General features: G+C 32.3%; 8 protein-coding genes and 1 non-coding gene across 14 annotated transcripts in view; 7 read left to right on the forward strand and 2 right to left on the reverse strand.

Annotated features, from left to right (window-relative positions):
* Window positions 1-973, forward strand: part of LOC130982746 (NAD-capped RNA hydrolase DXO1) — a 4,958-nt gene extending 3,985 nt beyond the window's left edge. Inside the window, exons 12-13 of the mRNA XM_057906823.1 lie at window positions 227-290; window positions 451-973. Of these exons, the coding sequence (XP_057762806.1) occupies window positions 227-290; window positions 451-554 (168 nt within the window). The 3' untranslated portion in view covers window positions 555-973. The remainder of the gene's footprint in view (window positions 1-226; window positions 291-450) is intronic.
* Window positions 974-3,738: 2,765 nt separating this feature from the next.
* On the forward strand, window positions 3,739-6,409 carry LOC130981812 (putative casein kinase II subunit beta-4). 4 transcript variants are annotated; one of them, XM_057905527.1, is made up of 4 exons: window positions 3,739-4,501; window positions 4,602-4,696; window positions 4,901-5,063; window positions 5,692-6,409. In XM_057905527.1, the coding sequence occupies exons 1-4, from the start codon at window positions 4,102-4,104 to the stop codon at window positions 5,820-5,822; spliced, it is 789 nt and encodes a 262-aa protein (XP_057761510.1). In that variant the 5' UTR covers window positions 3,739-4,101; the 3' UTR covers window positions 5,823-6,409. The 4 variants fall into 4 exon arrangements, with proteins under 4 accessions (XP_057761510.1, XP_057761508.1, XP_057761509.1 ...); XM_057905525.1 differs by having other exon boundaries at window positions 3,741-4,501; window positions 4,587-4,696; XM_057905526.1 differs by having other exon boundaries at window positions 3,741-4,501; window positions 4,901-5,066.
* A 1,641-nt stretch (window positions 6,410-8,050) lies between these two features.
* Window positions 8,051-10,912, forward strand: LOC130982011 (casein kinase II subunit beta-1-like). 2 transcript variants are annotated; one of them, XM_057905827.1, is made up of 6 exons: window positions 8,051-8,642; window positions 8,922-9,140; window positions 9,274-9,383; window positions 9,474-9,639; window positions 10,398-10,555; window positions 10,673-10,912. In XM_057905827.1, exons 1-5 carry the CDS (start codon window positions 8,384-8,386, stop codon window positions 10,526-10,528), a joined length of 885 nt encoding a protein of 294 aa, XP_057761810.1. In that variant the 5' UTR covers window positions 8,051-8,383; the 3' UTR covers window positions 10,529-10,555; window positions 10,673-10,912. The 2 variants fall into 2 exon arrangements, with proteins under 2 accessions (XP_057761810.1, XP_057761809.1); XM_057905826.1 differs by having other exon boundaries at window positions 10,398-10,912.
* Window positions 10,913-14,119: 3,207 nt separating this feature from the next.
* Window positions 14,120-15,149, reverse strand: LOC130982896 (60S ribosomal protein L37a). The gene is made up of 5 exons (XM_057907032.1): window positions 15,013-15,149; window positions 14,875-14,914; window positions 14,629-14,717; window positions 14,456-14,538; window positions 14,120-14,364 (listed from the first exon to the last, which is right to left on the reverse strand). The coding sequence occupies exons 1-5, from the start codon at window positions 15,013-15,015 to the stop codon at window positions 14,301-14,303; spliced, it is 279 nt and encodes a 92-aa protein (XP_057763015.1). The 5' UTR covers window positions 15,016-15,149; the 3' UTR covers window positions 14,120-14,300.
* A 29-nt stretch (window positions 15,150-15,178) lies between these two features.
* TRNAE-CUC (transfer RNA glutamic acid (anticodon CUC)) lies at window positions 15,179-15,251 on the forward strand. Its single transcript has one exon. It is a non-coding gene; the product is annotated as a tRNA-Glu (tRNA).
* A 593-nt stretch (window positions 15,252-15,844) lies between these two features.
* Window positions 15,845-19,376, reverse strand: LOC130982637 (SNF2 domain-containing protein CLASSY 3-like). Of its 2 annotated transcripts, none has more exons than XM_057906681.1 (3): window positions 18,742-19,376; window positions 18,469-18,648; window positions 15,845-18,019 (listed from the first exon to the last, which is right to left on the reverse strand). In XM_057906681.1, exons 1-3 carry the CDS (start codon window positions 19,345-19,347, stop codon window positions 16,202-16,204), a joined length of 2,604 nt encoding a protein of 867 aa, XP_057762664.1. In that variant the 5' UTR covers window positions 19,348-19,376; the 3' UTR covers window positions 15,845-16,201. The 2 variants fall into 2 exon arrangements, with proteins under 2 accessions (XP_057762664.1, XP_057762663.1); XM_057906680.1 differs by having other exon boundaries at window positions 18,469-18,651.
* A 14,548-nt stretch (window positions 19,377-33,924) lies between these two features.
* LOC130980326 (novel plant SNARE 11-like) lies at window positions 33,925-37,766 on the forward strand. Its single transcript, XM_057904017.1, has 10 exons — window positions 33,925-34,001; window positions 34,280-34,372; window positions 34,544-34,637; window positions 34,734-34,771; window positions 34,865-34,953; window positions 35,308-35,387; window positions 35,467-35,523; window positions 35,622-35,714; window positions 35,817-35,891; window positions 37,662-37,766. Exons 1-10 carry the CDS (start codon window positions 33,925-33,927, stop codon window positions 37,764-37,766), a joined length of 801 nt encoding a protein of 266 aa, XP_057760000.1.
* Window positions 37,767-49,916: 12,150 nt separating this feature from the next.
* On the forward strand, window positions 49,917-51,521 carry LOC130980327 (uncharacterized). The gene has a single exon (XM_057904018.1). It carries the CDS (start codon window positions 49,917-49,919, stop codon window positions 51,519-51,521), a length of 1,605 nt encoding a protein of 534 aa, XP_057760001.1.
* Window positions 51,522-54,103: 2,582 nt separating this feature from the next.
* Window positions 54,104-56,466, forward strand: LOC130982581 (probable serine/threonine-protein kinase PBL19). Its single transcript, XM_057906617.1, has 4 exons — window positions 54,104-54,548; window positions 54,638-54,898; window positions 55,175-55,297; window positions 55,549-56,466. The coding sequence occupies exons 1-4, from the start codon at window positions 54,225-54,227 to the stop codon at window positions 55,930-55,932; spliced, it is 1,092 nt and encodes a 363-aa protein (XP_057762600.1). The 5' UTR covers window positions 54,104-54,224; the 3' UTR covers window positions 55,933-56,466.
* Window positions 56,467-71,019: the final 14,553 nt, after the last annotated feature.

Raw genomic sequence — 71,019 nt, forward strand, 5'->3', positions numbered from 1 at the left:
ATTTGTATCTAGGAATCTAGCATTTTCCAGATGTTGATTTTCTTCTCAGACATCAAGGCACATTTTAGCAAACTTTGTTTTTGTACATGCAATCGACTCTTCATAGAAAATTAAGAATATGATTTAGTATCATCTCAAGAGAGCGCAAAAATCATAATCAGCTTATAAAAAATGTTGAATAGGACTTCACCTCCCCTCATTATTAATTTTTTTTTTTGCTTGGCAGGGGGGAGTCTGCTTGGCTTTTGCTGATGAGGTATTATGCTGGCTGTATGGAACCGTTAAAGAAAGTGAGTATTATTAGACCCTTCATGTTTAGGGTGTTGCGCAAACATAAAAGAAATGATGTTTGTAAATCTTCTACCAACTTTCTTTCAATTCATAAAGCAGTTATAAAGGACAAACTTCTTCCAATGCCAGTTTCTAATGTGTGAATTTTCATTGTTTCAGATGCAGATTATATATTGCAGTTTGCTCCACCCTTCAACCGTTTGGAGCTTTTGCAGGCTCAGTCTTGTCCAGATGCAATTACTAGTCATCTGGATTTGTTGTGAACAATTTGAGACCTTACAGTCATCATCATATACACAATTCATTATACAGAAGAAAAGGGGAACCTCAACTTTGGAATTTCCCCCAGTTCATGAACCTTTTGGGTTAGGGGTATACTATGTGAATGCTGAGAATTGCATTCCATCTTTAGATAGCAATTCGAGAAAAGACATTATGCTGGCCTTGACTCACTGGGAAAATAGTTTCAGATTTCATTATTTCCAACTTGTTACTCCATATTTTCAATAACTTTCTTTCTTTCGAAAACTTTAAAAATCTTTTAACTTGTTGGAAACAGAAAGAATTGACTTACAATAATTAGGATATTGGGAAAGCATTTTCTTATGCACTTTATATTAAGAACACTACTTGAATGGGGAAAACGTTGTTTTGAAGGAGGTAATAGAATCAAATTTGTCGATGTATCATTGTAGAAAATTTAAATTAAAGTTCTATGCTCCATTTATGGTCCAAGTGATATTGAATGCTAGGGCTTTAGCATTTTTAGTAGGAAGAAAAATTGGAGAGTTATCTAGGTTAAGTTAAATACAAGATAAATGAAAGAAAAAGATGTTGGTTATCCATCATTTGTATTTTCTTTTTTAGCCTATGAAATATGGAATTGATGTTTAAAATTAGGTCTAACGGCTTTACTAGTTGCTGCCAACCTTAATGTATACACTATTATCCGAAATTTATAAGCTATCTTATCATCTGTAGCCTGATATTTAGATAAAAATCTCAAGGGATCTCCAAACTTCCAAAGTCCAAACTCTTCCATATTCCTCATGACTTCTCAAAATAAAAAATTGTAACAGTACCCTTACTCGTATATTAGTGTTTTTGAACATGCATATATTCGTTGATCGTCTCCATACTAAACGCGAATAGTGCTCAGCAATCAGTGTCCCCTTCCTCTACTTAGAATCATCACGCTGGGAACTCTGAGCTTGTCTTTCTTCTTATTATGTTGCTATTCGGAATTTGGAATCTACATTATAAATTCGTTTCTTCTTTTCATCTTACCCACTCCACTTGGTAAATGCGGTGTAGGATGCAATGATGGCATGTTTCATTTGGCAATGCCACCTGATGTATTTTGATCAATGGTTATCGTGGTCATTACCAGCGCATGTTCCAAACATGATGGAGATCTAGTGTTGAATCATCCTATGTTGTCGTTTTAGAGAAAAATTAAGGATACATTTGGTTTTTGTTTTTACTTTCAGCGTTTTTTATTTCTAAGATTTTGTAACGAAAAAAGTAAAAACAGTAAAAATAATAAAATTTTGTTTTCTGTTTTTACTTTTTATTTTCACTTTTTTCTTCACAAAATTCAAAAAAGAGAAAACACTAAAAATGAAAACACAAATCAAATACACCCTAAAAATGTTGTTAGTTTCTTTAATTCTTATGAACTCTTTGACTTTATTGTACTACTATGTGCTTTCCACAAGTGCTTAAACAGTCAAACATTAACCTTTAAATTAAATATTGCAGAGATTTGCATGTGAATTGTGTCATATTTAACTAATTAGATGAGATCTCCATATTTGTGTTTGAGAATATAGATAACTTATACCAATCTTTGGTGTTAGTGTCATGAGTTAGTTACCACAAAAATGTCACCCAAAGGTCAACAACAAGAGATCAAACTACAAGATTTCATAATCACCTCATCTTCGCCTTCTATAAGATCTTGTCCGTTACCTACACTGCTACACATACTTGACTCTCCTACCACATTGATTGGCATTGCTACATTGAATAAAGAGAAATATTAGAGAATTATTAAAATTTATTATTTTTAGCTAATAATATTTAAAAGTATAGATTATAATTTAAAAATATATTATTGGATTGTTAGAAAAAAAATTAGATTAATAACTAAAAATACTTAAAAAAATAATAAATTCTGTTGGTAATTTAAGATATGTATTTTTTATTTTTTATATTAGATTGATAATGGTATTTTTTTGGATTATAGATTACTAAGGTGTTAATTTTAAAGGAAAGTATGAGGAACCAATGGAATATCTGTACAATGTGTATAATGGAGGTTTATGGAGTATTAGAGATATAATCATTAGTGTTACCTTTTTTCATCAATTGAAACTTTTGGAATGAGTGGTATCATGACATGGTATTAGAGCGCTAGATTCAAAAGGTCAATAGTTCGATTTTTGGTGAACCCCAAAATTAGTTTAATTTTTTGGGAAGATGTTTATTATTTCTAGTACTCGGATGGTTATTCTAGATAGTATGAGAGATGTTCATTTTATAACTCAATACACATTGTACAAATAATCTATTATGTCTCTAGCGAGATCCTAATTTTAAATATAACACTATTTAATTTAGGTTTAGGATACAGAAATTGAACCTTCTAATTTTTGAGAGGTATAAAAATCAAATTATCAAACTCTCTGATTTTGAAAAGTATAAAAATCAAATCCTCTTATTGCTCAAATCAAATTTTCTGATTTCCATTTCAAAAAAAAAAAAAAATCAGAATAATTTCTATACCTTCTATAATTTTAAAAATACTAAAAATCATAATAAAATATATCAACCATCTCATGTCTACTAAAAAAAAAAATTAGCCTCGATATATACTTTCAATAAAGAGAGATAGATGGTCCTTATCCTTATTATTATTAGGACAACAAATCAGAGAGGAAAGATGGCTTAGTTGTAACCTTGTAGGTGGGTCGTAACTTCATTTTACGCAAATGTATTTTTTTTAAAGGTGGATTTTTTTTCAACTTTGGGCATGTTTAAGATTTTTAGTTTTTTACGTAAACAATCAATTATTTGAGTGTCAATATCATAAATGATTTATTAAATATTCAATCACAAATACTTCTTTAAAAACAAACCGGTTTTTGTCTCGTTCAAATTATTGAAGTTCAGGTATTATCCATAGTTCAAACTTCAAAGACCTTAATTGTTAGCAAGGTGTTATTATCAGATCCTTGGCCGTTCAAAATTGTTGGAAGCATGATAAGCGAGACACGTGGACTACAGTCCCACTCAAATATGTTTATCAGAATAAAATATATTGAATAATTTTTAATTAATTAACATTTACATTTTTTATTTAAAAAAAAATAATTACTTAATATTATTCGCTAATCACCAATCACATGCTACCAATTTACAAAAGAGAAGATAGAAGAATTAAAGGAGTGCGAAGTGTGAGAAGTGAGAACCCCGATTTATCCATCTCCAATAAATGAAACGTAAACACATTCCAAAATTAAATATCTGATTATTCTGTGTAGCCAGAAGAGAAGAGAAGAGTGCGGTTTGTCTTTGTGGCGCACACTGTTTATTCTCTCTGCTATTGCGCTCTCTCTCTCTCCACTCTCTGGCTAGCTACTACTGCTTCTTCTTCTTGTTCTACCTACCCAAACCCTAGTTTACTGAAATTGAGCTTCATGATTCGGTAGACAAAGAAAATAAACTAAAGGAAGAGGTATTGGTTTATCACTATTAATAACAGCAATAGTGATAATAATAATAATTATTGTTGTTGTTATTATTATTATGTACGGTAACAGAGTGGCGGACGGTGCGGGCGTTGATCGCAGGAAGCGAATCAACGACGTTCTCGACAAGCACTTGCACCGATCCTCACCCTCCACTTCCACCTCCGCCTCCACTAGGCCCATCAAGGCCCAAATCCAGGCCCAAATCCAAGCCAACAACTCCGACGCCACACTCGAGGAATCGGAAACCGACACCGGGGGATCGGACGTTAGCGCCTCCGACGACGGGGAAGACACCTCGTGGATCGCGTGGTTCTGCAGCCTCAGAGGGAACGAGTTCTTTTGCGAGGTCGATGATGATTACATTCAGGACGATTTTAACCTTTGTGGTTTGAGCAGCCAAGTTCCTTATTACGATTATGCCCTTGACTTGATTCTCGACGTTGACTCCTCCCACGGTAACTAACTGTAACTCACGCCTTCTCTTCTGATGTTGAATCATATTTTGCATTTGGTTTGTTTGATTCATACTTAAATGTATAGGAGACATCTTTACAGAAGAACAAAATGAGTTGATTGAATCCGCCGCGGAGATGCTTTATGGTCTCATTCATGCCCGCTACATTTTAACAGGCAGAGGAATGGCTGCCATGGTATGATTCTTATTTCTTGTTCTAATTTATCTTGAGCTTCACCATGAGATATCCAACTGTTTTAACTGTGAAAGATGCATTGACTATCCAGTTAGTTTAAATCTTTTTGTGGTTAGAAATGGTAGTTTACTCTTAGCTGGAATTGAAGTTGGTAATGGTAATTGATTAAGTTCATTGGATTATGTTCTGTTATGTCATGTGCAGCTGGACAAGTACAAGAATTATGACTTTGGTAGGTGTCCAAGAGTTTACTGCTCAGGGCAACCGTGCCTTCCGGTGGGTCAGTCCGACATCCCTAGGTCGAGCACTGTAAAGATATATTGCCCCAGGTGTGAAGACATTTACTACCCGCGATCCAAGTATCAAGGTAGTATCCTTTTGTAGTTTCAAGTCTTGTGTTGGTGTTGAGCTCCTAGTTGCCAAGCTCTGTTTTTTATCTCCCACGCATGTGTCTGTTGATTCATATTTTGGCTTTTAGGAATTTCCAATTCCACATCTGTTTTTAAATTTACTTTATGTTCTTCTTTATTAACCAACAAGAAAGAAGGCATAAAGAGATGATAACCAATGCATGAATGAAGTTAGATGACAATAAAAGCAGCAAAACCTTTCCGTACTTGGTGTGAACAATTATAAGGAATTTTAGAAACACTTATGTCTATCAATGAATGTATTAAAGTGTGAATGCCAAACTTCTAACACCTCATAGGGTTTCAAGTTTATGATCTCATTTTCAGGCATGAAATTAGCACCAATGCAATGCACCAATATCTCAATGTGCTGTTTGATATTATGCTTCCTATATACAAAGATATTTGGTATAACATACCACTGGGTCATACAGGGGACGGGGTTTTAATCCATGGATATTTTCTTTTTTAACTTTGGAATGATTGCATGTTATTTCATATTTCATTATTTTGCACATATTTTTTGGTTCAATTATACGATGAACACTATAACCTGTACAAGAAGTTCCTTAACTGCATCTCTAGATATCGACGGAGCTTATTTTGGAACTACATTTCCTAACCTCTTCCTGATGACTTATGGTCATCTGAAGCCACAAAAGCCATCACAGAGCTATGTTCCAAGAGTTTTTGGTTTTAAAGTTCACAAGCCATGATGAAGAATTGAAGATGGATGGAATTTCAAAGCTTGCAAACAAAAGTACGAGACGCCACATGCCTTGTTTTGCTTGCTGCCTCTGTTGTACTCCTCCTAGATTTCCAAATTAATACAATCTACATCACACTGTTTTATTTATTTAGGAACATGTTGTAAAGTATATGCAGGCATGATTCGCAAGGCAATTAGTGTTTAATTTTGCTGTCAGCTTTGAATTCAGCGAGCTTTTGCAGACATTTTAATAGGTTATTTGGTTAGGTACAAAAATGCAACTATAATGGCATTACTTTTGTTTATTATAATTCCTTTATGGACTATGTACACACTAGAAAGGAAGTGGTGGAATTCCTTGTAGTTCATTATTAAGAATTGAATATGGGTTTTCCTTTATTGACTGTACAAGAAGGATGGGTTTCCTTTTCTGGTGACTAGACGAAGGCATGTGTTGTAGCCATGGGCGAGGGAGTTTGAGATAAGAGGGGAAGAATGTTATTGCCACAGTTTTGGACAGGAACAGTTAATATGATAAGAGAGTATAATTATATTGAATAAAGTACCGATCCAGTTCCTGTTTTTTTCTCCGAATGACAACGTGTCTTCTGATAAAATAAACAATCTACTTCAGTTTCCGTCTTTGATCTCTGCCAGACAATGCGATTTTTCTGTTAGTACTACTATCATCTGATAATAGACGTTGCTGACATGTTATGTTAACAAGCTGAGTTAGATGTCAAGTGCCAACATAAAATGAATAGAGACTTATTGGTTCTTAAATATAAATTGGTCAAGAATTTGTTGTTTGTCTATATTCATTCAAATAAAATGATGTTGTTTTAACATCAAATTGGTCAAGAGATTTATTTATATATTTGGTTACAATTCAGTTATATATTTAGGTACAATTCATTTAATCCTGTATTTGCTATTTAATCTTTATTGGTTTTATACGAGAAAAAAGAGTATAAATGCAAAGGTGTCCAAAATATTATGAAATATTGAATATCTAAACTTGTCTAAAGAAATTGGAGAAGAACTGAGAATGGTGAAATGGTGGTTACAGCTGGCTTCATAAGTGGTGTTGTATTATATTACCTCTTCCTGAAAATTTCTTAGAGGTTAAGGGTTGTGTGTGTGTGTGTAGTGCAAGCTGAATCGTTATATCAGTGTTAAGAGATGTACTTTATTGTTCCATATTGCATAGTTTGGTTTATGTGTTGAGTTGAGAAAAGAACAAGGTAATAAGGACATGGAGAACTGAAAGATGGATATGCTGTGTCCTATATTAGGGCATTTGAGAGACATGGAAGATAGATGAAACCGATAGAGACAGCAAGGAGCAGCAAATGTTGGATAAGAACTAAGTAAAGGCCACCTACTGCAGTGCTATTACAGACTGGAGGCTTAGCTACTTTTGAATTTTGAGTTTTATACCGCCTATGACAATAATTATACAACAAAAAGAAGACAATCAAATAGCTAATTAGGTACTTTGCAAAGTTGGATTTTCGTCCTTGCTAAGCTGGAGATATTGGGGTATATGGCACTTGGCACAATTGAATCACCTTGTGTTCTAGAAGATTCTTATCGTCAATGTGAGGTTACTTTGAAGACTGATTTGCAAGTATTTTTGTCCAAAGATCATACACGCATGCATTTATAATTGAGAAACAAAAATGGGACATATATTGACCCTATTTGAATTAGAAATTACAAATGTGAATAAATTATTTTTATTTATAAAAATATAGAATATTGATTCATAAATGAATAGAATTAGTTTCACACTTGCAAAAAAATGTTTTCAACAAAGATATTCATACGTTAATTTTATTTATAGATAAATTTTAGTATTTTAAAATTTTATGGATAAAATCAGTAATTTATTTATTTTTTGTAAATACAAAATTAATTTGTTTGATTATACAGTTTCTAATTACTTTTAAAATTTCAGTGAGGGGGTTAATAACAATTTTGGCCATGTATTTTTATTTTTTACTAAGAAACACGTATTGCAAAGCATGAGTAAAAGAAATCAGAAACAAAGTTAACAATAATTGAAAAAAATGATCTTAATTTACTATGTATCACTGAAATTGTAATTATGATAACAATTCGATAAGCGATAACAAAAAATGGAATCGATAATGCGACAAGAAAAAGAGTGCCATTAAAAAACCAAAAAACTTCCCCGTAATAAAAGGACCAAATGCGGAAAAAATAGGAGTGAGAGAAATAAGGAGAGAGAACGAGAGATAATATTAATAATTAAAAATAAAATTAAAAAAATTAGAAAAAGAAAAGAAATGGTGGTAGCAATAGCATAGCTATAGGAACAGCATGGTGATGGTGCTTGTAAATCGCGATTGTGTTATCATCACCGTCCCCGAACAACAGCAAAGTGAAGCTGAAAACCCTAGCTAGCTCGGAGGAAAAATAGAACCGATAACCGCTTCGGCATGATTCAGTGAGAGAGAAACCGGATCGAACCAAATCGGAGGGAGAAAGAGAGAGAGAGAGAGAGAGAGAGAGAGAGAGAGAGACAGAGAGAAAGAGATAGTTATGTACAGAGAGAGAGAGCGAGAGCGAGAGCGAGGTACCAATACCAAATCGGAGGTTGATCGGAAGCGAATCAACGACGTCCTCGACAAGCAGCTGGAGCGATCGTCGCCGTCAACGTCGACGTCGAGGCCAATCAACGGCAAGGACAGGCCCTCCTCTCTCTTATCCGGCAAGTCCTCCTCCGCACGCGATCACGCCCTCAGGGACTCTCGCTCCACCGCCTCCGCCACTATCTCCAAGAACTCTAACGCTTCCGATGGTACTTTTCCTCTTTTTCTCTAATCTCTTCGAATATTTCTTCTATTAATTTGCTTTACGGATTTTATTGTCATTATTCTGCCAATATTATGTGAAATTGTGGGAAGCTCATCTTATGTAGTAGTAATAGCTTCAGTCCGGAGTTATTCGATGTTAAATACAAAGCTAGGAAGGATATGTGTATTTTTCGTGTTTTTGAAACGTGAAGGAGTGTAAAGGTTTAGGTCTTTTGCGGTTAGGGATGTAACTTTGCTTTTTTGGTTATGTGCATTGGCTGCAGAGGAATCTGAGACTGACAGCGAGGAGTCTGATGTTAGTGGTTCTGATGGAGATGACACGTCGTGGATCTCGTGGTTCTGCAATTTGAGAGGGAACGAGTTCTTCTGCGAGGTGGATGATGATTACATCCAGGATGACTTCAACCTTTGTGGATTGAGCAGTCAAGTGCCTTACTATGATTACGCTCTTGATTTGATTTTGGATGTTGAATCCTCTCATGGTAAGCTTATGTTATGTTTATTCGACATTGCGACTCATGATTATTGCCAGTGCTTATCCATTTCTGTGGTGTGTAATACTTAATTGATTGTTATGTATGTTAAGAGTCTGAATTCAATCGGTTGTGTGTGCAGGTGACATGTTTACAGAGGAACAAAATGAATTAATTGAATCAGCAGCAGAGATGCTATATGGTCTGATTCATGCCAGGTATATCTTGACAGGCAAAGGATTGGCCTCCATGGTAAGATTTTTCTGGCAACCTAGTTAATACCATTGTATTGCTTTAGATTCCAGAAGATTGGCATTGTTAATGTACTTGGGATTTTTCCAGCTGGACAAGTACAAGAACTATGATTTTGGTAGATGTCCAAGAGTGTACTGCTCTGGGCAGCCCTGCCTTCCGGTTGGTCAGTCAGATGTTCCAAGGTCCAGTACCGTGAAAATATACTGCCCAAGGTGTGAAGACATTTATTATCCGCGGTCCAAGTATCAAGGCAGTATCCTTTTTAATTATATATTGTTGATTTTTGTGCCATTTTGTGGATTGCACAAGCATTTCTCTCAGAAATTTTATTTTAATATCACGCATATATCACTGCTTGCTTGTTTAGAGATTCATTTTTTCCCCATATTCAAGTAAATTAGTTATTAGGGTAACTTTTGGTTTTTGGTAATTCTCCTCTTACATTGTATGCATTATCTGTTAATGTTTTCCGCAATCTTGAAAAACCAAATTTACTTGTGATTGTGGATCAAATGCATTTTAAGCAGTTTTTACAGCTATAAGAAGGTTCCATCCCTTATCAAGGTTTCTGAAAAGAAATCTTTTACTTGGATGCATTGCTAATGTGCACTAACTACCTGGTCTGTAATGGCGCATGGCAGTAATATTTAGATAGTGAATGACTTAATTTGCCTTGTCTGGATTCATATAATCGAGATCTTTTGACAAGTGATATCTGATATCTGGAGAAGTGTCTGTGTCTTATCCAAAAACTAATTCGGGTTCTTGTCAAGTAAAATTTCTGCTGCAATTTTACTTTCAGCCGTTTGTTGGTTGTACAAATTCGATTGCCTTCTATACTTGCTTTGCTTCCATTTTATGTAGCCATCTTTTTATTAAATGTTGATGAGTATGAATCTTGGGATGTATGAATTGTGTCTTGCAGTATAATTATTTCGGCTTGAATTTTTATTGGCACACTGCATTCTCCCGTATACTTTATATTCCACATTTTCCTTAAGTTTGTTCCAGACATTGATGGAGCTTATTTTGGAACTACATTTCCTCACCTCTTCCTGATGACTTACGGACAACTGAAGCCACAGAAACCATCACAGAGCTATGTTCCAAGAGTCTTTGGCTTCAAGCTTCACAAGCCATGAAGCTTAAATTTGAAGCTTCCAACGAAAGTAAGAGCCAGCCCAAGTCTTATTTATAATTCTTTCAGTCCCCTTGCAACATGCAGCTAATAGTATGCTTTTTCCAAAATGAGTACAATCTAGACCCGCTTATTTTATCTGTTTTAGGAGCGTATTGTAAAGAAAATTGCAGACCTGTCATGCAAAATGTTAGTTTCACTTTCAGCTTGGAGTTCAGTTCTGTGAGCTTCAAGTTCAATGAGCAAGTGGTTAGGTGCTTAAGTGTTCTGTTAATTGCTTATCAAAGTTGTATTCTTGCGATTAGTCCCACTTCATGTTGTTTATCATCATCTCAGATTACTGATCCCCTGCTATTTTATATTGTTTTATTCCATTTACTCCCTTCAATTTACGCATCGTTCGAGTTTGTTGATTTATCCTTCGTCAAATTGAATCACATTTTAATCTGTTTTTACATTTTATAATTCAATTTCTACGATGTTATGGCCTTCTAGCAGTCAAACATCACTAATGATTGTATGAAATTTGAATAAGATGTTTCCCCTTGTCCATTAGTCTGTATGTGATCTCTGAAATTTTGACTATTTTCTATTCTCGTTTGACATTTGGAAGTTGGAACCACTTTTGAATCGCATTATATATGTATGCCGAATCTTTTTATATGAGCGAATACTAGAGTTTGTTTAGTCTGTATTTTTTTTTTAGTATTTTGTTTTAAAAATTTTGTAAAAAAATTTATAAAATTGTTTTTTCTTTTCACTTTTTATTTCCCCCTTTTTTTTTCTTTACAAAATCTGTAGATCTTAACTTTTTACATCCAATCAAATCAAAGAGTGACATAGTAGACATAGTACTACTACCCCAGAACAAATGTATGTCAATATAAAATAATTTTATATGGTCATCCAATGACGAATATATAAAAGAACAAAATGGTCTTCTAAAAAAAGCGAATTTGATTTTGGGATCTATTACACTTTGTTTAGATATGAGAAAGAAAATAGATATGAGAAAGAAAATAGAAGGAAAAAAATAATAAAAAGAAAAATAAAGTTATTTGTTATTTGGATAAAAAAATAAATAAAAAATAGAAAAATTTTCTTATTTAGACGTAAAGAAAAATAAAAAAATTATAATAGTATAAAATTATATTAATATTTTTATAATGAAATAAAGTATAAATATTTTTATTTATATTTTATTATATTTTATAAATATTATAAAATATAATTTTATATATTTAATTTAAATGATTTATTTAATACATATAATATTTAAATATAAATTTTTATTATAATAATATTAAAATTATTAAAACTAAATTTGTATTGATAATTATTAATAATATAACAAATTAACAATGAATTAACATTTGTAATTATACCATTATTTGTTCTTCATGAGTTTTTATCTCATGATGGAAGAGAAAATTTTGGATGAATCCCACACTAATTTATTCTTTTCTTTTTAATTTTTTATAGTCTTCAAATAATGAAAATTTTGATTTTTCGTCTTTTTTTATTTATTCTTTTTTCTCATATTCCTTTGAACCAAAGGATATATTAATGTATCAAAATTAAAATTATTTTTTATATTATAAAAAATTGGTCATATTGTAAAGTGCTACTGAGTACTGAACATGATACTATTGTAAAGTGCTAGTATTTAAACCAATGAAAGGAAAGTCTAGCTCTTGCTACCCAATATCCATCATTAATCTATAATGCCTATAATTTAATATCTGATTTTTACCTAATTTATTTTTTATGACAAATTTTAAATATTTAATAATTATTTATTTTTATATTTTTAATAATTATTTATTTTTATACTTTTTAAATTAAATATTAATTTTTAATTTTTTTTATAAATTAGGCAAATACTTTTAGCCACCCGACGCAATCACCTTAATCAATACGAAGCAAATTGAATTGGATTGACATGCAACGACGAAAGAACCACAAAAAGAAATAAAAGAGTAAAGACCCAATCTGGTCTTTATCCATTTTCACGAAGGACAAAGCGATCCCTGTCCAAAAAAAAGGGACACTTTGACCCTCAACCTTTTTATTTTGGTACAATACGGTCCTTTTGTTAAAAAATTCATTAAATAATAATAAAAATTAATTTTGTAGGAGTTTTATTTGTATTTTGTGGGAGTTTTAAACCCCCACAAAAATATTTTTAACAATATAACTAATACACTACTACCATTATCTTTTTTATCCTCATTATTATCACTCCTACTTCTATTATTTTTATTGTGTAACTATATTTTATCATCATCATTATCTCTTATATCGTCATTATCACCAATACCAATATTATCAGCATTAAAGTTCTCTTCTTTCATTTCTTATTCCATGTTATTTTTTTCCTTTAAAAGGTATTATACTATAATTATTTATACTATAATTATTTCTTTCATTTCTTATTCCATGTTATCCACCAAAAACGTCCCCAAATTATTTAAACGCTGACAAAAATACACCCGAATTTTATTATCGACAAAAATGCTTTTAAATAATTTTAAAACGAAAAAAAAAATGCCCAACAGTAAATATATATTTTCAAAAAATACCTTAGAGATTGAATTTTGATGTAATTTTTTGCAAGCATCATTAGAAAAATGAGATATTATTATTCTTAAAATTTGATAATTTTTTACTAAGTATATATTTTGTTTGTAATTTTTTAAAAGTATTATGGGTTATTAACAAAAAAATTATAAAAAATGATATACTTAACGAAAAATCACCAAATTTTAAGTATAATAATATCTCATTTTTCTAATAATTCTTGCAAAAAATCATATCAAAATTCAATTTCTAATATATTTTTTGAGAAATACATATTTAATGTTAGATAATCTTGCAAAAAAATTAACATTAAATATGTATTTCTCAAAAAATACTTTAAAGATTGAATTTTGATATGATTTTTTGTAAGCATGATTAAAAATATAAGATATTATTATTTTTAAAATTTGATGATTTTTTGTTAAGTATATATTTTTTTGTGATTTTTTAAAAGTATTATTGGTTGTTAACAAAATAAATTATAAAATATATATATAATTAACAAAAAATTACCAAATTTTAAGAATAATAATATCTCATTTTTATAATCATGCTTACAAAAAATTACATCAAAATTCAATCTCTAAGGTATTTTTTAAAAATATATATTTACTGTTGGATATTTTTGTTATGTTTTTAAATTATTTAAAAATATTTTTGTCGATAGTAAAATTTAGGGGTATTTTTGTCGGCGTCTGAATAATTCGGGGATGTTTTTGGTGGTTAACCCATTATTTTTTTTGTGGCATCATTTTTATCAATGATTTTTTTTCACTTAACCACTGATGAAGGAATTTTTTAAAAACAAAGTTATTAATAGTTTGTGGAGGTTTAAAACCCCCCATAAAATACAAATAAAACCCCACAAAGCTAATTTTTATTATTATTTAATAATTTTTTTAACGGAAGGACCGTATTGTCCCAAAATAAAAAGGTTGATGGTCGAAATGTCCCTTTTTTTTTTGACAGGGATCGCTTTGTCCTTCGTGAAAATGGACGAGGATCGGATTGGATGTTTACTCGAAATAAAACTATGTAGCAATGCTGCTCCAATAACAAGAAACAGTTCCGTGCAATTGGACAGAGTGAAATCTCAATCAGATATAACATGATTCAGTTCAAACAATCCGGTTCTCTAAACATAAACTAATAATTTCGTAAAGCTATTGCCCAAAAGCTTGCACAAACCAAAATGCTTAACTCTCAGTTTGTTCCCTCAACCTCCGGATAGTACTCCGCACAGTGACGGCACTAGCGGTGCTGCCAGAATAGAGCAAAACAAAGTGAGCATGTTTGAGAACAAAAAGAGATCAATTTGAGTAGAAAGAAAGAAGGAAGAATGGAACATTACTTCAATGTGTAGGCACCGCCTGCTTTCACTTTTCCACAATCCTTGCATCCCCATATTCCTACAGCCTTCCTCTTCACAGCATACTGCAACCGCCAACACAGTTAAAGAAATTATCAAATCATAAATCACTTAATATTCTAAAGACACATTTGCTGTGTTTCGCTCTTACATACCTTGCCACAAAATTCACAGAAGAACTTGCTGTGCTGACTAACCTCCATCTTCTTAATCTGCTTCCGCAGACTAGCACCATATCTGGTACCTGTCACATTAAAAATCCAATAAATTCAAAATTGCGAACTCAAAAGAAATAATGCATATACACTTATTGACTATTCATTTTAAACCTACCATCACTTATGCGTATACTAAGAGAGCGCATTTAGGTTTTTAAGTGAAAGCGTCATTACGGAACGTACCATATTTTCCGACGATGCCTGCCTTCTTCGTTCTCTTAGTCTGCAATTAGGGGATGATTATGTAAATTAATAAGCTTCATGATCGAAAAGAAAAGCGACGAGGCATTGGATTCGGGAAAGGGAGAAGAGAGAGAATACCATGTTTTCTGGATCGAAGGCGCTGTGTCAAACAAAAGTGAGAGAGCTGCACCCAAACGAAAGTGGAGTACATAACTTGCGCGCCGTTACGGAAACCCTAAAATTCCTCTCTCATGCCATGGATTTTTCTTGTAATAATGAATAATGGTAGAGATATAATTGCAATTCCGTTGTAGTCTAGGTGGTTAGGATACTCGGCTCTCACCCGAGAGACCCGGGTTCAAGTCCCGGCAACGGAAACACTTTTTGCATTTTAACCCTTCTGTTACATTAATGTTAAATGCAAATGGAAAATATTAGTAATCTAAGTCAATACCGATTAATTTTCTTCTTTTTCACAAAAAAGATTAATTTCCTAGTATTTCTTATTATTAAATAATTTTGTTAAATAGGTTTAGCGTATCATAAATGTTTCTGAGCAGGATTGTCATATCTCGCTGGAAATTCTGGAATTTATGAGTATCTAAGTGGTTAGAAGGTGAATCTAGAGAGTAGACCATGGTAGATTTCTAGGCATTCCTAATCTGGAATTAAAGACAAATTCCTTGGCTTTCCATAGACAATCCAGTGGTCTAAATCCCAGACTTTTTGCTTGGTTTTAATAAAGTATGAAGCAGGCTTTTTTATAATGGTAAGAAAGTATGCTATCTAATTAAATCTGTTGCTAGAACACTGCTTGTTCCACACAGTCTTCAAAAACAAGTATATTATGAACCCTCCTTTTATGGGCATGGCCGCATGGAGAATAATTCTGGAAGAAAGGTGACTGAAAAGGGACTATAAAATGGTCTGTGAAAGATGGTAAATCTAATTCTTGATTGGGTATCCTGTTTCACTTTGCTGATGACCCTCTATGGTCCACTTTGCACTGTTCATTTCATTTATAAAATACATCTTATCCTTGAAAGGAAAAAAAAAAGTTATCACTAAACAGTTGACACCATAAGACACAAGAAGCTATATAAGCAGAGAGCATAAGAAAGTACATTAGCTAGTTTGCTATCATTGTATACCAAAAGCCATAAGAAGCTATATAAGCAGCCATGAGAAACTATGTACCCAAAATACGGCCACAGGAGTCCATGTACCCAGAAGATCAGCCATAAGAAGCTATGTACTCAAGAACAGCCATGTGAAGCTGTGTATCAAGCAAGAAATAGGCAAACAAGGGAGGGATTGAAACCATGTCTCAAAGTAGATTTGGTTTCTTAATAGCTACTTTTTCAATTATGTGTCTGAACTTTTCTTGCTCAATGATCTGCTCCAGAATTTTATCTTCCAATTCAGCGGATGAAAAGAGTTGCCGATTTTGAGCCCCACCTTCGGAATGAAAGAACACGAACTCTGACAACTGGTCCTTCACAGCTTGTCGACCACATTTTTTCTCGTCCGTTGTCCCCTTAGTGATCAAATGGTAAGTAAACACAAGCTTCTTTTGGCCGAGCCTATAAGCACGGCTTATTGCTTGCTTCTCAACCGAGGGATTCCACACAACATCAAGCAAAACAACCCTCGAGGCACCTACCAAACTGATACCTTCGTAACAAGCCTTGGTTGATGCCAGCATTACCCTTACTTTGCTGTTCGGATCATTGAAAGTGTGGATTGAAGCCTGTCGAAGCTTTGCTTCTTGTTTTCCATGCATTTGTAACACCTCTCTTCCTTCGGTCCAACTAAAATGTTGCTTCAGCTGGCTCAGTAGAAGCTTCAAAGGTTCAATGAATTGACTAAAAACCAAAACTTTTTCATTGAAAATTCCACTGATCCTGATAAGTTCCATTAAGAACTTTGTTTTGGCACTTTCGTTGGGGTTCAATCTACACTTTTGTATCTTCTCCTTGTCTTCAGCTATCTCGCAAAGAGAAGGATGAAACGCTGCTACAGACTCTTCGTATTCTAATTTAAGCACATTATCAAATCTCTTCTTAATATCTTGAAGCAATTTCTCCTGCAACTGGGTTGGCTTCAATATGACTACCAACTGCCTCAACCCTGGGAGACTGTCTTGCAGTATGGTTCCCTTGTATACATGAACAAAAGGTTGAATCATTTCTCGGATCTCTTTCAATATCTTTAATTTTCTACTGGAATCAGTAACCTTTCCATATGAATTGACAAGATATTGCCATCTCCCTCTATGTTCATCTCTTGGATTCAAATCAGCAAATTTAGGCCTTGCCAAGCACAGTGTGGTGTATAGCTCCCTAAAGTTGTTTTGAAAGGGAGTTCCGGAAAGGATGATGCGTCTCTTTGTTTCAATTTCAGAGACGGATTTCCATACAGCAGATGTCTTATTGCGGGGAGTGTGCCCTTCGTCAAGAACTAGCAAACTAGGCTGTTCAAGAAGGAACTTCCTCAGGACCTTGTCGCGGGATCCCTGCCGGGTAAGTAGCTCGAACAATTTGTAGCTAATTCCCAAGATGCTTTTGCCAAGCTTCCAGGAATAGAACTTAGCTGTACGACAATTCCGCTTTGCTGCCTGAGTCGAAGCATTACGACCAAATTTATTGATAAGATTACGAGCTGTTTCATTCTCGTTGCCAGAGTATTCAGAATTGTTCACATTGTGAAAGGGAATGTCAACCTTCCATAGTTTGAACTCCTCTTCCCATGTAAGGAGCATGCTTTTAGGAGCAATAATCATTGGTGAGCATGCTGGATATAACTTCATGTAAGCCTGGATAAATACAATAGCAAGACGGGTTTTCCCCGTGCCAGGAGCATGAGATACAACGCATCCATTTCCAGTGTTTTCTTCTTTAAGCTGATCAAGAAAAATTCCACCAGCTAAATGACTCCAGAGAAATTCAAAAGCTTCGCATTGATGAGGATACATAGTCTTCTTCACTCCAGGAATCATATCCCACACTGTCCCCTTGTGATTACCAAGGTTATAATCATCACTCCAAGAAGTTCGATCATGAAGCTCATCCAAGACAGACCGGTCAACATCATCCCCATAATAATAATAATCTCTCCTGTCAGATTTTTCCCATGGACTTTCAACCTGCATACGCCAAGGTAATGTATCAACGCACAAATAATTAGTTGAAAATGGCACGTAAAGAGTAGAATGACAAATAATTTCTATATACTCACTCACTCATACATGGATAGATAATCAGTTAACTGCATAACTTTAGAGCCACCTTAATATCCAAAGTCATTTGCATGGCAATACAATCAATAACCACATACTCTATTTAAGTGATATACCATGTAAAGAATATAACATGCAAGATGTATGTAATCCCTAGAGCTAAAGAAGAAACTTACTAGATAGGATGTAGCCAAAAATAATTCAATATATTGTGAAACAAGCAATATAAATGCTCAAATTTATCTGAGAAATGCTAAGCTTTAACTCATTAATCACAAGCATAGAAATCAGTTGCAAGCAATCCACAAGCAGGCTCTATTCTAATATGTATATTAGATCAAAGGCAAATGACTTACAAAAGGAGGAACCCAATTCTTGATCTCCAGTGCCACATGCAAGCAATATTTACAGATAAGCCCAATTTCCTCATCAAGAACAAGATTGTGTTCCCCTTTTCGACAGCGAAAAAGAGGGGGTGTGTTAGCATCACCTTCCACCGGAAATTGATCACGATCCGAATTAGCATTATTTTCACCCTGCTGATGAGAAAACATAATTTACCTTCACTATAATCATATAGCATAGAATGTGACTGCTGTAAATTGTAATAGTGGAAGGAAACAACCAACCTGAGGAGCAGAAGCAGAGTCTTGTTGGATAACATGAAGACCAAGCTCCATCTCAGACCAGATCGTATCTATTTCTTTCTCATCTTGGGATTTCTCCGCTGGCGGTTCCTTAGTTAAAAAAGTAAACTTGAAAGGAAAATCCACACATGAATTTCCCCCCTCAATGCTTGACTTGCTAGACAATTTACCCTTCTCTTGGGCAACACAATCCTGAAACTCCCCACCAAGCCCTTTTAGATCTTGATCTTCTCTCTTCCTTGTAAATTCAAAAGCAGATCCCTTTTCCCTCTTGGAACCTCTGCATTTGAATTCATTAGAACCCTGCTCCTCTTCTAAAGGATCAGAGCTGAAGCCACGCTCCATCTCAGCCCAAATAGCATCCAACACTTCCTGCTCAGTCGATTTCTCCGGTGGCGCGTGCTTCTCACTGTTGAAAGGGGACCTTGTTGGCACGTCCATGGTCACCACAGTTGCACCTGATTCTTCTTCCACAGACTCCAGCAAAGGCACCTCTCCCTTGCCAAACATCATATCCCTTAACATGCTAGCCACATCAACACGCTTCCGCTTTTGCTTCTTCCCTTCGAAAATGGCCACATTGTTCATACATGCATCCCTCTCTACGCTGTAGTCGTCGTCATCATCATCATCCTCCTCCTCCAAATCAGTTTCTTCTGATTCATAAAGAGACTCGTCGTCATCGTCGTCGTCGTCCTCCTCCTCCTCCTCCTCCACATGTTCTTCTTCATCATCTTCACCTTGCTTCCCAGGTTGTTGCCCTTCTTCCTTTTCTTGTTCTTGTTCTTGTTCTTCATCATCATCATCAGCAAGGCAAATTGGTTGACTAAAAGTCCCAAAAAGGAGGTGCTTCTTGCTCTTCGGGAAATGGGAACGAGTCCTGTGTGCAACACTCTTACCATCGGGGATGGGACCCTGGTCAATCAAAATGTCAACCCCAAATTTTCTTCTTTTCCTCGTTATATCTTCTCTGTTCTCGCCCTCCTTCACATTCTCGCCGTCTCTGTTACCGCTGCCTTCTGCGCTGCCGCGTTCAGGTTGAGGTTTCGGGGGAGTTTCCCCTTTAACGACGACTTCGTCATCGTCGGAGCTACTCAGGCTCATGGTGGTTGTGGCGGTCTTTCTTGAACGAGTTCTGGAGGCAACAGGAATAGTGTTGGAATGCATGGTTGCAAAAGAGAAAAAGAAATGTGCTTTGTTGAGAATATGGCAGGAAGCGAGTACGAGAATTTTGCCCCTTTATGCTAAGATCAACTTGAAAAGATTGCTTTATTTCTTCCCGATAACCAGTGCGTTTCTTAAAAAAAAAGGAAAAAAAGAAAGTGTATATTAGTGAGGAGCGAGAAGAGAGGAATGAGTAATGTGAATAACAGCGACAGCAACAGGATGGGGAGAGTGAATGGTGAATGCTGAATGGTGAAATAGGAAGACCAATCAACGAAAAGCGCCCTGCTCCGCTCTTTTACAACTTCACCAACAGCAGTCAAGCACCAACAACACACCATTCAATTTTCCTTTATCCTTTAATTTGTAGAGTAATGCTCAGTCACTAACAAATATTATTTTTTTTGTCTTATAGTTATATTTAAAAAAAATTGTGTACCTACAAAAATATATAATTTATATCAAAATCATTATTTATACATTAAAATCAGCCACTAAAATTAATTATTAATATATTTGTGTATAAATATGTATGTAATTTAATTTATTTTCAATGTGTATTTATATTTTAACATATATTTTATATCGGTGTTTGACTTTGATGGCTAATTTTGATATACACGTAATATTGTCTAATTTATATTTATATATATATTAAAATTTTATACATATAAATCAATATAGTTTATACTCATATTTTTAGAATTTGTACATATAAGTTGATAAAATTTATTTGTTAAAAATAATTTAATATTTGTATTGATCAGATAATGATAAAAATATTAAAAATTATTGATTTTCAAATATTTTTGTAATTTTTAATTGGATAATATAATATTAACTAATTTTTTATTATGAAATTATCTTTTTTTAATACTATTTTTTAAGAATAATCTTTAATTTAAGGTTAAAATTTTATAATTTATAATTTAAAAATTATAATTAAAATTTAAAATAAAATAACTTTAAAATATTAATTGATATTAAGTCAAAAAAAATTAGTGATGTGATTGAATTCTAATTAAAATATCATTAATATTTTTAACATAGAAAGGAGTTTTGCTAATAAGTATATTCATTATGTACTTTTATTAAAATTATTTTTATAAAATTTTAACTTTTTATATATTTATTATCATTAAAAAATATTTAAAAAAATTATTTTTATTCAATTATTAGTGACAAAAATATTTTAGTATAAAACATTCATATAATGTACTCTGTAAAACAAGTGAAAAATAAATACGTTTACATGTAATATTGTAAACTCTGTGCCCATATCCAAATACTATATAAAAATAAAGACAATATTAATACTCCATATTATCATATTATCTTTATAAAAAAAATTAGATAAAATATATTCGGATTTACAGTATAGATGTATTCTTAAGTTTTTTAGTAAATTATTTGTATTTACTAAAATAAAACTCTGTTATCAATTTTACTATTTTTTTTGTGGTATGAATAATTTTTTTAGTGATAATAGAAATTTGAGTGAAAATTTGAGTATATTTTTATTTATTTTTCTATCTTTATATAATAAATCAAGTTTTACTTTTAATATCAAATTGTTTTATGTTGATATAATAATATTTGTAATTAAAAATTATATTTACTTTAAAACATAGACAGTTCAATAAAAGTATATTTTCACTAATATTATGCAAATAAAAAAATGTCAGTATAATCTCGTTAGAAAAAAAGTTTACTATAATATATACTAATGATAAAAAGACATCGAATGCAATAAGATAGACTCAAAGACAATAATCAAGGAAAAAATTAACATCGTTTAAACGTATTTAACAAATATTCTAAAAATAGCTAATTAACTATTATGAAAAATTTTCTTTTTTTGAATTATTTTTTGTAGAATTACTAAACATAAACACTAATTCAATAAGACCTAAAAAAAATTGTCAATGTTAATTTTAACCGAAGTAAATTCATAAAAATATTTTAGTATAGGATAAAAATATACCAAATTACAGTGATAATGGTCAAATAAATTAAAATAAAATAAAAATTTCGTATAGATAAGTAAGTAAAATAAAGTTGTAGTCTAAGTAAAAGTTATTTTTAAAGTAGTATTATTTTTTCTTTTCACAAAAAGTCACCCAAATGTTAATTTTGATCTAGAGATAAAAGAGTTGTTTAACAATGTTTTGGGTAAAAAGTTTTAAATTATGACATAAGAGATTAACATTTAATGAGTAAATTAAAATTAATTTGATAAATTTAACTAAATTATCATTTAACGATCAGTAATGATCAGTTTCATATAAATAAATTTTGATATAACATATATTATTATTTATTAAAATAAAAAATTATTTTAAATATTTAACATAATTAAAATAACATATTAAAAATAATTAAAAAAAATTAAATTATATTTTAATATTAATAAAATATTAAAATATTATTATAATTTATCTAAAAAATATTCAGTGTCTTATAATATTTTAAAATTCACCTGTCGACATATATCATATTGTGTTTGTTTCAACTTACATATTCATATCAGTATCAGTGTATCATCATAGATGAATAGTAATTTTCTTTATATATTCATTAACTAAGAGACATTAAAATAACAAATAATCCGGCAAAGAAACGGATCACATTAAAAAAACTCGTGCTACCAATGGGTCTCACTCACCCTGGTGGTTCCGCGTTCCGTTTCTGTTTTCCTCCCTTTCTGATTTCTTATGTGACGTCTCCTGAAAAGATAAACAGATTGCTTTATTTCTTTTCGATAACTAATGGCGTTTCTTAAAAAAAAAAGAAAAAACAAAAACTGTATACTAGTGAGGAGCGAGAAGAGAGTAGTAAATAGTGTGAGTAACACTAACAGGATGAGAGAGTGAATGATAAATGTGAGATAGAAATACCAATCAACGCAAACGGCACTGCTCTGCTCTTTTACAACTTCACCAACAAGCAGTCAAGCACCAACAACACACCATTCAATTTTCCTTTATCCTTTGGTTTCTAGAGTTTATGCTCAGTCGCTAAGAAATATTTTTTGTCTTATACTTTTATATATACAAAATTGTGTACATACAAAATATATAATTTATATTAAAAATATTATTTATAGTTTTATACATTAAAATCAGTTACTAAAATTAATTATTAATATATTTGTGTATAAATATATATATATATATATGTGTAATTTAATTTATTTTTAATGTGTATTTATATTTTAACATGTATTTTATATTGATGGTTGATTTTAGTGGCTGATTTTAATGTACATGTAGTATGATTTAATTTATATTTATATATATATTAAAATTTTATACACATAAATCAATATAGTTTATATTCATATTTTTAGAATTTGTACACATAAATTGATAAAATTTATTTGTTAAAAATAATTTAATATTTGTATTGATCAAATAATGATAAAAATATTAAAAATTATTGATTTTCAAATATTTTTGTAATTTTTAATTGGATAATATAATATTAACTCATTTTTTATTATGAAATTATCTTTTTTTAATACTATTTTTTAAGAATAATCTTTAATTTAAGGTTAAAATTTTATAATTTATAATTTAAAAATTATAATTAAAACTTAAAATAAAATAACTTTAAAACATTAATTGATATTAAGTCAAAAGAAAATTAAATATACTCCTTATATACTTTTATTAAAATTATTTTTATAAAATTTTAACTTTTTATGAATTTATTATAATTAAAAAATATTTAAAAAATATTATTTTTATTCAATTATTGGTGACAAAAATATTTTAGTATAAAACATTCATATAATGTACTCTGTAAAACAAGTGAAAAATAAATACGTTTATATGTAATATTATAAACTTTGTGGCCATATCCAAATACTATATAAAAATAAAAACAATATTGATACTCCATATTATCATATTATCTTTATAAAAAAAATTAGATAAAAATATATTCGAATTTGTATATGCAATATAGATGTATTCTTAAGTTTTTTAGTGAATTATTTGTATTTACTATAATAAAACTCTGTTATCAATTTTACTTTTTTTTGTGGTACGAATAATTTTTTCAGTTATAATAGAAATTTGAGTGAAAATTTGAATGTATTTTTATCTATTTTTCTATCTTTATATAATAAATCAAGTTTTACTTTTAATATTAAATTGTTTTATGTTAATATAATATTATTTGTAATTAAAAATTACATTTACTTTAAAACATAAACAGTTCAACAAAAGTATATTTTCAGTAACATTGTGCAAATAAAAATGTGTCAGTATAATTTCATTAGAGAAAAGGTTTACTATAATATATACTAATGATAAAAAGACAGCGAATGTAATAGGATAGACTCAAAGACAATAATCAAGAAAAAATTAACATTGTTTAAACTTATTTAACAAGTATTCTAAAAATAACTAATTAATTATTATGAGAATTTTTCCTTTTTTTGAATTATTCTTTTTAGATTTACTAAACATAAACACTAATCCAATATGACCCAAAAAAAATTTTCAATGTCAATCTTAACTGAAGTAAATTTATAAAAATGTTTTAGTATAGGATAAAAATATACCAAATTACAGTGATAATGGTCAAATAAGTTAAAATAAAAAAATTGTATAAATAAGTAAATAAAATAGAGTTGTACTCTAAGTAAAAGTTATTTTTAAAGTAGTATTATTTTTTCTTTTCACAAAAAGTCAGGCAAATGTTAATTTTGATCCGGGGATAAAAAGAGTTGTTTAACAGTGTTTTGGATAAAAAATTTTAAATTATGAGATAAAAGATTAACATTTAACGAGTAAATTAAAATTAATTTGATAAATTTAACTAAATTATCATTTAACGATTAGTAATGATCAGTTTTATATAAATAAATTTAGATATAGTATATATTATTATTTATTAAAATAAAAAATTATTTTAAATATTTAATATAATTAAAATAAAAAAATTAAAAATAATTAAAAAATTAAATTATATTTTAATATTAATAAAATATTAAAATATTATTACAATTTATCTAAAAAAAATTCAATGTCTTATTACATATCTCATGTTGTGTCTGTTCCAACCTACATATATCCATATCAATATTCGTACATCATCATAGATAAAGAATGGTTTCCTTCGTATATTCATTAACTAAGAGGCTTTAAAATAGCAAATAAACCGATAGAGGAGCGTGGACACTATATTAAAAAAACTCGTGCCACCAATGGGCCTCACTCACCTTGGTGGTCCCAACGTTCTATTTCTGTTTTTCTCCCTCTCTGATTTTTCATGTGACATCTTCTGAAAAGATAAAAAGATTGCTTTATTTCTTTTCGATAATCAGTGGTATTTCTTAAAAACAAAAAAAAAAAAATAGAAAGTGTATGTTAGTGAGGAGCGAAAAAAGAGTAGTGTGTAGTGTGAGTAACAGTAACAGTAACAGGATGAGAGAATGAAGTGAATGATAAAATAGGAAGACCAATCAACTAAAAGTATCCCTGCTCTGCTCTTCTACAACTTCGTCAACAAGCAGTCAACCACCAATAACACACCTTTCAACTTTCCTTTATCCTTTAATTTTAGATTAATGTTCAGTCATTAAGAATTTTTTTTAACAAAAATTTTGTACATACAAAATATATAATTTATATAAAAAATATTATTTACACACTAAAATCAATCACAAAAATTAATTATTAATATATTTATGTATAAATATATATGTAATTTAATTTACTTTTAATATATATTTTATATTAGTGATTAACTTTGGTAGCTAATTTTAGTATACACATAGTATATATATATATATATATATATATATATATATATATATATATAAGATTTTGTACACATAAATCAATACTGTATATACTCATATTTTTAGAATTTGTACACATAAATTAATAAATTTATTTGTTAAGGATAATTTAATATTTATATTGATCAAATAATAATAAAAATATCAAAGATTATTGGTTTTCAAAACTTTTCTAATTTTTAATTGGATATTATAATATTAACTAATTTTTTATTATGAAATTATCTTTTTTAAAACTATTTTTTAAGAAGAGTTTATAATTTAAGGTTAAAATTTTAATAATTTATACTTTATATTTAAAATTTAAAATAAAATAACCTAAAAAAATTAGTTATGTGATTGAATTCTAATTAAAATATCATTAATATTTTTAGCATAGAAAGGAGTATACTTACTCCTTATGTACTTTTATTAAAATTATTTTTATAAAATTTTAACTTTTTTATGTATTCATTATCATTAAAAATTATTTAAGAAATATTATTTTTATTTAATTATTAGTGACAAAAAATGTTTTAGTATAAAACATTCATATAATGTATTTTGTAAAACAAGTGAAAAATAAATACCTTCACATATAATATTATAAACTCTGTGGCCATATCCAAATACTATATAAAAATAAAGACAATATTGATACTCCATATTAACATATTATCTTTATAAAAAAAATTAGACAAAACTATATTTGAATTTGCATATGGAGTACAGATGTACTCTTAAATTTTTTAGTGAATTATTTGTATATATTAAAATAAAACTCTATTATCAATTCTATTTTTTGTGATATGAATAATTTTTTTAGCAATAATAAAAATTTGAGTTAAAATTCGGTATATTTTTATCTAATTTTTAATCTCTATATAATAAATTAAGTTTTACTTTTAATATTAAATTATTTTATGTTGATACAATATTATTTGTAAGTAAAAATTATATTTACTTTGAAACATAGACAGTTTAACAAAAGTATATTTCCAATAACATTGTGCAAATAAAAATATGTCAGCATAATCAACATTAGAAAAAAAAATTACTATAATATATACTAATGATAAAAAAACAGCAAATGCAATAGGATAGATTCAAGACAATAACCAGAGAAAAAATTAACATCATTTAAAGTATTTAACAAGTATTCTAAAAATAGCTACAATTAATTATTATGAATTTTTTTTTAATTACTCTTTGTAGATTTACTAAACATAAACACTAATTCAATAAGACCAAAAAAATAATTCAATGTCAATTTTAACAGAAGTAATTTTATACAAATGTTTTAGTAATGAACCAATATTTTACTTTAACATAGTTAAGATAGGACAAAAATATACCGAATTATAGTGATAATAGTCAAATAAGTTAAAATAAATAAAAAAAAAGTCGTATCAATGAGTAAGTAAAATAAAGCTGTAGTCTAACACTTTGTTTAGATGTTGTAAAAAAAATAAGAAGGAAAAAAATAAGAGGAAATAAAGTTGAGTTATTTGAATGTTATTTTGATGAATAAAAAATAGATGAAAAAAAATAAAGAGAAAATTTTCATTTGTTTGGATGGAAAGAAGAGTGAAAAGAAAAAAAATCATAATAATATAAAATTACATTAATACCCGTGTCAAAAAATAAAGTATAAATATTTTTATTTATTCATGTTTATTATATTTTATAAATATTATAAAATATTATAATTTTATATATTTAATTTAAATTATTTATCTAATACATATATAATGTTCAAATTTAAATTTTTATTATAATAATATATTAAAACTAAATTTATATTAATATTTGTCAATAATAATATAATTAAGGGTAATATTAAAAATATAAAATTATAGCACTTTTCTTTTTATTTTTTGTTTGTGATAGAAAAAAATATTTTAGTAGGATCCACATAAATTTTTTTTTCTAATTTTTTTGCTAATCAAACAAAAAAATTATTTTTTTATTCATTTTTCACCCGACCAAACATAGTGTAAGTAAAAGTTATTTTGGAAGTTGTATTATTTTTTCTTTTCATAAAAAGTCAAGCAAATCTTAATTTTAATTTGGGATAAAAGAGTTGTTTAACAATGTTTTGGATAAAAAATTTTAAATTATGAGATAAAAGATTAACCTTTAGCGAGTAAACTAAAATTAATTTAATAAATTTAATTAAATTATCATTTAACGATTATTAATGATAAGTTTTATATAAATAAATTTAAATATAGTATATATTATTATTTATTAAAATAAAAAATTATTTTAAATATTTGACATAATTAAAATAAGACATTAAAAATAATTTAAAAAATTAAATTATATTTTAATATTAATAAAATATCAAAATATTACTAAAGTTTATCTAAAAAAATATTCAATGTCTTATAAAATTTTAAAATTCACGTGTCGACGTATCTCATGTTGTGTCTGTTCTAACTTCCATATCCATATCAATACCCGTACATCATTATAAATAAAAAAAATAGTTTCCTTTGTATATTCATTAATTAAAATGTATTAAAATAGCAAATAATCGGACAAAGAAGCAAGATCACATTAAGAAAATTCGTGCCACCAATGGTTCCACTCATCCTGGTGGTCCGCTTTTCGTTTCTGTTTCCTTCCTTTTTGATTTTTCATGCGACATCTTCTGAAAAAATTGCTTTATTTCTTCTCAATAACCAGTGGCGTTTCTTAAAAAAAAAAACTAAAAACTAAAAAAAAAAGTGTATATTAGTGAGGAACGAGAAGAGAGTAGCAAGTTGTGAGTAGTGTGAGTAACAGTAACAGTAACGGGATGGGAAAGTGAATAATAAAGAGTGAAATAGGAAGATCAATTAACTAAAAATGTACGATAAAGAGTGAAATAGGAAGATCAATTAACTAAAAATATATGATAAAGAGTGAAATAGAAAGATCAATTAACTAAAAATATCCTTGTTCTGCTCTTCTATAACTTCACCAATAAAGAGTCAAGCACCAACAAAACACTATTCAATTTTCCTTTATCCTTTAATTTCTAGAGTAATGCTAAGTCACGGAGATTTTTTTTTAATTTACAGAAATTTTGTACCTATAAAATATATAATTTATATAAAAAATATTATTTATACACTAAAATCAGCTACTAAAATTAATTACTAATATATTTGAGTATAAATATATATATAATTTAATTTATTTTTAATATGTATTTCATATTAGTGGTTAACTTTGATAGCTAATTTTAGTATACACATAATATAATCTAATATATATATATATATATATATATATATATATATATATATATATATATATATATATATATATATATATTTTGTACACGTAAATCAATACTATATATACTCATATTTTTAGAATTTGTATACATAAATTAATAAAATTTATTTGTTAAAAATAATTTAATATTTATATTGATCAAATAATAATAAAAATATTAAAAATTATTGGTTTCCAAAAATTTTCTAATTCTTAATCGCATAATATAATATTAACTAATTTTTTATTATGAAATTATCTTTTTTAAAACTATTTTTAAGAAGAGTTAATAATTTATAATTTATATTTAAAATTTAAAATAAAATCACTTTAAAACATTAGGTATGTGATTGAATTCTAATTAAAATATCATTAATATTTTAGCATAGAAAGGAGTTTGCTATTAAGTATACTCCTTATATATTTTTTATTAAAATTATTTTTATAAAATTTTAACTTTTTATGTATTTGTTATCATTAAAAATAAATTAAAAATATTATTTTTATTCAATTATGAGTGATAAAAATATTTGGTGGAAACTTACCTCCAGTCGATTTACATGAAATTGTTTTTTATGGATGGCACGTGTTACTATTTGGTTTTTTAAAAAATAATTTATTTTATATAAATAATTTAATTAAAAATCAATTGATATAGTTATGATGTTAGATTTTTCACCATATTTTGTTTTAAAAACAAATTGACTAATTTAAATTGAGAAATTATAGTTAATTTTTTATTATATAATTTTTTTAACCAAAATTATAATTAAAAATTATTAAAAAATAAAATTATCTAGTATATTAGACCAGCTCAATGTTAATCAGATTTTTTATTTCTGTTATAAAATATAAAAAAATTAATTCTAAAAAAAATCATGTTCTTTTTTAGGATTTAATTTTTTTATTGTGTTTTCATAAAATTTGCACAAAATTTACCTATCACATTGACTAAACTTATTTATTTACGTAAAATTTGTTTATTGACTCAGCAAACTTGTTTACGTTTTAATACGATTTGAATTGTATTAGTACATTTTTATTTTTTAATCAATTTAATTTTATTTAAATAATTAAAATTTTAAATTATAAAATTTGTATTAGTTTGTAATTTAAAATTTAAATAGATATAATTTAAATTAATAATTTATAAGATGGTATGTATTCGTATTATTGTATTCATATGAATAATTATATTTATTAATTAAAAAAAATAACGGTTATTAATTTTTAACTAACAAATAAATACACTTATATTATTTTTAAATTAATTTTTTTTATATTAAAAAAATTATATAGTAGAAGTTATTTTTGAAGTAATATTATTTGTTCTTTTCACAAAAAAGTCACGCAAAGATAAAAGGATTGTTTAACAATGTTTTGGTTTTGGGTAAAAAGTTTTAAATTATGAAATAAAAGATTGACATTTAACGAGTAAACTAAAACTAATTTGATGAATTTAACTAAATTATCATTTAACGATTATTAATGATCAATTTCACATAAATAAATTTAGATATAGTATATATTATTATTTATTGAAATAAAAAATTGTTTTAAATATTTGATATAATTAAAATAAAATATTAAAAATAATTAAGATAATTAAATTATATTTTAATATCAATAAAATATTAAAATATCATTACAGTTTATCAAAAATATTCTGTGTCTTATAAAATTTTAAAATTTACGTATCAGTGTTTCTCATGTTATGTCTGTTTCAATTTCCATATCCATGTCAGTGACGATAATAAAGAGTAATTTCTTTTGTATAATTATTAATTAAGAGGTATTAAAATAACAAATAATCCGACAAAAAAAATAGGATCACATTAAGAAAACTCGTGTCACCAATAAATCCCATCCACCCTGACCGTCCTGCATTCCGTTTATGTTTTGCTCCCTCTCTGATTTCCCATGCAACAACTCCTTATTAACCTAGCCAAAAAAAACCGTCGACCAGGGAGGAAGGGACATCATTCTACACTGTAATATCCTCACATTGTTTGGTGTTTCCTTCACTTAAACCATGCTTCTTCTTTAATTCCACTGACTTTCAAACTTGATTGCATTTGACTTCAATATATACGAAATTATCTTTTTTTGTAATACTATTCTTGAAGAAGAGTTTATAATTTAAGATTAAAATTTATAATTTAAAAATTATAATCAAAATTTAAAATAAAATAACTTTAAAACATTAATTGATATTAACTCAAAAAAAATTAGTTATATGATTGAATTTTAATTAAAATATCATTAATAATTTTAACATAGAAAAGAGTTTGCTATTAAGTATACTCCTTATATACTTTTATAGAATTTTAACTTTTTATATATTTGTTATCATTAAAAATTAATTAAAAATATTGTTTTTATTCCATTATTAATGACAAAAATATTTTAGTATAAAACATTCATATAATATACTTTGCAAAAGTGAAAAATAAATACTTTATATATGTAATATTGTAAACTCTGTATTATACTCCATGTTATCATATTATCTTTATATATTAAGTTTTTTTTAATATCAAATTATTTTATGTTGATATAATATTATTTGTAAGTAAAATTTATATTCACTCTAAAACATCGACAGTTTAACAAAAATATATTTTTAATAACATTATGCAGATAAAAATGTGTCGGTTTAATTGACATTAGAAAAAAGGTTTACTATAATATATGCTAATGATAAAAGGACAACAAATACAATAGGATAGACTCAAGACAATAATGAGGGAAAAAATTGACATCATTAAAACGTATTTAACACGTATTCTAAAAATAGCTATAATTAATTATTATCAAGAATTTTCTTTTTTCAAATCATTCTATAGATTTATTAAACATAAACACTAATCCAATAAGACAAAAAAAACTAATTCAATGTCAATTTTAACAGAAGTAATTTTATAAAAATGTTTTAATGTGTGTTTAGATTAGAATTTGTAAACAAGAATTTGTATAAAATTAATTTCACAAACTTAATTTTGATAAAAAAAAAAATGAGTTAGTGTTAACGTGATTTATGTTTAGTAATTTTACATCAAAATATATTATAATAAAATGAATGTTATTTAGATTACATCATTTAAAATTATATTTAGATAAAATTTATTAAAAAAGGACATAAATTTATATCATTAAAAGCTATATTATTTTAACACTCCTTAACTATAATTTATTTTAAAAAGAATTTAAATTTATGCGTTAAAATTTAGTATTTTTTTTAGTTATAATTTGTTAGTACTCTTGTTTAGTATTCTTTTTGTATTTAATTATATCATTCTAATAAAATTTATAGTATAAAAATTAACAATAATAAATAAAATATATACTAATTTAAGAACACATAGTAAAAAATATACAAAATCAAATAAAAAGATAAAATTCTATAAAAAAAAAACACGTATTAATAAAAATGATTAAAAAAATTTATATGAACTATGAATACTAAAAATTCTATTAAAAAATATAATAATATACATAAGTGAATATACAAAAAAATTCTAAATAAAATATCCATAATACTAACAAGAAAAATAAATAAAAAATGATAAAAATAAAAATTTAGCAAAGAGTACTAATAATAATATTAAAAAATATTTGTTTGTAAAACACGGCCATGACAAAATAAAAAGATAAAAAATTCTCGTGATTGTTTTTTATATCTATTATTGTAAATGAAATTGAATAGTACAGTTAATAGAATGTCAATTAATTTTTTAATTTATCAAGTGAAAACAAAAGCTAAACCTAAAAACTATAATTTGTTGCTTCGGGTGAACAGAAGTTCAAACTCGAAATCATGTTCACGTTTAGAAGTAAAAGAGTTGTTTAACAGTGTTTTGGGTAAAAGGTTTTAAACCATGAGATAAAACATTAATATTTAACGATTAAACTAAAATTAAAAGTAAAAATTTACATAAATAATGATTTTTATGTGAAATTAATATTTAAAAAATTTAAAAAATTTGATAAATTAAATTAAATTATCACTAACGATTATTAATTATTAGTTTCACATAAAAATAACTGTACGTAAATTTTTATTAAAATTATAATATTTAAAATTTTATAAGGCCATAAAATATTCAAGTCTTTTTATATGCTAATCAAATATCAAAACAGTTAAATATCATTCTATGGACATATCCAAGAAATTAGTATATAAAATTCATGAAAATTAAGTAATTAAAGATATATTTATTTATAGAGATAAAATATTGAGACACAAAATTATATTTAATAGAAGAGATATAAATAAAAATAATATGTCCAAAAATATTAAATTAGTATATTTTGTATCTATTTTGATAAAAAAAATAAAAATACTAATAAAATGTACAACTTATTTTTTAATTTTTTATTATTTTATTTTTTGTCTTAAAATTTTTAAATAAAAAATAAAAATAAATTAAATTTTCATAATTTATTATAATTTATTACTAAATATAATATAAAAATATAAAAATTTATATTTCTATCTTTTGTATCTTAATTTTTATTATTTTATTTTATTCTATTCTAAAAAATAAACACAGTCTAACAGACATGAATTAATTCACAATGACATAAAGCATGCATAAAAAGTAGTTTTCTTTGTATAATCATTAATCAAGAGGCATTAAAATAGTAAATAATCCGACAAAAAAGCGGGATCACATTAAGAAAACTCGTGCCACCAATGGGTCTCACTCACCCTGGTGGGTCCCGCCTTCCGTTTCTGTTTTCCTCCCTCTCTGATTTTCCATGCAACAACTCCTCGTTAACATAACCAAAAAAACCGTCGACCAAGGAGGAGGGGACATCATTCTACACTGTAATACCCTTTACATTGATTGGTGTTTCCTTCACCTAAACCATGCTTCTTCTTTCATTCCACTAAATTTCAAACTTGATTTCATTTGATTTCAATAAATACGATATATACCATGGATGACTTGTCAAGGATCAGCAACGACCTAGCTCAGATCGATGGACAGATCACCGACGTTTTTCGTGCTTTATCGTAAGAATTATTATTTTATTTTATTATTTTTCATGCTCTATTAAGTTTTCTAATGAATAATAATTAATAAAAATATTATTTGTATACTAAAATCAATTATTAAAATTAGTAACAGTGTATTTATGTACAAATATATTTATTATTTAACTCATTTTTAAGGTATATTTTGTATTTTAATATGTATTTTATACTAATGACTAATTTTGATATTTAATTTTAGTGGACACGTTGCATGGTTGAATAATTAATTATTAATATTAATAGCATGGTTGGTGCAGAAATGGATTCCAAAAGCTGGAGAAGATTAAGGAATTTAGCAGGCAGAGCAGGCAGTTGGAAGATCTTACAGAGAAAATGCGCGACTGTAAGCGGTAATTTCATGGCTTTCTTTGAATACTTACATGTTCTTGAAGCTCCTCTTGATGCGTGTATATCAAGTATCAACAAATACAATTTGAGAAGTCAAGAGGAACTTTAATTAATTTTCCAAAATTAATAGTGTCTGTGGTTATATTAATGCTGCTATGGTGGTTGCATTGCAGGCTTATAAAAGAATTTGACAAAGAAGTAAAGGTTTTGGAGGATAGACTTGACAGAGGAACCAACAAAATGCTGAACGATAAAAAGCAATCAATGGTAAAATCTTTTAACTCTTTAATACCAAATAAATACCAAATACCTTAACTAGTCAACCTTACTAACTAGCATTTGCATATTCTCTTTCACTTGCAGATCAAAGAGTTAAATTCATATGTTGCTTTGAAAAAGAAGTAAGTTAACATTATCATGTATTTTTTGCAAGTGGTTAATTTTAGTGATTTGCTTAGCAGGCTCATAACTTATTATTCATTGTTGCAATGCAGATATGCTACAAATATTGAGAATAAGCGAATTGAGCTCTTTGAAGGACCTAGTGATGGTCAAGTAGAAGAAAATGTTTTGTTGGCTTCATGTAAGCAAGCACATGGATTTATTTAACACATTCTTCTTTTTTCAGCTTGTCCACTTTTTGTGGATGCTACACTTTTTTTTTAAAACTTTTAGAAAACTTCAGGTACAAAAAATATAATTTACCTTTTTTCTATGCTAATAGTCACGATCATATTTTCATTTTAGACAGTCAAATAATCAGTTTGAGTTATAAGATCACTAAACATGCATCACATTATTGTCATTCATGATTTAAATGTGATTTCTAAGTGTATCAGCTTAATCTGTTTAATGTGCTTTCTAATTAAGTTGTATGATTTTTGTTTAAGTTGGATTGTGGAAGATGTATGATGATGCATCTGTTGTTCCTTTACAGCAATGACAAATGAACAACTAATTAATAGGGGACATCAAATGATGGATGAAACAGACCAAGCTATTGACAGGGGAAAGAAGGTTATTATATATTTCTTGAGATATTCTTGCAAAATTTCATTGTTGCTAGCTACTTATGTGTGTTCATTGTTAATAACAGATTGTTCAAGAGACACTAAATATTGGAACAGAGACTGCAGCAACTCTAAAGTCTCAGGTGTGTAACTTATGATGTTGCTTAACCTTTTAATTAGTAAACACATCAAATTAAATCATTATACTTATCTACTAAACACTGTAATCTCTCCTTAATAGACAGAACAAATGAGCAGAGTCGTTGATGAGTTGGATTCTATTCATTTTTCAATGAAGAGAGCCTCTAAATTGGCCAAGCAACTTGGTAGGCAGGTCAATTTCTGAAAATTCAACTTCTTTTTTCTCCTACCCAAAATAGTGTATAAATCATTCATTGACTAACCCTTTTGTTTGTTTTGCTTTTCTTGCCCATAGATTGCTACCGACAAATGTATTATGATGCTACTGTTTTTTATTGTCATTGGAGTAATAGCTATCGTTATTGTAAAGGTAAGAATCTCATTATTTATTCAAATGACATATATTCCTTTGAATTCATCTGAATAACTTGCTTAGCAGAAAATGTTATATTGCTATTATCAAATCAATTTTGCAAGACTAGTTACAATCTAGTATAAGAAATTCTTGTACACTATTACAATAACAACAACAACAACGAAGTCTTGTCCCACTAGTTGGAGTTGGCTACATGGATCAAACGACATCATTGAGTTCTATCATGTATAATGTCTACAGAGAGACCGTTTACATGTAGATTTCGTTTGACCACCTCATAGATAGTCTTCTTAAGTCTTCCTTTACCTTTCATCTCCTGTCCATCTTCCATCTCATCCATCCTCCTGACTGGGTACTCTGTCGGTCTTCTTCTTATATGTTCAAACTACTTGAGACGCAATTCTACCATATTTTCCATAATAAGTGTTACTCCAACTTTCTCTCTTATATCTTCGTTTCTTATTATATCCAATCGCGTATGACCACTCATTTATCTCAACATCTTTATTTATGTCATACTTAACTTATGTTCGTGCTCCCTTTTGGACGCCCAACACTCTGTACCATAGAGCATAGCCAGTCTGATAGCAGCACGATAGAATTTACCTTTAAGCTTTAAAGAGACTTTTTTGTCATATATAAAACCAGACGCACTCTGCCATTTTGACCAACCTGCTTGGATCCTATGATTTACATCATTTTTAATCTCTCCATTATCCTGTATGATGCACCCAAGATACTTAAAACTTTTAACTTTTCGTAGGATGTTTTCTCCAATCTTTACCTCTGTATTAGGGTTTTTCCTTCGACGGCAAAACTTACATTCTATATATTCTGTCTTGCTACGGCTTATGCACATGCCATATACTTCTAGAGCTTCTCTCTATAAATCAAACTTCTTATTTAGGTTTTTCTTTGACTCTCATATAAGGACGATATCATCGGCAAAAATCATGAACCATTGCATAAGCTCTTGGATATGCTATATGAGTACTTCCAATACTAATGTGAAAATGTATGGGTTTAAGGATGATCCTTGGTGTAATCCAATACCAATAGAAAATTCTTCTGTCAAACCATCTTGAGTCTTCACACTAGTTGTAACTCCATCATATATGTCTTTAATTGTACGAAGATATGTTATCCTTACTCATTTTTTTTCTAAAACTTTTCATAAGACCTTCCTTGACATTCTATCGTACACTTTTTCCAAATCAATAAACACCTATATAGATTTTTTTATTATTATTACGATACATCTTCATAATCATTCTTAGTAAGTATGTAGTTTCAATGGTAAATCAGTCTGATATAAAATCAAATTAATTTTCTATTACTTGTATCTCTTGTTTCAACTCCGTTCTATCACCGTTTTCTATAACTACAAATCTGGAGGGAATTTTGATAGAAAATTATTAAAACTTTACCTTTTTGGATAAAGGGCATGCCTTTAAGTCTTAAAACCTTCAAGAACTTATGATATTGAACACGACTGGGTCTAAAGTGGAAAATTCCCATTGTGCACTATTTTATTTATGGCCAATTCTATGGTGCTTGAATTTTTGTCTAAATTTTGCTTAACTTATTATTTGAGCAAGTTTTGATTTTTTAAAAATTATTTATTCTTATATCTTTTAAATTAAATAATAACTTTTAACTCTTTTTAGTAAATAAGCACCATCTTTTACACATTAAAACATTCACCTTTATTTATTGATTTTCAAAATGATTATATTTTTCTTATTGTGGCTTTCAAAATTTCAGCTTATCAACCCAAACAACCAGGACATTCGTGACATTCCAGGATTAGGCCCTCCAGCTTTGACCAGAAGATTGCTTTGGGATCATATTGTTAATGAGCAATTCTGACGTGATGATTCTCTGCCTTGAATTTTCATGGTGAAATGGTTGGATGCAGCTCTTATTAAGCAGCATTTGATGCCAAAATTTGATATTATCAATGCATGTTGCTATATAGCTGCGTTATTGTATTTATCTCGTATATCTCTGTTCTACATTATATTGATTTAAAATACGATACAAAATGAGTATACCAAATACTTTTTTCAAAATTCTTGTACAATTATAAATTATTTATTGAAGTGTATAATTTTTTACGCGTACAGATAGAAACGATTCCAATTTAAATTACAAATGAAATTCATAATATTATTAGTCTGTCGATAAATTATAAATGAAAAAAGTGTATATTTTATAAATAAAAAAAAGTGTTATTTTAGCATCTCTCACAAAAAGAAAATATAATTTTTTTTCTATCCTTAAACATATAGTTTATATACATATATAGACCTGCACTATATTTCATTATCAATATGTTTAAGTGGGAATTTTTTAAATACTAATGTTCACGAGACAATCCCCACACTTCTTTTTTATTCTTACTCGAATAACTTTAATAAATTACGACTGCGAAGGAGGATGCACAAGAAAAATAGGCGAAAGTTCTGGCAAAAAATGAGACGAAAGCTCTGGCGGGAGAGCAAAGATGCAGAGGAGGAAGCTCTCAAGAAAGAGGAGACAGAGGCTCTGATAGAGAAGGATGAGGAGAAGACAATGTGGGAAGTCTAAACACGCAACTAGATGTTGATATAATTATTTACTCTTATTAAATCAAATAATTGATACAATTGATCAAGTTAGTCAAACTAATTAATTGATACAATTAATTGGGTTAGATTTAAATATTTAATTATATTAAATAATTAACTTCATTAAATACTTTTAATTGATTTAATTTAAAGATTCAAATAATCAAAAGAAATAAATTATAAAACACTTTTAAAATATGAAATTGAGACAATGTATTAGGAGAAAAACTTGTTTTTCAAAATATATGAATTAACGAGACTTTCTCAATTTTTTAAGTTAAATGAAAACACACAAATATGACAATAATTGTGCAATCAAAAAAATGATACCAAATATTTTTTTCAAAATTCTTGTACAATTGTAAACTATTTATAATTTTTTATGCGTGTAGATAGAAATGATTCCAATTCGAATTACAAATGAAATTCATAATACTAGCCGTGGTTAAATTATAAACAAAAAAGTGTATATTTTACAAATAAAAAAGTATTATTTTAGCATTTTTCACAAAAAAAATATATAATTTTTTCTATCCTTAAACATATCGTTTATATACATATGTAGACCTGCACTATATTTTATTATCAATATATTCAGATGAGAGTTCTTCAAATATTAATGTTTACGAGACAATCCCCACGCTTTTTTTTTTTTTATTGGGATAACTTTAAGAAATTGCACAAAAAAAAAGAGGCAGAAGTTTTGGCAAAAAATGAGGCAAAAGTCCTAGCGGAGGCCCAAGCGATGAAGTATGTGAAGGAGGATAAGACTTTGGCGAAAGACGAGGCAGAAATTCTGACAAAAGATGAGGCAAAAGCTCTAGTAGAGAAGGATGCAGAGGAGGAGGAGGCTCTCAAAAAAGAGGAGGCAGAGGCTAAACACACAAGTAGATGTTGATATAATTATTTATTCAAATTAAATCAAATAGTTGATACAATTGATCAAGTTAGTCAAATTAATTAATTGATACAATTAATTGTGTTAGATTTAAATATCTAATTATATTAAATAATTGACTTCATTAAATAGTTTTAATTGATTTAATTTAAAGATTCAAATAATCAAAAGAAATAAATTATAAAACACTTTTAAGATATGAAATTGAGACAACGTATTAGTATCAGAAAAAAATTTTGTTTTCTAAAATATATGAATTAATGAGACTTTTTCAATATTTCAAGTTAAATGAAGACACACAAATTAACATGACAATAATTGTGCAATTAGAAAAAATGATACCAAATATATTTCTTAAAAAATCATGTACAATTGTAAGTTATTTAATGAAGTGTATAATTTTTATGCGTGCATATAAAAATGATTCAAATTCAAATTAGAAATGAAATTTATAATACTAACTCGTTAAATTATAAAAGAAAAGAGTGTATATTTTACAAATAAAAAAAATAAAAGTGTTATTTTAACATTTTTTAAGAAAAAAAAGGTAGAATTTTTTTTTTATTCTTAAACATGTGGTTTATATATACATACATAAACCTGAATTTTTTCTATTCTTAAACATGCGATTTATATATATACACCTAGACTTGCACTATATTTCATCATCAATATGTATAAATGGGAGGTTCTCTAAAGATGGACATTCACAAGATAATTCTCACACTTCTGTCTTAATCTTAAAGGAGTAATTTTAAGAAATGACGATTGCAGAAGAAAATACAGAAAAAAAAAGAGACGAAAAATTCTAAAAAAAATAAAGTGAAAGTTCTGGCAGATGTCGAGACAGAGGAAGATACATAGGAGAGGTGACGACGAAACAACATGAGAGGTCTAAACACACAAATAGTCATTGATATAATTATTTATTTTGATTAAATTAAATAATTGATATAATTAATCAAATTATTCAAATTAATTAGTTGATATAATTAATTATGTTAATTTTAAATATCTAATTATATTAATTAATTGACTTCATTAAACCGTTATAATTGATTAAATTTAAAGATTTAAATAATTAAAAAAATTATAAAACACTTTTAAGATATAGAATGAAGACAACGCACCAGAAGATAAACTTTTTTTCTGGAATATACGAATTAACGAGAGTATGATGTATTCTCTTAATTAATCTAAAATACAATTTAATATAATTTGTAACACATTCTCAATTTTTAAAAAAGATGATTGTTATAATGTTTAAAAAGTAGTATCTAATTTATTAAAAAATATTAAAAATATAAAAATAAATAATTTTTAAATATTTAAATTTAATATTAAAAAATAAATTAAATAAAAATTAAATATCAAATAATAAACAGTTAAACACAATAGAATTCACCTAACTATAATTTTAATTTAGTTATTCCTTAAGTGAACGTAATTTGAAACCTATACATAACAACATGGCCGTCAATATAGTATAAACCACCAAAAAGATAAAACTTAATATAACTTCCTAAAATGTATTAATTTTTTCTATAAAGTCTAGCATAAAAATTTTGAATAATACATATTTTAAAATTTTAGATTTAAACTTCATTATTAGCATGTAACTAATCTTTATTTTTTTATTTAAGTTCATTTAAGTAAGTTCAACACAACAAAATTACTATTTTTAAAAGAACGTGATTACACGTATTGCTGCTTTTTTTTTTCTTTTTCTTTTAATATTCGTTTTTTCTTCTTCTTCTTCTCACGTTTGTTTACGCACGGATCGGAGCTTCTTCTTTTTCGCATTCATTTTCCTCCTTCTTTTTTTTGCGTTCTTTTTTCTTAATGTGTTTCTCCTTATAGTCCTTTTTGTTGTTGTTGTTGTTGTATTTTTTTCTTTTCTTTCTTCTCTCATTGGTGAAGAAGCAGTAAAAGGTGAGGAGGAAGAGTTTTAAATTGTGCAGAACAGAAATGAACCAAAATTATATTCAGAAATGAACTGAAATTATATTTAGAATGAATTGAAAATTAAATTCAGAACGTAAACTCGTTTCAAAACAAGCACAGACTAAATGCACCTTATTTAAATCCAGAATAAATCGAAATTATTTAATGATTGCGACACACAAACTTAATTCGAAAACAAACACACAAACAAAATTGAATCATGAACGAAACACACATCCAAATCCATCAATTGATTTTGCAGCATTATGTGCTTCTTTTTCTTTATTTGATTAGATGAACAAGATAAGAAGTTTTGAGGAATTTTTTTTCTTATTTCTTTTTTGTTTGTTTGATTTTTCTTCTCTTTTTCTTGGTTTTATTCCTCTCAATATAGTGAAATAAGAAGAATCATAACAAAATAATTAACTAAAAAATGAACCGAAATTATATTCAGAAATTAACTAAAATTATATTTAGAATGAGCTGAAATTACTTAATGATTTCAGTTCATTCTACGTATCATTTCAGTTCATTTCTAAATATAATTTCGGTTTATTTCTATTCTGTATAATTTAAAACTCTTCCTCCTCACTTCCTACTGCTTCTTCACCAAGGAGAAAAGGAGGAAAAGAAAAAAAAAATACAGCAACAACAACAGCAAAAGAATAACGATAAGAAAAAAATACGTAAAAAAAAGAAATACGAAAAAGAATGAGGAGAATGAGGAGGAGGAGGAGGAACGCGAAGAAAAAAGCGAAGAAGAAGAAGAAGCTCCACGCGTACGTGGATTTGAAACAAGGAGAAGGAGAAGAAGAAGAAGCGGAGAAGAAGCGCGTGCTTTAAATCACTTGGATAAACTTAGATGCTAAAATTGTTTGGATGTGGAGAATAATTCATTGTATAGAATGCATATTATAAAAATTAAATCATTAGTAATAATAATAAAATTATTATGACATTATATTATTATATTTGAATTTATAGAAAAAATTAATTAAAAATATTTATAAATAACAGTTTAATTTTTATAGTAAAAAGTTATATTTTAAAATATAATAATTATTTTAAATGATATTGTTAAATTTGTATAACATATAAAAAATAACAAATACACTTGATTAATTTAATTCATTGCATTTGTTATAAAAGTGATGACCAAAAGATATAATAAATTAAACTACATAAATTAAATAAGTCACTATGTCGAATTAAATTTTAACTAACATTCTGATTTGTTTCAACCAGAACATGAAAAAAGAATAACAGTTATTGTATACATATTAAATAAGTGACGAAAAATACTTTTTTATTAATTGTAAATATATTTATTTTAAACAACTATATTCTTGTCAATTAACATTTAATTAAAGCTAAGCATTCATTTTACAAAAGAAATTATGTGATGCAAATCATGAATATTATATGTAATTTTTATTGTATGAAAAATGTTGAATATTGTCAGATTTACTATCAAATTTAGTGGCAAAATAAATTTGACGGTATAAATTTTACCAATAATTAATCACTGTCGGATTTCTTCGTTCCGGCCTTTGAGGCCAGGATAAACCTGAAAGGAGCCGTCGATGCAGGACTTTCCCGATAACGATAGTCAGCCCAGTCATCAAGTGGTTCAACCCTCTCTCGAATGGTTCGATAGCTTGTTTTGACGATATCTCCATAAAGTTCATGGCGCAATTCACAATTAAGATCGCCAAAGCCGAATTCCGATACCTTATAGTCGCCATCAACTATTACACAAAATTGATTGAAGCCCAGGTGCTGGCCACCGTTACGGCCACTCAATGCCAAAATTTTTTCTGGAGGCAAGTCATAACCGCTTCGGAATTCCCAAAATCATAATCTTAGACAATATAATCTAATTTGCGGACAAACAATTTAAGGAGTTTCTAGAAGGGTTCGGTATCTCCCAGCGGTTCAGGTCGGTGGAACACCCGCAAATTAAACCAATAGCCAAATAGAATCAGCCAACAAGATCATTGTGAAGGACCTCAAGAAATGACTAGACGAGGCCAAAGACCTTTGGGCCGACAAGCTTAGATCTGTCCTCTAGTCATACCAAACATCCCCTCAAACCTCAACCAAAGAGACCTCTTTTCAGTTAACATACGGCCTAGAGGCCATCATACTGGTAGAGGTTAGAGATCCCAACCCATGAAAAACCGTTGGAGGGTGCAGAACGGGACCTCACGGAGGAGGTTAGAAGCATAGCCCACCTACGAGAATTAGCCTTAAAACAACGAATGAGCCAAAGGTACAATAAAGGCATAGTAAAATGGGACCTCAAAGGGAGACCTAGTTGCGACCCAACGACATGGCCCCCCACCTTGGGAGAAGGGAAACTCACACCTAACTGGGAAGAGCCCTATCAAATCAAATCAGTAATTGGAAAAGGAGCTTACAAGCTGTAACGACTTAACGGGGACGAGATACCGAGGTCGTGGAACGCAAGAAACCTATGACACTTCTACTTGTAAGGAAATCTCACCACTTTGGTAACTTTGTCAAAATTTTAATATCTTAGTTTAGACTCTCTTAGTTTTCTTTTTTGGTATTCCTCTTTCTTTTATTTCACATTCTTGTTTTTCATGTACTCTTTCCTACCAAAAACGGAGGTTTTAACGAGACCCAACCTTCAATAAAAAATCACTTTAACATTTGTTATCTTGTTACCCTCCTTGCACCCTCACCAAACACATGGTACAATAGAATATAAACGGCTACACTGGGGCCAATCACCCTCGAGGCAAATGCAAACGAATATCCATAAAGTTAAACAAGTATTTAACGCGGCCCACCAAGAGGCCAACTATTCTTACACAAAATGTCCCACCAAGAGACCACAAAATCGTTCAAAAAGCCGAGAAAATGGTCTGCCAGTTTCAAAAAGAAAATTGTTCACAAAATATTACCAAACAGACGGCTTGCAAACCAAAAGAAAAAATGTTATGCCAAACACGGCTTACAAACTTAAGAAAATGTCCACATAAAAATATAAAAAATTCACTCCACGTCCATGATCTCTCTATCCTTAGCAGTCCGGAAGGCCTCCATAACTGATACATTCACCTTGAGTGCCAACACACAGACATGGGCTTTCATGGTTTCCTCAGTAGACGAGATAGCAGCCTTGGCGTCATTCAGCAACTCCTCTTTCTCTTTCTTCAGCTTAGCTGCCTCGGCCCTCAAAGTGCCCGCCCTGGCTAGCAGAGAAGCAACCGAAGACTCGACATCGGATGATCGCTTGCGTTCGCCAGAAAGCTGGAAGAGAGGCAAAGTCTCTAACTCAGAAAGACGGAGAATCTCGGTGCCGGCATCTTTAGCATTATTCACGGCCTTCAAACGAGCTGTCTCTGCTACCTCCAACTTCTCTTTTAGCTTCCTGGCTTCCACTTGAGACTAGCGGAGTTTACTGTCCAAAAGCCCAACCTGAGTCAGCACTGGCTCTGCCTTACAGACGATAACAGTGGAACGAAGAAGAGCCCGATACACGGACTTCACCTGACCAGCAACATCACAGTCATCAAAGAACTCCTCCATTCCCGGGAGAAGGTGCTGGTCGATGAAGGTCGAAGCGTCAAAACTCTAGTCCATCACGGACGGACTGGCCCTTCCTCTTCCACGTTCTCCCCGCTGCTCCCCTCCACCACCATCCTCCGCTTCTTACTAGCGTCGGGGGCCGGGACCACCACAACCTCCTCTTCAACCCCAACGTCGGCTGCCCCAGTCAAAACCACGTCCTGAGAAACGGTTCGGGAATCTGAGCAAGGCTAGAACTGAGGTGTTGATGGTGAAGCCCCCACCACCTTCGCTCCCAGCATCCTGGGACATAGCAGCGTTCAACCTTGCTAGGATGGTCAAATCGCCAGCCATCTAGACTGAAAAAAAGAAGAAGAGGATAATGTCAAAGTCTCAAACTCGCAAAACAAAAGTAAAACAGAAAATAGAGAAAACATCAAATTACACACCAATATAACTCTGGCACGTCCCCAGATCACCCATGATGTCCCAAGGATTCAATGGCCGATCTCCGAAAACTGACCATGAAACGTCAGTAATGTCTTTTTTCAGAAGACAGGCCCTTGTAAGTAACTCACGTCAAATATGATGCACTGACCCCAAAACTCCAGTACGTCATAAACCTATGCTCCCCCTCTAGAGTCAGCCAGAAGGGATGGTGCCCCCGAGCATGGCACACCTTGAAATACTCCATTTTAAAACCATAAAAAGAATCCTCAAACAGCCCAACAATTCGCTGATTGGCTGGGTCCGAAACAATACATAACCCATTTTGTGCTTTACCTCCTCGGTAGGGAGAGTGCACAGAAAGAAAAAGAGAAAAACTTCTACCTGAGCTGGAAGCTTCAAATAATCACAAACCAATTTAAAGGTATGGCCACCTAACTGTTGGGATGCAGCTAAGACGACATTACCAAACAACGATTAAGTAGCGCCTACACATACTCTGGAAACGGGAACCACATCCCCACTCGCGTGAAAATGGATTCATAAACCCCCATCCAATCGGCAACTTGGGGTGATTCAGGGTTTATATAACAGACCCTTTCGTCCGCCCTGGGATCACGAGCTTGTATTAACGGTCCGTCTCACCACCCCCGTAAATCGCCCCTTCATTACGGAGTCTTTAGAGGTTTGCCTCCGTTACCCGAGACGACGTCCCCCACACATCAGAAGTCACACAGTAGTAGCCAACTAAATAAGATAAGATATGCATGACAAACTATATAAAGGGAGCCAGCTCCCTCATGTACGTTACTCACTTCCAATTCCCACTCTCATCTCTTAGACTCATTCTGACTTGAGTATCGGAGTGTCTTTGCAAGTGTCATCCTCTATCGCTCTAGAAGTTCGATCCCATCACCCCTTTGGCCAACGAGTCCCCGATCTATTTCACAACCCAACCGTACCAACGACATCTTGTACAATATACAAAAACTAATGTTCACAAGATAATTTCCACATTTCTTTCTTATTCTTACTCGGATAACTTTAAGAAATGACGAAGGATGTGAAAGACGAGGAGACGACAATAATGTTAGAGGCCTAAACACATAACTAGCCGTTAATATAATTATTTACTCTGATTAATTAAAATAATTGATATAATTGATAAGCTAGTCAAACTAATTAATTTGTACAATTAATTGTGTTAGATTTAAATATCTAATTATATTAATTAATTGACTTTATTAAATAGTTATAATTGATTTGATTTAAAGATTTAAATAATTAAAAGAAATAAATTATAAAATACCTTTATATAGAATGAAGACAATGTATCAAGAGAAAAACTTGTTCTCCAAAATATACGAATTGATGAGAGTATGACGCTTCCTCTTAATCTGAGATGCAATTCAATATGGAAAAGTTTAGGGGGCCAATAATTTTATTGCATTTTAGCCAGCATGTAACCAGTAGATAAATGTGAGCCATTGGATGAAATATCACACCAATCTCATACCATCAAATCATCATTGATGGCTAGTTGATGGCTACCAATCACAAATATTGCTGGTCCCTAGCATTGCTCATTCAATATAGCTTTTAACTTTTTCAATATCCCAGGTTGAATGAAGACACACAATGCAAACACGACAACAACTGTGCAATCGTGGAAAATGATACATTATTGGTAACTATTATTAGTTTGAGGTGATTAATATAATGTCTAAAAAATATTGTCTAACTTATAAAAAATATTAAAAATTAATATTTAATTTTAAAAATATAAAAATAAATTAAATAAAAATTAAATACTAAATAATAAACATACTAGAATTCACCTTATAACTTTGATTTAATTATTTCTTAACGTGAACGTAACTTGAAACCCCATACATAATAACATGGCAGTCAATACAGTAGAAACTACGGAAAAAGTAAAACTTAATATAACTTCCTAAAATGTTTTAATTTTTTTCTATAAAGTCTAGAATGAAAATTTTGAGTAATACATATTATGAAATTTTAGATTCAATGTTTTAATTTTTTTTTTCTATAAAGTCTTGAATGAAAATTTTGAGTCCAATGAATTATAACTCAAATGGCCTAGTCTCCTAATATTTATCTAAGAGGTCACAAATTAAAATCTCCGTATCTTTAGTAACAAAAAAATAATAAAAATTTTGAATAATACATATTATAAAATTTTAGATTCATATATACTTCATTATTATCATGTAACTAGTGTCTATGTCCGTGCGATGTACAAAAATCGCACAGGGATCGTACGGATATTGTAAGGAACGCGTATTATAAAAATTAAATCATTAGTAACAATAATAAATAAAGTTATTATAATATTATATTATTATATTTGAATTTATAAAAAAAAAGACTAAATAATAATATTTATACATAATAGTTGATTTTTTATAATAAAACATTATATTTTTAAAATATAATAATTATTTTAAAGGAAATAATACTTTTAAATTTGTATAACATATAAAAAATAACAAATACACTTGATTAATTTAATTCACTACTGTACTTGTTATAAAAGTGATGACCAAAAGATATAATAAATTAATCTATATAAATCAAATAATTCGCTAAGTCAAATTAAATTTTAACTATCATTCTTTTTTTTTGAAATAAACTATCATTCTAATTTATTTCAACCAGCAAAACACGAAAAAGAAATGACAGATATTATATACATATTAAATAAAAGTGATGAAAAATATATTTTTTATTAATTGTAATTATATCTATTTTAAACTATATTCTTGTCAAATAATTTTTTATTAAAGCTAAGCATTCATTTTACAAAAGAAATTATACGACCATGCTACGTGCACACCAAATTAATTATCAAAGTCGATTATTAGTATAAAATACATGTTAAAAATAAATTAAACTACATATATTCATATATAAATATATTAGTGACTAATTTTAATGATTGATTTTAGTGTGTAAATAGTATTTTTAGAAATTATATGATACGAAGAATCATGAATATTACATATAATTTTTTCTTACCATGAAGAGATACAAATAAAGGAATTTATTATAGATTGATTTAATAATATTCTTAATGAGAGAAAATTTTATTATTTTCTTCTGAAAAATACTAATAAAATGATTTTTTTTATTTGTGAAATATATATACTCTTCTATTTATATATTTAAAAAAGTTTCTCTTGAACCTCTTTTTTAGCATCTCTAATGCTTTGTTTGGATATAGAAAAGAAAGTGGAAGGATAGAAAATGGGAAGAAAGAAAATGAGTGAAAAGAAAATAGAATGAAAAGTAGAGTTATTTGTATATTGTTTGGATTAAGAGAAAATAGATGGAAAGAAAATAGAAAGAAAATTTTCTTTTGTTTAAATGAAAAGAAAAGTAAAAAGAAAAAGAATCATAATAGTATAAAATTACATTAATACTCTTATATATATTATATATAAATTAGGGCAAAACACATAAACAAACCAAAGCTAAGTCAATATTACGTGAATCAGCCAAATCAAAAATTGGTTCATCAATCAACCAAAGGATATTTCTATGTAGTTCGAACCAATTTGGTTCGAACTCAATTTCCATGTAATTCGAACTAATTAGGTTCGAATTACACCTTGTAAACGTTTGCCAAATAATTCGAACCAATTAGGTTCGAACTCCAACCATATAATTCGAACCAATTAGGTTCGAATTACACACATTTAGTAATTCGAACCAGTTTGGTTCGATTTACACCTACTATGGTGGTTCGAATTAGTGAGGACCAGACCTGTATATATATGGTTTGAACGTGAGTTGCTATCATTAGAGGGGAGGTAAGATGGCTAGTGAGGAGAGTTTCGTAGTGTTGGTTCACCACAGAGGATCCATTAAGAGGAAAACTCATTCCGGTGTGAAGTTCACTGATAAGGATCCTCTCTGTATTATCGTAAGGCCTACGACGAGGTATGAGGATCTTGTTAGCTCTGTATTGCTGAAACTTGGTCTAGAAGGTGTGAAACGGGTTAAGAAGTTTTTTTTATCGAATTCCAATCACGATGCTCCAGGAAACCGTAAAGTACGATTGTTTCACAATCGGGAGTGATGATGACTTGCAGGTCATGTTTCATTGTCGCCAGCAGTTTCCAGAGGTGAGGACACTAGAACTGTTGGCAAAGTTGGTTGACGCGGTGTCCAGCTCGAGGGTTCGAACCGGAATACCACCACTTTAGCCACGATAGCCGGTTCTAGCTCAAGACCAGCCGTTGCATCTTCCTCCGTCCCTGCGTACGAGCCACCCCTCCAACCTGTCGCCTCGCCTTCGTTCGCTGTTGATCTCAACGGGAGTGTAGGCGACGAGGTCGGAACAGGAGAATATCCGCGGACCTCTTTACAGTGTGTTGTACCGGCTGGGATTGGAGATGGATTCTTCGATGATCCAGAGGACGATGATGTCGAGCCGGATATGTTGCTGATGACAGTGGCGATGATGCTGGAGCAAGTGAGCCTGCTGGGGCGGGCGGTGGTTCTAGCTCTGGCACGCAGCAGTACCCTCCATATTTTTCCTCTTTGGACTTGGATGCCATGAGGCAGGAGGGGGTACCTGGGCAGCCGGCTGGATTTGGCGCTAGAGATGCTGAAGGGTCTGCATGTCTGACAGAGTTTCAGGTTGGTCAGCAATTTCCGGATAAAGAAGAGGCCCTCTTAAGTGTCAAGACTTACAGCATCCGTCGAGGGGTACAGTACAAGGTCGTGGAGTCTGACTATCGCCGGTATGTGGGCAAGTGTTCTGAGTTCGGCAATGGGTGCACATGGTTGATTCGGCTTAGTCTCCGACAACGAAAGGGAGTTTGGGAGGTCAAACATTACAACGGACCACATACTTGTCTCGCCACCTCGATTTCCACCGACCACAGGAGTTTGGATTACCATGTGATATCGGCATTCATTATGCCAATGGTTAGGGCTGATGCATCCGTCAGCATCAAGGTGCTCCTAAATGCCACCACAACACACTTCGAGTTTAGGCCGACTTACAGGAGGGTCTGGTTGGCGAAGCAGAAGGCTGTTGCCCTCATCTATGGTGACTGGGATGAGTCGTACAACGAGCTCCCAAGGTGGGTGTTAGGAGTCCAGTTGACGATGGCTGGTACTGTTGCAGTCCTAAAGATGAGCCCTGATCGTGTCAGTGGACAGTTGGACGAGTCTCGAGCTTATTTTCACAGACTATTCTGGACGTTTTCACCGTGTAACGAGGCATTCCGTCATTGCAAGCCCCTAATTAGTATTGACGGCACCCATCTGTATGGCAAGTATGGGGGAACGTTGCTTGTCGCGATTGCACAGGACGGGAACTCCAACATACTCCCTGTTGCATTCGCATTAGTCGAGAGTGAGAATGCTGAGTCGTGGTCCTTCTTTCTCTCCCACCTGCGTGAGCATGTGACACCGCAGCCGGGTCTGTTGGTTATCTCAGACAGGCATAACGGCATCAAGGCCGCGCTTGAGGCTCCTGACGGAGGCTGGTTACCTCCGTCTGCATACCGGGCATTCTGCATTCGACATGTTGCGGCAAATTTCGCCCTCACCTTCAAGGGCAAAGACGCAAAGAGGCTACTTGTGAATGCGGCGTACGCTAAGACCGAGGTCGAGTTCTATTACTGGTTTGATATTCTTAGGTCCGAAGACCCGGCGATGTGTGACTGGGCGAACCGGATTGAGTATTCGTTGTGGACACAGCATTGTGATGAGGGGCGTAGATTCAGACACATGATGACGAATATATCTGAGTGTGTGAACTCGATCCTCAAGGGTGTACGAAACCTTCCTGTGTGCTCGCTAGTGAAGGCAACATACGGAAAGTTGGCCGAATTATTTGTTCGCAAAGGGAGAGAGGCTGAGGCGCAGATAGGAACCGGACAACAATTTAGTCAGCACTTGGTGAAGTGTATAGAGGTCAACTTGAAGACGGCTAGGTGCTTCACGGTTATTGTGTACGACAGAGATAACTCCGAGTTCACCGTCGTAGAGACAACTCCGACTGGTTCTTTCTCACTAGGTAGCTACAGAGTCTCGCTTGCATCTCAGACATGTGACTGTGGATACTTTCAGGCACTTCATTTCCCGTGTCCCCACGCACTGGCATGCTGTGCCTACTCACGGCTTACATGGGAGCCTTACGTCCACTAGGTGTATCGTCTTAGCTCGGTCTTCAGTGTGTATCGGATGGGTTTCACACCTCCCATTCCGGAGGGTTTCTAGCCACCATATGACGGGCTGACTGTCATCCCTGACCCCAATAAGAGGCGTGCGAGAGAGGGTCGGCCGAGGTCCACTAGGATACAGACCAATATGGACGAGGCAGATCCGAACCGGCTAAAGAGATGTGGGCTTTGTCGGCAGCCGGGCCACACACGTCGGAGTTGCCCACAGCTCGGAGGAGCAGAGCACACACGGGGGCATCATTAGGTGTTTTCGTGGATTTGATACTTTTGTTGTTTCAATTTCGCGTTTAGATTCCACTATTATCGGTTTTCTTACTTGTAGTTGGTGACTGATAGAATTTGTTAAGGTCAGTGTGATGTACTTTGAATGGGATTTTAGTTAATGAATATGTTCTTTCTCCGCAGTTTTAAACGAAATGTATGTCTAATGCACACCAGAATAAATAACTGTGCGAGTTTTATTAAACCATGATGCAGAAACTATGTTTGTAACTTAAATTGCTGTGTGGAACGAATTCTTAGTAATTCGAACCATCTTTGTTCGAATTACTTGCTGGCTATTTCTTCACACTAATTCGAACCTAATTGGTTCGAATTATATGGTTGGAGTTCGAACCTAATTGGTTCGAATTATTTGGCAAACGTTTACAAGGTGTAATTCAAACCTAATTGGTTCGAATTACATGAAAATTGAGTTCGAACCAAATTGGTTCGAACTACATAGAAATATCCTTTGGTTGATTGATGAACCAAATTTTGATTTGGCTGATTCATGTAATATTGACCTAGCTTTGGTTTGTTTATGTGTTTTGCCCTATAAATTATAATATACTAATATATTTAAATTATTTTTTTAATAAAAAGTATTTCTAATTATATTTTAGAATTTTAATGTATTATTATTATAAACAATAATATTTTTTAAATTTTTTTTATTTTTTATTAAATATTCTAAATTTTGTTTTTAATTTTAATAATGGACATATTAGTAATTTTATTTTTACTTTGAAACTCTCAGCAGTTTTTTTTACAAATTGGAAAAAAAAACTTGGATGTGGGCCTTACGTTACTATTTTCTTTTTCCATTCAATTTCTGTGCTGATCCAAATTTTCCTTCAAGTTTCCTTCCTTCAGTTTTCTTTCCTTCTAATTTCCATTGATCTAAACATAGTGTAAAAAATATTTTTTTTCTATTCTTACTAGTTTACAAAGGAGTGATGTAATGCCAGTCGAATTATGCATGTAAGGGTTACGTTGAAAACCTTTTCTGGTCAACATAATGAATATTGAAACTTGAAAACCCTAGTTATACCGAATCGCATTCGCATGTGCAGGTTCCACCGTAAGTGAATAAAATATTTTAACACACATACAAATATATAATAACATAGAAATTAAAGGTAACACTATTTTAATCAACGCAGCAATCCTTATCTGTATCTATATACATATGGATGAAATGTTCCTTTCATCGGCAAACTATTAGCATTATTTTTGTACATTATCGTCAACATTATTTTGACCAGCATTAGTCCACCATAGTCTTACAAGGATATTACACGTTGACCTAAATTAAAAAATAAGATAATAAAGTGTGACGCTTATGTGATGCTATTGGCGACAGATGCGGAATTCAAATGCATGCTTATGTTTATGACCAAATCAAAAAATAATGCAAAGAAACACGGTGGGAAAATAAAGCCCGTCAAAGGGAAAGAAAAATAAATGACTTCCAACTATTTTCTCCATTTCACATTGATTTCCAGTTTATCAATTTTATCAGTTATATAGTTGTTAGTTGCTAATTACATTAGATCGCAAATAATTCATGATGAACGAAAGTAATTTAGCTGAAATATGAATGTAAACACATGTTTATATACTTTTTCATGTATATACATCGTTGCTAGTGAACTTTTTCCACTGTCAAAATAAAATTTATTAAATAATTTAATATTTATAATTAAATTATTTAATACAATATATTTTTAAAAGTATTATTTACACAAAAAATTAATTATTATTTATTTATATATAAATATATATAATTTAATTTATTTATAATATTTATTTTATATTTTAATATATATTTTAAGTTAATAACAAATTTTAATATACAACTAACACAGTTAGTGCATCTTAGATGTTAATTATTAAAATATTATTTATATATCAAAATTAATACCAATAAATTTATATATAAATATATATTATTTAATTAATTATATCAAATATATAATGTCTGGTTTTTTTTATGTATAAATGATATTTTTGTTATTTAATTTATTTTTAGTATATATTTTATATTAATAATTAATTTTAATATAAATTATATTTTTATATAAAATCTTAACCTACTTATATTTCAAACCGAATGCAGTTTATTAAGAGGCGCATAAAACAAATTAAGCCTTAGCTGGGAAGTTATCTAAATATGAATATGAATGGGTGTAATGTCTTACGTGAGCTGATGACTGATGACAACTGGGTCTCACTTCTGTCCATTTCTATCCATTATTTTATAAAATATTTATTTCTGCAACGAATTCACGCGGCTTCTCTTTCTATTTCTCTTCTGCAACTTGCACCATTTCACACGCGCCTTTTTCATCCATCATTTCATTCTTCAGAATATTCGGTTAAGTTCAACCGAATTCATGCTTACAATATGATGTGTTTATTCTTCAAACGAAAATCCAAATCCGAGCCACAGCTGCAAAAAACAACCAGGAACAGCAAGGTCAAGTCCACCAACTCGCGATCGTTATCGCCATCGCCAAGGAGTGTTAATGAATTGTATAAGGAGAACCAGCACAATTTCAGGGTCTTCACTCTCAGGGAGCTCGTAGATGCAACCAATGGTTTCAATAGAACGCTCAAGATCGGTGAAGGTGGTTTCGGAAGTGTTTATAGAGGAACCATTCCACCTCTACATCGACATGAGGATCCAATTCTCGTTGCTATCAAAAAGCTCAACACTCGTGGCTTTCAGGTAACTTTTGATGCTTTTGGTTTTGGATCCATACCTATATCACACTTTTGCTAAGTTCTCATGTTGTTGCTCTCTAATTCCTTGTATAGGGGCACAAAGAATGGCTTGCTGAAGTTCAATTTCTCGGCATCGTTAACCACCCCAATTTGGTTAAGTTATTGGGATACTGCTCTGTAGACGCCGAGAGAGGAATTCAAAGGCTATTGGTGTATGAATTCATGCCAAATAGGAGCCTAGAGGATCATCTTTTCAACCATTCTTTACCTCACTTGCCTTGGAAAACTAGATTGCAGATCATGCTTGGTGCTGCTGAAGGATTGGATTACTTACATGAGGGATTGGAAGTTCAGGTACCTTGTCTTGGCAAAGGATTCGGATTTTGTTGACAATATCAATTAGTTTATCTACATGTCATTTTCTATAATAATATGTTCACTTGAGCTTGCTTATTGTGTTATGAAGATATCCATAGTACTCAGAGAATGTGTATAGAATATGCTATGTAAAGGTTTAGATCAACTTGCTTAATATGGGGAATTAAATGGCAATTCAAAGCTTAAAAATAATTATGCAGATGATTCTGTATATAGATGGTTGATGAACATTACATTTATTTCATTTTGTAGGTGATCTACAGAGATTTCAAATCTTCAAATGTGCTGTTGGACAAAAGTTTCCATCCCAAGCTCTCGGATTTCGGTCTAGCTAGGGAGGGCCCAACCGGTGATCAGACTCATGTATCTACTGCAGTAAGTTGATTTCAGACAGTCTATTTATTCTCAATCTCTAGTTTATGTATTTTCCAACATTACAACTTTTAAGTGTTAAATGCATGGCTTTTCATATAGCAATTGTTATGCATCATTGAAAATCCAAGTTTCCATGGTTTGCCAACTAGATTGGATTCTTTGATACATAGCGAATTATGCATTCTTGGTTCTTTGTTTACAATCAGCATTCTTGAACTAATTTAACATTCTAACAATTCTCTTATCATCAGGTAGTTGGAACACAGGGATATGCAGCGCCGGAGTATGTTGGAACAGGACATCTCAAAGCTAAGAGTGACATATGGAGTTTCGGCGTGGTGCTCTATGAGATTCTCACAGGCAGGAGGGTACTGGAAAGAGATCGTCCCACAGGAGAACAGAAGCTTCTAGAGTGGGTCAAGAAGTACCCTGCTGATACTAGCAGATTCAGCACCATAATAGACCCTCGCCTCAGGAACCAATACTCCCTTGTTTCGGCTCGAAAGATCGCCAAGTTGGCAGATAATTGCTTGAAGAAGAATGCCGAGGACAGGCCATCCATGAGTGAGATAGTGGAAAGCTTGAAGCAAGCATTGCAGCTTTCAGAAACCTCAAACAATTTTCAAAAAGGTTAATAGAGGCAGTTCAGGAAATGCCAAATTTAGTGACCTTCTGTAGGACCAACAATTTGACAATCTATGTGTTATATTGAGGTCAACCCGAGGGATTTAGAGTTATGTGTTATAGTTTGTCAATATTTTCTAAAGTTGTTTGGAAATTGGAATATGTAGCATTCCATTTTGATCAGAAATAGTAAAGTGGAAAGTTAAAATCTTGTAAAGCAATAAGGGGAACATAAACATTTTTATTCTTTTGTTTTCTTCAATTCCTTTTTTGCTGAAAGCCTGAAAGTAGTGTAGATAGATTATGCCATTTGAAAATCTATCACCACCACTGCCTAAGACGGCTTTCAATATTTTGGGGTCTAATTTGACCTTTCAACTTCATCTTGGCCACATCCTTCACCTCTTTATTCTTACTAAAGTCTTGGTTGTAGACTTGTAGTTAATGATGAGAGTTGAGATTAGACTCTTCAGAATTTCTAAGGAATTAATTGTCACTGTCTCTGAAGTCTTAAGTCCATTAATTGAGTTGAATATTTTTTGAAAGCATATTTGCATTGACTTCTTTTTGGTCAACCACTGGAGTTGAGCTTTAAAGATTTCAACTTTAGATATTGAGGCAAGACTGCGATTGTTCTGATTTTTTTTTTTTTGGGACAGCTGTTCTGAATAAGTTGTCTTTCCTTTATGTAGGATTTTTTTTTTAATTGTCCTGAATAAGTAAATTATTTTTTCATGAGCCTTCAATCTCTATAATATATAATGTGCTCACTTGAAACAAGAGAAACCCCTTGTTGTGGGCAACATAAACATGAGTTCCATTGGAATCATCATAAGGAAGCCTCTGTGTCCTTCAGTTTTCGCCATGGAACAATGAGACCTACGGATGCGTTTGTTTCTGAGGACAGGACAGGACGACACTGAAAACAGGATAGGACAAGACACTGATAGACAGAGACATAAAATTTTGTGTTTTTATATTATGTTTGGTGATAAACTAGAACAAATTATGAAAATCTAATTTATTCTCATTTTTTTCATTCAAAAAATTTGAGATGAAAAATATAATAATAAAAAATATAATTATAAAAAATTAACAAAAATAATGAAAAAAAATAAAAAATAAGTTGTATCCTTGTTAGTGTTCCTGTGTCCTTCCTGTCAGAATAGACATAAAATACACTAATTCAGTGTCTCTGAACACACATGATTTTGTGACTCATGCACTTTCAACGTCATATCTCTCCAATGCATTCTCCCCTGCCCGTTCTTGCTTTGCTAGCATCTTAGCTATTGGAACATAACCGTCGCGAAATCTTGTCTTGTAATGCCAATGAAACTCGGGATTCTTGGAATATTTCTTTGGCGTATTCCGAGTTCCATCTTCCTTCTCTTCTAAAGAAATCAGTTTCCTCAGGGTATTGGTTATAGGGGCCGCCTTTAACCAACAGATACCAGAGTAGAAACTAGATATATTTAAAGTAAGAAAAAAATTTCACATGTAGTTTTATTAATGTAAAAATAATAGTTGAAAATTTACGGTGTAGTAAAATAATTGTTAACTATTATTTGTATGGTATTAGATTTAATTTGGACAAAATAACGCAATTAAAATTTGTCGACGAAAAAATGGATGGATATGAACAAAAATTTAGACAATAGTAAAAATAATATAATAAAATAGTGAAATTACAATTTCTTAAAATACATAGAAAAATTTATGATATTTTTTTATATATTATGAAAATTTATGCAAAGAAATTACATAAGAAATCTTACTTTTTTTATTTTTATTTACTAATTCTATGCGATACATGAGATACATTAACAAATACCTTAACCACCTATATATAGCTTTCTAAAAGTTATAATACTAGAAAAAAATAAATTACCACTTGTTTTCAACACATAATTAGGTAACAACTTATTCTTAAACTAAGTTAAAGATTGCAACTAAGCTAGTTTATCTAATTTTAACTATAATAAAAAATTATCACTAGATATTCTAGACTTTTATATATTATATATAGGTGAATGCTACCCAACCCCCTCTAAAATAACATGTAAGTTACCCTTCATTATGTGTCACATTGTAATTGGTTCTTATCTTAATCATAGTTGGGTTATTTTATAATTTATTATTCTTAAAATATCAAAGCTCCACTCCCGTTAATTGAAGCACATTTCATTCCTCCATTCTTTATTTATCACTTTATCACCTAGATTTGGTCCTTCCAAGCACCGTCGCGTTCGTGACAAGAAGCGCTAATGTCATCGCCATGCCCTCCCACACAACCTCTCTTCCCAGTATAGTATAAGCCAGTGCCTCTTTTTTGGCGTGAATCACTGCTTACCCACATAATTAATGGTTAATTTGATTATTAAATTTTTTTATTAAAAAACATATCTTTATTTAATTACGTGATGGAACATATATTTATATGTAAAATATAATATAATAAAATAAATCTATTCAAAGTATTTAAAAGTATAATTAAAATCATGAACATACAAATATAATAATAAAATTTGTACTCCAAAAAAATAAACAAATTTTTTTATCATACATATATTATTTAAAAATAAATATATTATTAAAATTAATAACAGAAATTTAAAATGATAAAATTTAACTTTTTTACCGTATTTTTTATAGTATTTTTATTTTTTAATTTTTAATTTATTAATACTTTATTATTTAATTAATAATTAAACAAATTATTTTTATGAAAAATTATTTTTTATATTATATTAGAGAAGAGACCAATATAACCGTTTAAAAAATAAATTATATAAATATTTAAGAGATAAATATGAAATACATACCTAAGTAATGTTTAGTTTGGTTATTAAATTTTTTTATTAAAATAAATATTTATTTAATTACACGATAGAACATATATTCATATGTAAAATATAATATAATAACTCTATTTAGAGTACTTAAAAGTATAATTAAAATAAAAAAAATATATTTTTTATTGTACATAAATTATTTTAAAAAATAATAAATTGTTAAAATTAATAACACAAGTTTAAAATGATAAAATCTAACTTTCTTACAAGTATTTTTTATAGTATTTTTATTCTTTTAATTTTTAATTTATTCGTACTTTATTATTTAATTAATGATTAAATAAATTATCTTTATGATAAATTATTTTTTGTATTATCTTAAAGAAGAGACCAATATAACAGTCTAAAAAATAATGTAAAAATAATTTTTAAATAAAAAATAGATAATATTAAAATTTTTAAATAAAAAGTAAATTATATAGATAGATATTTAAGAGATAAATATGAAATACATGCCAAAAATAAATAAAACAGATAAAAATAATTCTCCATTTCTCAATAGTACTCCCATTTTGTCTGTTTTATTTATTTTAGGTATGTATTTTATATTTATCTCTTAAATATTTATACAATTTATTTTTTAAACTGCTATATTGGTCTCTTCTCTAATATAATACAAAAAATAATTTTTCATAAAAATAATTTGTTTAATTTTTAATTAAATAATAAAGTACTAATAAATTAAAAATTAAAAAAATAAAAATACTATAAAAAATACGGTAAGAAAGTTAAATTTTATTATTTTAAATTTCTGTTATTAATTTTAATAATATATTTATTTTTTAAATAATATATGTATGATAAAAAGAATATGTTTATTTGTTTGGAGTACAAATTTTATTATTATATTTGTATGTTCATAATTTTAATTATCTTTTAAATACTTTGAATAGATTTATTTTATTATATTATATTTTACATATAAATATATGTTCCGTCACGTAATTAAATAAAGATATATTTTTTTAATAAAAAAATTTAATAACTAAAATTAATCATTAATTATATGGATAAGCAGTGATACATGGCAAAAAAAGCGCTGGCTATACTGGGAAGGAGAAGTTATGGGCGACGGGATTCAACGACGTGACTAAGGGATGATGCACTAAAGAAATAGAGGTTGTGTGGGAAGGCAGTAGATGGCGATGACATTGGCACTTCTTGTCACGAACGCAACGGTGCTTGGAAGGACCGAATCTAGGTGATGAAGTAATGAACAAAAAATGGAGGAGTGGAATGTGCTTCAATTAACGGGAGTAGGGCTTTGATATTTTAAGAATAATAAATTATAAAATAACCCAACTATGATTAAGATAAGGACCAATTACAATGTGACACATAATGAAGGGTAACTTACATGTTATTTTAGAGGGATTGGGTAGCATTCACCTTATATATATATGTATCGTCTTCAAGTTGATCAAGTTATGGTATCATACTTAGACTCTAGCTAAAATTCTATAATATTCTTTAATTTTTTTCAAATTTTAACTTACTCTATTTAGGTTGTATCTCTGGTGACTATATCAGTGGTGGCTACAAATGGCTACGTGTTGACCACGCAGTAAAATGATAACACCTGGATTGTGAGAGTGTATCATTAACGTTTGATTAACATAGTAAGCAGTAACTTGTGTTTTCTTTACCGCAGTTGATTTCAAGTCGTGGCTTTTTTTTTTTCTTTTGGAAGATGCTTGTTATTTTTTAATTTTTAGGTTTTAATCAGTTTTTTAATTTAAATAATATTATTTAATTAAAAAATATTTTTATTCTATAGATAAATATATTAATAATTAAAATTAATTTAAATTTTAAATATTATTTTTTTTATTTTTTACCCATTTCATAAAATAGATATTTTATTATTTTTTATTTTTTTATATATTTTTTTATTTTTTTAATATCTTATTCAATAAAAATTCATCTAATATTTTTTTATTTTTTTATTATTAGTTGGACTTTTTTATTATTTATATATTTAAACGTTAACGTTTTTAAAATTATTAAAATTTATATTCATAAAATTTGTTTTTTTTAATTATAACACATATAAAATTATTAAGTTATATACAAAATATTTTTAAAATACACCCAAAATCATAAATAAAAAATTTAAATTCAAATATTAAAAATAAAATTAATTTTTTTATATCCTATTCGATAAAAACGCATCTAATATTTCTTATTTTTTATTATTAGTTGGATTTTTTTATTACTTATTTGAACATTAATATTTTTTGAATTATTAAAATGTATATTAATAATTTTTTTCAATTATAACACATCTACACTTATTAAATTATATATAAAATATTTTTAAAACACATCCAAAATCATAAATCTAAAATTTAAAAATAATTTTTTTAATTCTTATTCGATAAAAATGCATCTAATATTTCTTTTTTTATTATTAGTTAGATTTTTTCGTTACTTATTTGAATATTAATATTTTTTAAATTATTAAAATGAATAATTAAGTTAAATTTTTTAGATCTTATTCAATAAAAATATATTTAACATATTTTTATTATAGTATTAGTTGAAATTTTTATTATTTATTTGAGCACTAGTATTTTTTCATTTTAAAGCCTTTATTAATTTTAAAATTAAAATTTTAAATTTTATTTAATTGTAATTTATTATTAATTAAAAATATTAAAAATAAAACATAAATTTTAAAGTTTAAAATTTAAATTTTTGTTTGTATTTTAAATATGTATTCAATTTTAGAAAAGTACTAAATTTATTGGATGAATTTATTTTAATATTTTTTTAATATTATAATAAAAAGATGAATAAAAGATCATTTTTTTTTAGATAACTAGTTGAACTGTTTTTTTAAGTCTTGGCTTGGAGAGATTAAAGATCAGTGTGTGCTAGTGTCATTGAATTTAGGAAATTAGTTTTTGTTCATAATATTAATTGGCTTGTTTTTTATGATGGTTGGTTTTCTGTGATATCTGTATGGGCCCAAATTTAACATAAAAAAAGAGTGAAACCGCTTATAATTATCGTGTCATTAGAATAGTCATCGCTCTCTAAGTTTAGATTCGTGTAGTCAACATTTTTATTTAACTCAGTACGTGTCGCTTGATTACAGGCTAACTTAAGATAGCCACGCTAGTCACCAAATCTAATTAGTCACCACAGACAACACCCTTTATTTATACCACTTGTAACCTCTAACTATTTTTGTTGACTGCAAATTAAAAAGAAGTATTCTTCTCACATCATTTTCATACTAAAATATCTGTATTTAATTCGAGTAACCTATAAATTACCTTATGATATAGCATTGGAATTCTCCAGCTCCCCTCAAGGACCCAACCCAACTTGAATTTCCTGCAAAATTTGAATTATTGTCTTAGAACTTGTTCAAAAAACATGGCAACATACATGCATGTATCATGTCCTGCTTACAATGATAACACTGCCCAAATAATTAATCTCTGAATGTGCCATGGAAGCCCCTCATGTAATCAGAGTAGACCTGAATGGGGCTCCTTCCTCTAAGAACAGGGACTAAATCACACCCTAACGGTATGCACTCAGGATTTCTCCACCCTAATTTATCTGTATAATGTCACCAATTGTTCCCCAATAATAAATTTAAAGTAGAGAAAAAGGGAATATTATTATGATGCATGCATACATGTTATTATTAAAAGCTGTTCAGTTGTCGGGTTCCGAACAGATCGGGTGGACAGATGTAGGGGTGAGGGCGCCTTAACTTGGGTCGCACTGCTTGCGGGTTGTCGAGTAGCCGAGCACTGGTCGTGGAGAGGTGATGAGGGGGGGTGCCACCTGCAAAGACACTCCGACGCTCAAGTCAGCTAGTGTGCAGGTGTGAAAAGTTATGTGGGAAAATGTGACGTACCTCGGGGGAAGAGCCATTCTTCCCCTTATATACATGTCAGTAGTGGGCCCCCAGAGAGGACAGGCCCATGTCCCCAAGGACATTGTCCTGCAGCCGCGTGCCGGACCGTACAGGACGCGTGTCCGGATCGGTTAAAGGGCGCGTGTCCGGGTCGGGTAGAACTTGGGTCGGGTCGACCCGTGCGGACCTTGGGCCAGGCTGTAACAGTGCCCCCACGCGCCAATGGTAGTCGTGGGGGCTACCAATGGCGCGTCGCCTCGCAACTCGTCTGGTCGGCCGTTCGTGGGGGGGACATGCCCCCGGCGCGCGTGTCCTTTGGTTGCACAAGCAACCGTTTCATCGCTTCGTTTCCTGCGTCGAGCATTAAATGTTCATAATGGGGTGGAAAAACCTTGTTTGAAAAGACTATCTTGCCCCCAGCCGTTTCGCGCTTCCTAGGGTGGTTTTTAAATGTTTGGTTTTGTGCGTTCTGCTCTTTTTCACACTCCCTATTCCTCTCTTTCTTCGCCTCTGCTACGAGATTTCTGTGTATATTGTTGTGGTGCCTTGCGTTTTTACAGTTTCGCAACTTCATCTTCTTCCCATCAATTAAGGTAACTTTCGAATCATTCTCCCTTTTGTGCATTATTTTCGCATGCTTGTTGCTTGGTTTTGTTATGGTTGTGTGGCCTTCCAATGGCGGTTACTCGTGTTAGGGAGGGGGGAGCCATTCCAGGGTAGGCTTTTTCCTGTCCACCTCTAGTGTTTTGTCCTTAGTTGGGGAGTAGTGGTGTGCTTGAACTGAGCAACCGATCTACCGATCTCTTAGACTAACTGGATGATCCCCCCGTGTAGGTATGGCTCGCACGGTCTCCCGGGCTTCCGTTAACCCCGCGGCGTATGATCCGTATGCCTGGGTCGTTTCCGACGTGAAGGAATCACCCAATCAAATGGGCGAGGAGGAGCTCACCGAGTTCCGACAAGCCGGGTACCTATGTGGAGGGACTGACGAGGAGGCTAATTATGATGTCTTCGTCCCGGCTCCTCATGAGCGATTGTACGAAATCAACTTCCAACCTCGCCAGGTCGCCGACTGGATCTGGTTCTACAAAGCCATGTTCACTCAAGTCGGAGTCCGTATACCGTTTTCTGCCTTTCAAATGGCGCTTTTGAATCGAATCTCCGTGTCACCGTCGCAGTTGCATCCGAACAGTTGGGCCTCAATCCGCTGTTTCGAGATGGTCTGTGAATATCTCGACCTGCCGGTGTCCGTGGATGTTTACCTCTTCTTCTTCACCCTCACAAACCCTTCCAAGGAGGGGAAACACAAAAAAGGGTTCATGTCCTTCCGGTCTGCCCAGGGTCAGAAGATTTTCGGGTTGTTCGAAGATTCTTACCATGGTTTCAAGGACAAATATTTTAAGGTCCGCCCTGTTAAAGGTCGTCATCCCTTTTGGTTGTCCTTGGAGGGGGTACGGCTCATCCCGACTTATTGGAGTTTCGGGGCGGGGTCCAATAGTTTTATTAAGGTAGCTTATAGGAGTATGTCGAAGGTGGATAAGCAAATTGCCGAGGTATTGATGGCGGTTTTTGGGAAGAACCCAGTAAATCCCCACCTCCTCATGGGTGACCGGGAATCCGGCCGTAATTATATTTGTGAGGAGCTCTTTACTTTGCCCTTTACCTTTTTCCCTTTTATTGATATTGTGTGGCGATTAACCGACTTCCCTTGCTTTCCTGCAGTGGATATGTCTGCGTCGGTTACAGGCCTTCCCGACTTGTTTCAAACCTTTTTGGGCGCTGATGACGAGGAGGGTGATGAGCAACCCGCTCCTGAGGGGTCTGCTGCTCCTCTGGAGGATCAGGATGCTCCCGAGCAGAAGGCCGCTACCGACGACATCGGCGCCTCGGCCCAGGGTGCCGCGGGTGAAGGTGGCACAGCAGTCCACGCCTCCCCTTTTCGCGAGGTGATTGAGACTGGAGGCTCTGTGCCTAATCCAGACGATGATGAAGAGGTGGAGGAGGTCCCCAAGCTTAAGAGGAAGAGGAAGATGTCCTCCAGTCCCGAGGGGGCTCTCACCGTTATGGAGAGGAACTTTGACGCCGGGAACTTTATTAATTCCCAGCTGATCCCTGGTACCGAGGAGCACTTCCAGGAGTCTTCCCTCGCCGGGCAAGCGAGGTGGATGTACCGTACCCTCTTGCGTGGCGCCGTGATAGCCCGGAAGGCGGAGTTTGAGCTATCCAGGATGGAGTCCCTCCGCAGGAGGTTGGAAACTGCTGGCAAAGCAAATAATGAACTGAAAAGTGAAGTTGACACTCTCCGGGAGCAGCTGACCCAAACAAATGAGAAACTTGACGCCGCAGAGAAAAAGGCTACTGCTGCCGAGAAGAAAGCCGCCATGGCTGAAGAAAAGTTGAAAGAGTCTGGCGACACGGTTTCTCGTCTTGTGGAGCGCGAGATGACTTTGGAGAGTCAAGTCGGCGCGGCACAAAAACGGGTGGCCGAAATGGAGAGGGAAAAGCAAGCCGTGGAGGCTGAATTGGCGACGTGGAAAGCTAAGTATAAAGATGTCCTGAAGCAGGGGAAAGGTGCGATCCTGGCTACCGAGGACGCCCTCAAAGCTCAAATTAAAATTCTCGGCCCCGAATTCGACACGTCGGCGATCGGTGTCCGCAAGGTTATTCAGGATGGCAAGGTTGTCGATGTTCCGAAGAAATGAGTTCTCTTTTTATAGTTTTAGCCGCTTTGTTTTGACTTGTAAACTATTTTGGTTTTAGCCGTTTTTGGCTTGTGAACAATTTGTTGTTTAGCCGTATTATCTTGGCCCGTGATTAACGACTGTTTTAATCGTTTGCTCGTCTTGCCGTGATGAATTTCTCTTCATTCATTTGGTTGTATTTCCATTTCTTTTAACCGTTTTTGGTTTATTGTCGTCACTTATATCAATGGCCCATGGCCTTTTGCGTAGTTGTTATGATTGGGGTTGACGGGTTCCCGGGGTGATCAGTCCCGGGGACGCGCGTCGTCGTTGGACGCGGTGGTTTATCTGAAAATTAAGTGACAAAATAGGAGAGAAAATTTGCACAAGTATATCTTATTCGGTAACCACATAAGGGACTTAAAACCTATTGTAAAGTTCAAACGACAAATTAACTACTTAGCTAGATTAGCCGGCATGTCGTTCTGTCCTCTAGGGGTAGAATCTTCTAAGGTTGTCCACGTTCCATGTCCTCGGGACCTCCTTGCCATCAAGCTTTTCTAACTTAAAGGCTCCTTTTCCCATCACCTTTTTGACTCTGTAGGGACCTTCCCAGTTTGCCGCTAGCTTGCCCTCTCCGGGGGGTCGGTGGGCCGATATCATTCCGCCTTAGGACGAGGTCGTCAGGCTCAAATTCCCTCTTGAGCACTTTGGTGTTGTATCGCAGAGCTATTCTTTGTTTTAGCGCCGTTTCCGTCAAATGGGCCATTTCCCGGGCTTCATCTATCAGGTCCTTTTCTACAGTTTCCTCCACTCCTTTCAAAAGCAATCGCGGACTCGGTTCACCGATCTCTACGGGTATTACCGCATCTACCCCGTACGTTAATCGGAAAGGAGTTTCCTTGGTGGAGGACTGCTCGGTTGTTCGGTAAGACCAGAGGACCGACGCCAGCTCGTCGGCCCAAGCACCCTTCTTATTGTCCAGCCTCTTTTTCAACCCTGAAAGGATAACCTTGTTGGCGGACTCCACTTGTCCGTTCGTCTGAGGGTGTTCTACCGAAGAGAACCTTTGCCTTATACCCAGGCCGCTGAGAAATTCTGTGAACTTCTTGTCAGTAAACTGCGTGCCATTGTCCGAGATGACGACTTCTGGTATCCCGAATCGTGTTATTACCTACCTCCACATGAATTTTCTGCAATTGGCCGAGGATATGCTAGCCAGTGGTTCGGCTTCTATCCATTTGGTATAGTAATCAATCGCTACTATGAGATATTTGACCTGCCCAGGGCCGACTGGGAAGGGCCCTAAGAGGTCGACTCCCCACTGAGCGAACGGCCGGGAGGTCGTTAGCAAGCTTAACTCGGAGGCCGGTGCCTTGGCAAAATTGGCGTTCTGTTGGCACTTTATGCATTTTTTGACAAACTCTTTGGAATCCGCCATCATCGACGGCCAGTAGTACCCAGCTCGGATTAACTTCCTTGCTAGGGCTTTGCCTCCGATGTGGTGCCCACAGCAGCCCTCATGGACTTCCTTGAGGACATAGTCCGTCTGGTCGGGGTGTAGGCACTTCAGTAGGGGTTGGCTAAGCCCTTTTCTGAACAGCTGTCCTTGGATGACGGCGTATTTTGCCGCTTCTCTTCTTAATTTTGCCGCATCCTTTTCATCACCAGGGACTTGGCCGTGTTCTAGGAAGTTGGTGATGGGGTCTAGCCATGAAGGACTTAGGGTTGTTATGTGTAGTGCAATTGCTGGTTCCCTTGTCATGCCTTGGATGAGAGACCGGTTCCCCTCCCCTGGCTTTGTGTTGGCCAATTTTGATAGGAGGTCTGTCCGTCTGTTCCTTTCTCTGGGTACATGCTGGACCGTGACCTCTTCGAACTTTTGGCTCAAGCTTTTAACCTTTTCCAAGTACTTCTGTAACAAGGGGTCCTTGGCTTGGTAGCTGCCGTTTACTTGGGAAGTGACGACTTGGGAATCGCTGCATACTTCCAGTCTTCTTGCGCCGACTTCCGCCGCTAGGGTCAAGCCTCCTATGAGGGCTTTGTATTCTGCTTGGTTGTTTCAGATGGGAAATTCGAATCTAACCGACTGTTCGTATACAACCCCAATCGGGCTTTCTAGGATGATCCCTGCACCTCCGAAGGTCTGGTTGGAGGCTCCGTCCACATGGAGCTTCCACCGTGTTCCCATGTCTTCGCCTGGGTCTCCCGTTACTTCAACTAAAAAATCCGCCATGGCTTGCGCCTTGATGGCTTGCCGGGGCTCGTACCGTATGTCGTATTGGGAGAGTTCGATGGACCAAGTCATCATTCTTCCCGCCAGATCGGGTTTTTGGAGAACTTGCCGGATCCCTTGGTCCGTCCTGACGACAACTTGGTGACTTTGGAAGTACTGTTTTAACCTTCTCGAGGAAGTTAGGAGTGCTAAGGCTAGCTTCTCCAACTTGCTATATCTTAATTCTGCCCCTTGCAGGGCCCTGCTTATGAAATAGACTGGCTGTTGAGCTTTCCCGTCCTCCCGTACCAGGACTGCGGCCAGGGCTTCGCTTGTTATAGCGAGGTACAGGTATAGTGGTTCCCCGTCCTTTGGCTTCCCGAGAACGGGAGGTGCCGCCAGGATTTCCTTGAAGTGTTGGAAGGCTTCTTCACATGCGGGTGTCCACTCAAACGCCATCCCTTTCTTCATGAGGTTGAAAAATGGCAGGGCCTTTGTCGCCGAAGCCCCGAGAAATCGAGATAGCGAGGTTAATCGTCCTGCCAACCTCTGGACGTCCTTGATGCAACCCGGGCTCTTCATCTGGATTATTGCCTGGCATTTCTCCGGGTTAGCTTCTACCCCTCTCTGAGTTATCATGAATCCCAGGAACTTGCCGGCTTCCATAGCGAAGGCGCACTTGAGGGGGTTCAGCCTCATACCGTGTTGACGGATAGACGCAAATACACTTGCCAGGTCGTTCAAGAGGTCGTCGGGTCGTGTTGTTTTTGCCAGGATGTCGTCCACGTAAACTTCAACCGTTTTCCCTATGAGGTCGTGGAATATTCTGTTCATCAGCCTTTGATATGTCGCCCCCGCATTTTTCAAGCCAAATGGCATTACCTTATAGCAGAAAGTTCCACCTGGCGTTATGAACGCCGTTTTGTCTTCGTCTGGTCCGTGCATCGGTATCTGATTGTAACCGGAGTAGGCGTCCATGAAACTCAGATACCGGTATCCCGCCGCGGCGTCGACGAGTGCATCTATGTTGGGGAGGGGGAAGCAATCTTTGGGGCATGCTTTGTTAAGGTCAGAGTAGTCCACGCACATTCTCGACCTGCCATTGTGTTTTTTCACCAGCACCACATTTGAGAGCCACGTCGAGTAGTCTACTTCCCGTATGAAGCCTGCTTCTAGGAGGCCGGCCGTCTGCCTGGCTACCTCCTCTGCTCTTTCCGCCGACATTTTTCTCCTCCGTTGAGCCACTGGGCGTGCTTCCGGCTTGACGGCTAGATGGTGTGAGATGATTTTTGGATCTATGCCCGGCATGTCGGCTGGCGTCCAGGCGAACAAGTCCCTGTTGGCCCTTATCATTTCAATCAAAGGCTCCTTCAGCTCATGTGGGAGGTTCTTGTTGACGAATGTGAATTTTTCCCCTTCGTCACCGATTCTAAACTTCTCCAGGTCCCCTTCTGGTTCCGGCCTGGGCTTATCCTCTACTCTAGCATCAAGGTCGGCTAGGAATACGCCGGATGCTTCCTTGGACTTCTTTCTAAGGGAAAGGCTGGCGTTGTCACAAGCGACCGCCGTCTCGAGGTCTCCTCTTATGGTCCCTATGGATCCCTCATCGGTAACGAACTTCATAATTAGCAGCTTGGTGTTGATTATGGCTTCAAGATCATTGATTGTTTTTCTTCCCAAGATGATGTTGTAGGCTGTGGAATCTCGGAGGATTACGAACTCGGCCATCGCCGATCTTCGGCCTTGCATCTGTCCCACCGAGATTGGTAGGGAAATGACTCCGTCCGGTTTGATAAAGTGGTCGCCTAACCCGATAACCCCGTGCTGGTGAGTCGTCAGGTCGGCATCCTTTAGCCCTAGTGCGTCGAATACGTTGCGGAACATGATGTTCGAATCAGCTCCTGTGTCGACCAGGATCCGTTTGACGAGGCCGGTTCCCACTCTGGCCGTTATGACCATGGGGGGTTTTCCGGGGCGTCGCTGAACCATTGATCTTCCGGGCCGAAAGAAATGGACGGAGGTTTTTTGGAGCTTTGCACTGGCGAGGATGAGATCGCCAGAACCTTGGCGTCTTTCTTGTGTGCCGACCGGGATTTTGGTGTAGCGTTTTTTGCCGTTACCACGTTTATCACAGTGAGGCCATGGTCTCTGTCTTCGGGTTCCTGTCGTCGCTTGGCCGAGCGTGTCTTGCCTTCCTCGTCCTGATCGCGATAACGCCTTCTCGGCTCCCTGATGAGATGGGAGAACGCTGCTAGCTTTCCTTCCCTTATGGCCTGTTCTAGTGCGTCATTCAGGTCGAAACAGTCTTGTGTTTGATGGCCGTATCCCTTATGGTAATCGCAATAAAGGTTCTTGTTCCCTCCCGTACGGTCCTTAAGTGGCCGAGGCTTCGGAAGAATTCCTTTCTCAGCTATTTGTTGATAAACTTCCACGATGGGGAGGGTGAGTGGAGTGTAGTTAGTAAATTTTCCGACTCTAGGGAACGACCTCGGTGCTTTGTTTGATGCCTCCTCCCTGACCTTTTCTCTTGCTCTCTCACCGTCGCCACCGGACTGCCGAGCCTGGCCGTAACCGGACTGCCGCTTATTGGCAGCCACGACTCGGCTGACTTCCTCGTCGTTTATGTACTCCTTGGCCACCGTCTGGATTTCATGCATTGTCCAAACCGGCTTCGTGGTGAGGTGTTTTCGGAAGTTCTCGTTGAGGAGGCCGTTTGTCAGGCAGAGACTGGCCACCGAGTCGGTTAAGCCGTCGATTTCCAAGCATTCATCGTTGAACCGATCTAGGTATCTCCTGGTCGGTTCTCCTTGTCTCTGGGTTACCCCTAGAAGGTTGATAGGATGCTTGGCCTTTGCTATTCGCGTTGTAAATTGGGCCAGGAATGCACGGCTGATGTCTGAGAAGTTGTAGATGGAACCTTGAGGGAGGCCGTTAAACCATCTGATCGCTGGTCCTGCTAGGGTTACCGGGAAGGCGCGGCACCTTACTTCGTCTCCTACTCCTTCTAGATTCATCCTGGCCTCAAAGGCCGTGAGGTGTTCTAGAGGATCTTGAGTTCCGTCGTACCTCATGTCCGTTGGCTTGTCGAAGTGTTTCGGCAGCCGGACCTCGAGGATAGATCGGTGGAACGGGGTGACGCCCATTATGACAGGTTGTCGTGTTCTTCCGTCTTCGCGACCTCTTGTCGCTTGATGGGTCGATCTGCCGCGGGAGTAGATGATCGTGTCATTTCGTCTCCTCCTTACGGGTGACTCCTCCCACGAGCTCTCCGCTTCCGTCCTCGGGCGGCTTCGGTGGGAGTCTTCCTCCTCGCTCCCGGGAGACGGGGTGTAGCTCGGGTCGGTAGACCGTCCTTCCCGTTCCCGGTCGGCAAGCTGCCGTTCTAGGTTCTGAACTCTGTGGCGTAGCTCTTGCATTATTATGGCGCTATCGCCGCCCGTTCCTCCGAATGGTCGTGTCCTCGTGTGTCG

The sequence above is a fragment of the Arachis stenosperma genome, chromosome 5 (assembly GCF_014773155.1).
Source record: "Arachis stenosperma cultivar V10309 chromosome 5, arast.V10309.gnm1.PFL2, whole genome shotgun sequence".
NCBI lineage: Eukaryota > Viridiplantae > Streptophyta > Magnoliopsida > Fabales > Fabaceae > Arachis > Arachis stenosperma.

What these genes read in the sequence shown, in the direction of transcription:
- LOC130982011 (XM_057905826.1), top strand. Translation starts at nt 8,384, where the DNA reads ATGTACAGAGAGAGAGAGCGAGAGCGAGAGCGAGGTACCAATACCAAA. An exon ending in GAACTCTAACGCTTCCGATG is followed by an intron (nt 8,643 to 8,921) that starts GTACTTTTCCTC and finishes CATTGGCTGCAG; the next exon opens with AGGAATCTGAGACTGACAGC. An exon ending in GGATGTTGAATCCTCTCATG is followed by an intron (nt 9,141 to 9,273) that starts GTAAGCTTATGT and finishes TTGTGTGTGCAG; the next exon opens with GTGACATGTTTACAGAGGAA.
- LOC130982581 (XM_057906617.1), top strand. Translation starts at nt 54,225, where the DNA reads ATGATGTGTTTATTCTTCAAACGAAAATCCAAATCCGAGCCACAGCTG. An exon ending in TCAACACTCGTGGCTTTCAG is followed by an intron (nt 54,549 to 54,637) that starts GTAACTTTTGAT and finishes TTCCTTGTATAG; the next exon opens with GGGCACAAAGAATGGCTTGC. An exon ending in ATGAGGGATTGGAAGTTCAG is followed by an intron (nt 54,899 to 55,174) that starts GTACCTTGTCTT and finishes TTCATTTTGTAG; the next exon opens with GTGATCTACAGAGATTTCAA.
- LOC130980326 (XM_057904017.1), top strand. Translation starts at nt 33,925, where the DNA reads ATGGATGACTTGTCAAGGATCAGCAACGACCTAGCTCAGATCGATGGA. An exon ending in AAATGTTTTGTTGGCTTCAT is followed by an intron (nt 34,954 to 35,307) that starts GTAAGCAAGCAC and finishes GTTCCTTTACAG; the next exon opens with CAATGACAAATGAACAACTA. An exon ending in CAGCAACTCTAAAGTCTCAG is followed by an intron (nt 35,524 to 35,621) that starts GTGTGTAACTTA and finishes TCTCCTTAATAG; the next exon opens with ACAGAACAAATGAGCAGAGT.
- LOC130982637 (XM_057906680.1), bottom strand. Translation starts at nt 19,347, where the DNA reads ATGAACAATGTGGCCATTTTCGAAGGGAAGAAGCAAAAGCGGAAGCGT. An exon ending in ACTCTGCTTCTGCTCCTCAG is followed by an intron (nt 18,652 to 18,741) that starts GTTGGTTGTTTC and finishes TTTTCTCATCAG; the next exon opens with CAGGGTGAAAATAATGCTAA. An exon ending in AGAATTGGGTTCCTCCTTTT is followed by an intron (nt 18,020 to 18,468) that starts GTAAGTCATTTG and finishes TGGCGTATGCAG; the next exon opens with GTTGAAAGTCCATGGGAAAA.
- LOC130981812 (XM_057905524.1), top strand. Translation starts at nt 4,102, where the DNA reads ATGTACGGTAACAGAGTGGCGGACGGTGCGGGCGTTGATCGCAGGAAG. An exon ending in CGACGTTGACTCCTCCCACG is followed by an intron (nt 4,502 to 4,586) that starts GTAACTAACTGT and finishes TTAAATGTATAG; the next exon opens with GAGACATCTTTACAGAAGAA. An exon ending in GCAGAGGAATGGCTGCCATG is followed by an intron (nt 4,697 to 4,900) that starts GTATGATTCTTA and finishes TGTCATGTGCAG; the next exon opens with CTGGACAAGTACAAGAATTA.
- LOC130980327 (XM_057904018.1), top strand. Translation starts at nt 49,917, where the DNA reads ATGAGGCAGGAGGGGGTACCTGGGCAGCCGGCTGGATTTGGCGCTAGA.
- LOC130982896 (XM_057907032.1), bottom strand. An exon ending in AGGCATCGTCGGAAAATATG is followed by an intron (nt 14,718 to 14,874) that starts GTACGTTCCGTA and finishes TTAATGTGACAG; the next exon opens with GTACCAGATATGGTGCTAGT. An exon ending in GGCGGTGCCTACACATTGAA is followed by an intron (nt 14,365 to 14,455) that starts GTAATGTTCCAT and finishes CTATTCTGGCAG; the next exon opens with CACCGCTAGTGCCGTCACTG.